The sequence below is a fragment of the Leucoraja erinacea genome, chromosome 1 (genome assembly GCF_028641065.1).
Source record: "Leucoraja erinacea ecotype New England chromosome 1, Leri_hhj_1, whole genome shotgun sequence".
NCBI lineage: Eukaryota > Metazoa > Chordata > Chondrichthyes > Rajiformes > Rajidae > Leucoraja > Leucoraja erinaceus.
The window spans coordinates 17,444,522-17,516,610 of NC_073377.1; the positions used below are offsets into that span (position 1 = coordinate 17,444,522).

Consider the following 72,089-nt stretch of genomic DNA (forward strand, 5'->3'; position numbering starts at 1 on the left):
CCAGGCGTTCTAGTAAAGCTTCTCTGAAGATGGGCTTAGTCACTCATACAGCACAGAAACACTGTCCAACTTGTCCTTGACGAACAAGATGTCCCATCTACACTAGTCACATTTGCCCACGTTTGGCACACATCCATCTCAACGTTTCCTATCCATGTACCAGACCAATTGCCTTTTAAATGTTGTGATAGCGCCTGCCTCAACTACCCCCTCTGATAGCTTGCTCCATATGTCGACCACCCTCTCTGTGAAGAAGTTGCCCCACAGGTTTGTATCAAATTTTTTGCCCATCTCACCATAAACCTATGTCCTCATTGTCATAAAGTGGTGAAAAAGGCCCTTCGGCCCAACTTGCTCACACCGACCAACATGTCACATCTACACTAGTCCCACCTGCCTGCATTTGGTCCACATCCCTCCAAACCTGTCCTATCCATGTACCTGTCTCAATTTTCTTAAATGTTACAATATCTCTCAACTATCTCACTTGATCCATACACCCACCAGCCTTTGTGTGAAAATGTTACCCCTCAGATTCCTATTAAATCTTTGCCCCTTCACCGTACATCTATGTCCTCTGGTTAGTCATAGTGATACAGTGTGAAAAATTGCCCACGCCGGCCAACAATGTCCCAGCTACACTTGTCCCACTTGCCTGCGCTTGGTCCATATCCCTCCAAACCTGGCCTATCCATGTACCTGCCTGTTTCTTAAACGATGGGATAGTCCCAGCCTCAACTATCTCCTCTGGCAGCTTGTTCCATACACCCACCACCATCTGTGTGATAAAATTACCTCTCGGATTCCTTATTAAATCTTTTCCTCTTCACCTTGAACCTATGTCCTCTGGTCCTCGATTCCCCACTCTGGGCAAGACTGCGTCTACCCGATCTATTCCTCTCATGATTTTATACACCCTTCCTTCTGCACTCCAAGGGAGAGTCCCAGCCTCCTCATCTTCCAGTTGAGCATAAGTCACATCGCTACTATTAGACTTGCTAATGCAGAAGGAATCCGCTAAATAATTGTCTCGAATGAAAACCAAATGATTCTCTCCATAACACGCTAACGTTGTAAGCTAATCATCAACTGGGAAACCACAGGAGATGCATAACATTATTTTAAATGCAGCTGGGCACATGGACCACATCACATCCATCAACAGATCCGTGCTTCAATTACTTCAATCAAAGGCTGTAAATAAATCTATCTTTCCTGATGAGTGAAACATGCTCAACTCAGATCTTCCCAAAGATTTCCTGTGACGATCTCCACTTTATGGATGTTGTCCTAGCAACATCCTCGTAAATCTTCTCTGCACTCATTCCAGCTTAACAACAACCTACTTGTGTGTAGGCAGGAACTGCAGTCACTGGTTTAAACCCAAAATAGACACAAAAAGTTGGAAGTAACTCAGCGGGACAGGCAGTATCTCCGGAGAGAATGGGTGACGAATGGGTCACCCATCCCCCCCCCTTCTCTCCCGAGATGCTGCCTGCGCTGCTGAGTTACTCCAGCTTTCTGGGTCTAACATCCTATCTATAGCAGAGTGACCAAACCTGAACACAAAACTCTAAACACGGTCTCACCAACATCTATTCCCAAACCCCCTCACGGATGAAGGCCAAAGTAGCAAAAGCCTTCTTGACCACTCTATCTGTCTGTGACGCCATTTTAAAGGAACTTGGTGTCAGTTCCCCCTACGGCAAGTTCAGTGACTTGTGTGTTCAGGGTGTGATGGAAAAGGCACGAATGTAAATTTTACGAGCGAGAATTGTGACCTGTGAGATATGTTTGTAGGCGGGCGAGAAATGTGAGTGATTTTCTCACAGGCTGGTGAAAAATATGATTCAGGTAATCCTGCTGCTATGTCCCAGCTGATGTGCTGCTGGATCATACAGACCAGGGTGGCTGCAACTTCTGTGCCATCGTAGCTGTTCACTGTGGGGATGGCAGCAAGATTACAACTGACATCAGCGCTTCAGAGAAAAACGTAAAATCATTTGACTTTGAAAAGAAAAACATTTGCATGAATAAAGTATGTGGGCATGTCCTCGTACTCTCTATCACACAGTGTGCTCATTTGAATGAGGTGCTGGAAGTTATAACCAACAAAAGGCATCACCTTAAAAAGAGTCACAAAACACAGGCTCCATGGAAGGATGCCAGAGGGATTTTTATGAGAAATATCCCAGGAACATTATGATGAGCGTTTGAAGACACTGGGCCAGTGCTCGCTGGTTTAGAAGGATGAGGGGGCACCTCATTGAAACTTACCGAATCGTGAAAGGCTTGGATAGAGTGCATATGAAGAGGGTGTTTCCATTAGAGGGAGAACCTAGCACCAGAGGCCATAGCCTCAGAATAGAATAATGTACCTTTAGCAAGATAAGGAGAAATGTCTTTAGTCAGAGGGTGGTGAATCTGTGGAATTCATTGCCACAAAAGGCTGTGGAGGCCAAGTCAATGGTTATTTTTAAGGTGGAGATTGACAGATTCTTGATTAATACGGGTGTCAGGGGTTATGGGGAGAAGGCAGGAGAATGGGGTTGAGAGGGAAAGAAAGATCAGCCATGACTGAATGGTGGAGTAGACTTGATGGGCCAAATGGCCTAATTCTGTTCCTAGAATTTATGAACATGAACAATATACAAACTATTTCAAGAGATTTGTTCACAAAACAGACTCTCGCCCTTCCCATTCCTTGTCAGAACGTCACAAACTAAATTGATGAGCAGGAATTATCTTCTGTGCACTTAATTACGAAATTGTAAATGCAGGCAAGGAAAGGTTTCTCTCCCATTGTTTCACCTGATAAAGATATCAAAATCATTTTTTTTTAAATCAGGTGTACAATTTTATTTTTCCACTTGAACATAAACTCCTCTATTTAAAAAAACATTCTTCTTGGTTTCAGCACCCATAAGAACACCAATTTGTGTTATTTAAATTTTGGCGTTTTTTCATCTTATTTGCATTTTTATTAAGCAAAGTGCATTTTTAATTATCCGGTTTACACATTGCACAATACATAAATAATGCTATAAAACGTCTTCGTATTTACAAGTAATATAATATATTTATATATAACATAAAATACACTTTTCTTTTATTAAATCTCATTACTTTTCATTGAAAGCATCTCTGATGAATCCGAGTCCTTTAATAACTCCACTCTATCGGTTATTGAGGAACACTTCCAGCCAGCAAGGACAGCTGGTTATGAATTGTCTCGTGTAGCATTGGCCCCAGCCTTTTACAAAACTAATTTGAATGCTGAACCCAGACCACGGCTCGTGTGTAAAATCATGATCGTTGGGTCTCTGCAAGGTGTAAGACTTCTCGTAGTCAAAAGCCTTGATGGAATAGCCCGGGAACACTTTGTGCACCAGCAACGTTCTGGAGTCCGGGTTGTCCAGTGTGACTGACTTGATGAAGATCGGGTAATTGCTGCGATTATAGACCCACACCCCGTCTGGTTCTTTGCTCAGTTGGATGCCATAGCCGATTTTGCTCCGGACCTTGGTCACCAGCTGGCTCTTGTTGTCCGAGTTTAACTGTCCCAGGCAGAAACCATTCCCGTGAGGTAGATCGTAGAAGATATCGAGGGAGGGTTCTTGGACAGTGTACAGACGCCCAACTCGTGTCCTCTCCTCCCAATATGCAACAACACACCAGTGCGACTGACTTCCCAGCTCCTGACTTATTTGGGATTCTGCAGAAGGAGGAAAAAAAAAATTAGTTTTTAATCATTGACCAACATCTTAAGAAGCCCTATGGATTTCCTATATATTTTCAGAATAAACACATCTTTGATATAAGTAGACAGAGTGAGATGGATGAGACTGGAAACTTCTCCCAGAACCAATGTCACACACAATACACAAATATTACACACCTCAAATAATTAATACACCTAAAGGCAAGATTTTGAAGAGCAGAATCTTCAATCATACCAAAAGCTTTCATTTCACATAATCAGCCCTGCTGAATGAATGCTCAAAGTTTTAAGTGGGCATACATAGTAAAATAATTGTCTACAACCATAATATCGATAGATTACTGGTGGCAGATATATTAATGCAGAAGCAGATGAAAAAAGTTCAAAATCTAAAATTAAACAATTTTATGTTTAACAAGATGATTCAATGCAGTTCATAATATCTACATGTACACTATGCCCCTGTCCCACTTTGGAAACCTGAACGGAAACCTTTGGAGACTTTGCGCCTCACCCAAGGTTTCCGTGTGGTTCCCGGAGGTTTTTGTCAGTCTCCCTACCTACTTCCACTACCTGCAACCTCCGGCAACCACCTGCAACCTCCGGGAACTGCACGGAAACCTTGGGTGAGGCGCAAAGTCTCCAGAGGTTTCCGTCCAGGTTTCCTAAGTGGGACAGGGGCATTATAACTCAGCAGGTCAAACATGGATAGGTGACTTTTCGGGTTGGGACCCTTCTTCAGATGCCACCTGTCCATGTTCTCCAGCGATTCTGCCTGACCCACTGAGTTACTCCAGCACTTTGCGTCTTTTTTTGTTGTTGTAAAAACCAGCACTTGCAGCTTCTTGTTTCTACGGTCTGATGTAGGGTCTATTTCTCTTTCCACTAATGCTGCCTGACCAGCCCAACTACTCCCCTACATTTTTCTGTTTTATTTCCGATTTCCAGCAGCTACAATTTTATTCAATTTTAAGTCAGAGGCATGATGGGAATATTCTGTATTTTCCTGCCTGCATTTATTTCATGTCTGGATGAGTGCAGCTTCAACAATTCTCATGAGACAAACATGTCACCATAGCCAATCTGAATATTCCTTCCCTTAGCCACTTGTGCAAGTGGCTGCAGAATCCAACACCAAGTTACTGCAACACCAGCTCTCAAGCCTGCGATGCCTACAACTGCGCTAGACATGGACAGCAGATGTATGACGGCATCAGCACCTCTAGTTTCCCTCTACGTCATGCAATGTTCTGGCAACGGGTGAGGCAGCATCTCTGGAGAATATGAATAGGTGACGTTTCAGGTCGGGATCCTATACGTTCTCCAGATACAACAGCAATCGGCATCATTTTTTTTATGCATCTGCAGTTGCTAGTTTTTACTTTTGCCTTATAAGCGGGTTACAATTCGCCTTTCTTTCAAAATTGCTGTAATTAAATCCTAGAACACCCAGTCCAACAGCACATGGGAGAACCTTCACCAGAAAGACTGCAGTGCGTAACTCATTACCACCTTCTCAATAATAAATATTGGCCATGACAGCAACCGCCTGATCCCGGAATAGGAGTAAATTAAAAGACATACAAGACACATAAATGCACAGAAACAAGACAGCAACAGGGAGACTTCAATGCTGAGAAATGCACACACACACAGAAATGCACACACAGAAATGCAAAAGCAGCACATCCTCTCCCTCCCACGGTCACAGATACAGAACCAGACACTCCAGGTGCCACGGATTTCCCCTGCCCAAGTGAGATATTCCATACTTCCATGCTGTGTTGCTCCTTGACTAATTCCCCCAGAGATCCCCCAGTCTGAAGAGTTCCAACCCAAAACATCTCCTATTCTTTTTCTCCAGAGATGCTGCTTAACCTGCTGAGTTACTCCAGCATTTTGTGCCCATCCTCAGCCCCAGAGAGCAGTTGTGCTCCCGCAACAGACCTGCCGTGCGCCTTCCCAAACACAGTGAACCTACCTGAGCATCTTCACAAGCACTGCCAGACAGTAGAGTACAATAATCACACGATGACTGCACACACGGTGGCGCGGCAGTATGGTTGCTGCCTTACAGCGCCAGACACCCGCGACGATTCTGACTATGGGTGCTGCCTGTATAGAGTATGTATGCTCTCCATGTGGCCGTGTGGGTTTTCTCTGGGAGCTCAAGTTTCCTCCCACACTACAAAGACGTACAGGTTTATAGGTAGGTAGGGGGGGGGTGGGTGTGTGTGTGTGATGCAATGCTAGTTGGTGCAGACTCGGTGGGCCAAAGCACCCGCTTCCGCGCTGTATCTCCAAACTAAAAGCAAGTTGGTTTATGTTGCATCACACCAGACTACACTATCTTGTTAATAAATTGGTATTAGTTTGCAATTCCAGATGAGGTTGAGATTTCTTTGTGTTTTTGTGAAGACTGAGCTTGTCAGAAAGCTCACTGTCGCTGAGGCAACAACACCCCTCTGACTATCTGAAATCGAGCCTGAGCTGCAAACGTCAAAACTGTGCACACATGAATGTTTTATAAACGGTTGGTTTATTTACAGTTGTGATTCGAGTTCGCTCTCTCTCTTTCTCTCTGTCTTTGATCAATTCCAAAAGCCCACAGCATTATCACTAATGATGTTTCCGTGTGTTTGATATTTGCCTCAGTCCTGCATAGTACAGCAGGTTGGTCGGCTCACTCACTATCCTCGAAGCCACATGGAGGGAGCATTGCGCCCTGGCTGGCCCCTTAAGTGCACCCTGTTACCCCTCCCCCACTCCTCACATTTTCCCTCCCCTTCGCAGTGCCCCTCGTAACCCTCTTCAGCTCAACTACATCCACATGAAATCCTGGCAGTGAACAAGCAGGGAAAAAAAAAAAGAGGAAGGGATCTGTGTCAAATTACTTCAAACTCCCCTTTGAAACACTCCATAAAACAAGCAGCAGAATCAAATCCGAGGAACGTGTTGTTCAATGGGGCTCCTTTCAACCCCGCTGCAGTTCTCCTTGTTGCTTCTCAGCGCACAAAACAGGAGTACGCTCATTGCCAAAGCGAAAGAAAAGGAAACCGAGAAGACAGGAATAACCGTAAGCACCAGAAAGGGTTTGCACTCCTGAGCTCTGACCATGCCCATCAGCCAAAATAGAGATTGCCACTTTGGTGCAGGTCGAATGAAAGATACTTTCTTATCCCATGTGACACGTCACAGTGAGATTCTTTGTTTTGCATACATAAGTATGCAAAGAGTCGCCATGTATAGTGCGGCGACAAAGTTACAAAGTATTCCATTTAGTCCCCAATGGTCCATCTTTACCCCCGCCCGTCCCCTCCATGCCAGGGCCCTCGCTGTTCTCTCAGTGCCCTCCCCCCCTCCCCATCGCCGGGTCCCCCTTTGTTCTCAGTGGAGCGTCTAGCACCCTCTGCCTCCAGCACCAACCGCGAGTCCGATTGGTGGCTGTGGTCCCTCTTTCATTTCTGCAGCTCACCAAACGCCCACCAACCTCACCACACCAGCAGTGCGATTCCTACTGATGTTCCCGTATTTACCATCCTTACACACTGGGCTCTGTTTGAACACACAGAACTCTGCTGCACGGCACAGCCACAAGTCCTTCCGCCCGCCATGTCTGTGCCGAACATGATGCCAAAATAAAATAACACCCTCTGTCCGCACGTGATTCATATCCCTTCATTCCATGCATAATCTTGCGCCTATCTAAAAGCCCCTTAAATGCCACCTTCAGGACTGCCTCCACCACCACCCTTGACAAGTGCCTTCCAGGCATGCATAAAAACATAGAAAATAGGTGCAAGAGTAGACAATTCAGCTCAGCTCATGGCCGATCATCTAGAATCAGTACCCCGTTCCTGTTTTTCCCCCATGGCCCTGGATTCTGTTGATCCCATCACCCTCAGTGTCACACATCTTCTTTAAACTTTGATCCTCTCAATTTAAACCCATGTCCTCTAATCTCTTGGCATCTCCATCCTGGGAAAATATTTCTGACTACCTTTGTTGCAGCCCTTAAAGAAGGGTCTCGATCCGAAACGTCACCCTTTCCTTCTCTCCAGAGATGTTGCCTGCCCCTCTAAAATACTCCAGCTTTTTGCGTCTATCTTCAACTATGAATTGGGCCATAACAATCATCCCCCTCCCAGATTACTCTTGCATCATGAGCATTAGCATCTACAGTCTCTGAGTTCCGTCTTCTGCAATAATGGCGCCTTGAACTCATTACAGAGAATACGGACTTGTAGATTGGTCCATCAACCCAAAACACCGCCTGTCCATGTGTAGTTAAGTTTAGTTAAAGCGCCGAAACATGCTCTTCGGCTCACCGACCAGCACCCGCCACAAATTAACACTACCCCCCTACGCACTAGGGACAATTTTACATTTACCCCAAGCCAATTAACATACAAACTTGTACGTCTTTAGTGTGTTGGAGGAAACCAAAGATCCTGGAGAAAACCCACGCAGGTAACAGGGAGAAGGTACAAATGCCATACTGACGGCACCCACTGTGAGGATCCAACTTGGGTCTCTGGTGCTGTGAGGCAGTAGGTCTCCTGCAGTGCCACTGTGCCCGCCCGTCACTATGTCCTCCAGAAATGCTGCCTGACCCGCTCAGTTACGTCAGCACTTTGTGCTTTTTGTTGTAAACCAGCATCACAGTTGCTTGTGTCTCCCTTCCACAGATGGGCGAGGGGATGCCTGAGCAGATAGGCAGTAAGTATGGCCAGGTCGAGCCCCTCCTGCTGCCATTTACGCTCGGCTTCTTTCTATGTGCTTCTGATTTCCAGCGGTAGGAGCGTGCCCAGTCACTGAACCTTAAACGGGAATCGCATTTGAGCCTGGGTGACGGGCATGGGAGTGCGGGGATGGACGGGAGCTCAAAGAAAGGAGCACAAATTTACTGCCTAAGGCCTGGATAATAATGGGCATAAAATCTTAAAAGAGACAGAGATATATATGCCTTTTGACGCTGGCCTCTGCAATAGGACACGGTTCGTGTCGGAAACCTAGGCAGGGGGAGGGGTGTTGCTTCAGGTTTGCATTTGCAAATGTAGTGTCAATAAAAGGACAGACTGGGCCACACAAAGGCACTTCTGCTTAGCTGGCTGCCCGAGCCCTGGTATTCACGGCAGTGACTAGGGCCTGAACAATAAAACAAGGGAAAGAAAGCCAGCCTGGCTCCTTTTGTCTGCAAGAGCCTGTCTCCAGTGAATGGGGCAGACAGCTGATTACTGCTTCCTGCTGACATTCTTTATCCATTGGCGTAAACTCTCCATCAGCCATGCAAATTACAGATCGCAACTCTGTCCGCAGGCAACTGCTGCACACACTTCACTCAAAGTAACTGAAGTCCTTAAAGGGAGGGTGTGGGACTTATAGTTCAAGACAATTTATTCCCAGACAGAGTGTAATTGGCTTCAGAGTCTTCATGTCCCATTTTTTTTTAATACTGCGGCATCATTTAGATGACTAGTTTATGCGGTTAAAGACTTAGGTATAAATTTAGTGAAGAGGACAACTATAATTTTCACACAAATATCATTTGTGCACTTAAATTATTGTTGCAAAGGATGACAATTATGCCCGGCAATTTAGCTAAAAAAGACTTCCGTTGCTGGATCTTCAGGGAGCCGAGCACAGCTTACTGAGTGTCAAGGATGGATAGGACACAGTGCTGGAGCAACTCAGCGGGTCAGGCAGCATCTCTTGAGAAAAAGGATGGGTGACATTTTGGGGAAGGAACCCTTCTTCAGACTTCATAGACTTTAGATACTTAGAAAATAGGAAACGGGCCCTTCAGCCCATCGAATCCGTGCCGACCAGCAATCCCCGCACACCAACACTATCCTACACACACACTAAGGACAATTTACAAATTTACCAAGCCAATTAGCCTACAAACCTGTACGTCCTTGGAGTGTGGGAGGGAACTGGAGCACCCAGAGGAAACCCACGCAGGTCACGGCGAGAACGTACAAACTCCGTACAGGCAGCAGCACCCACAGCCAGGATCGAACCCGCATCTCTTATGGCACCTAACTCTACTGCTGCGCCACTGTGAGTGTCGGATGGTCAGAGGCGTAAAGCACATTGGAGGGACGTTCCTCTTGCAGCAAGTTGTGGTGAGAGGGCCCGTGTTTCAATGGCACTCAGTCAGCGAGAGGTAGAGCAGGGTAACAGAGCCATGGGAGAAGTGAAGTGTAAACACATTTCCTTTATTACAGACTTGGTACAAAGCAAGTATTTGTCTGTAGCTATCAGCACTCTCATCATGGTTATTAACTCAGTCCTGTTATATAAAGGCTCTCAGACAAATACCTTCAGCCTCTTTGGCAAGGTGCTCCATTGTTCTTGAGAACTAAGGATTAAGAGCTATCTACAGTATATTCCTATATTAAGCGTGTGGACCTAAAACTTGCAGAGTTTCACTCACGGACAGCTCCACTCACAGGAGCATCTGTATGCCTGGTGCAATCACAAAACTCCAACGTTAATGCAGGCAATTAACTATTTATTTTAAATGGGCTAATGCCACCTCTAAAATGACAGGTAATCATCAACGACTGAGAAAGGGCGGGAGGTTGGGATTAAAAGCTTTGCCGCAGCCATCAAATTGGCAAAGGTGGTTAGACAGGCTGACTGTGAGGGCCAATTGTGAAAGATTTATAAGGACGGTAATTGTACTCGTTTCTTAAAAAAAAATTAAAAAAATTTAAACGTGCTAATTTTGCCCACATCACAACAGTTGCTGCATTCCTGAGTAGGTTGGTGTGTAAAGCACTCAAATGTGCCGTGGCTGTGAACAGGCCTTGTATTAAAGTTCACCTGGCTGTACATGTACATCATGGTGGCTCATTAAGGTTTGGTAGGGGTGAGGTCCAGTAAGGAGTTGGGGGTGGAGGGGGTGCAGTAGGATAGCAAATAAAAACAGTTGCACATAGTTTAAATGGGCCACAATATCATCACCCAGTCTTGCTGTCGGCACGTGGAAAAATATTTTTAATACCATTTTCCTGATTTAAAAAAGGTTTTACCATTAGAAAAAATCATATTCAGGCAAAGAGATGGGAGAAGCCTTTCTGCCAACCTTCATGACTGAAACCATTGATAACCCTCAAGCATGTGAAATATTAAGGGGGAGGAGCAATAATAATAAATAACCAACGTGCGATCTTGCTAAAACACCGTCTGCAGCCAAATTCTGCTCGGATCCATAAAGAGATGAGGTAATTGAAACAGAGCGAAGAAAGAAGCCATGTTGAAAAGGGAAAAGTCTGGTAATCATTTGAGTTCTGAACATGCGATCACTTCAGTGCTTGTTGGTTTTGACTGACTTACTATGTGAGCGTCTGCGCTGAATCCAGTTCAAGGCCTCTGGTAGACAGAACTAATCCCCTTACGGAATGTTAATCTGGAGCTAGTGAACTTGGGGGCATTCTTTTGTCCGCTCCCAGATACCTTCAGGAGGCCCCTTAATGACCTACGTAATGGAAGATGGTGTTAAACTGAATCCAACTGCCTTCCCTGCCCCCCACAAGCCAGAAAACCTCGGCATGCCAGTAAACAGCAGCCAAGCTTCACAGAGAAGGGTTTTAAGCCACAAACCACAGCCACCCCACCCCACCCAACCACCTACCCCTTCAGCTGAATGCTAATGATCCCACAACAAGCAATGGAGCTTCTATCAATATTTCAGCCAACATTACCTTCAGCCAAAAAAAAAAAGGACATGAAGTGCTGGAAGAACTCAGTAGGTCCAGACAGCATCCCTGGAGCACCTTTATACCTTTTTATACCTCCAGTTTCCCTCTCCCCTGAAACGCTCTGTCTGAAGAAGGGCCTCGACCCAAGTTGTCATTTGTCCCTTTTCACCGGAGATGCTGCCTGACCCACTGAAGTACTCCGACATTTTGTATCCATCTCTGGAGAACATGGATAGGTGACGTTACTGGTCGGGGCCCTTCTTCAGATCTTTAAGAACCCATCCCACTTGCCGATATTTTCGGCGACTGCCGGCATCATTGACTGACGAATCAGGTCACCGAAAAAGTCGCGGCGTGATGATGTATTGACGGATGGCGTTTCCTCAAGTGTCGCAACATTTTTTTTTGTCGCCGCTGGATTTTGAAATGTTCAAAATCTTTTGACGACCCTGATAAAGTCAAGTCAATGACGCCGGCAGTCGCTGATAAAATCACCAAGTGGATCAATTGCAACAGCTGCACTAGAACTGTGGTCACTCCACTAAAGCACGTTACAGACTGTAAAGTGTTGAGAAACACCCTGCAGTTATGAAAGGAACTTTGTCTATATGCAATACTTCACGTTAGAGAAATAATTCTAGAGCAACAAGATAAACCTTCCCCCCCTTTCATAATAACAAGAGAAACTGCATGTGCTTAGATTCTCAAACTTTCTGCAATGCCCACAGGCCAGTTGTTTATATGAATCAAATGTAGATCAATGCCCTTCGACCCATTATGCCCCATCAACCATGATGGCAAGTTAACAAATCCGGTCTGAATAAAAGTTTCAAACCATCGCCTATCCATCCACTCCATAGATGCTGCCTGGCCTGCTGTTACTCCAGCACTTGGTGCATTGCTCTGGATTGTGGCACCTGCAGTTCATTGTGCCTCTTTCCACTCCCCACCTGTTTTGGAACGGCACTTGTGGCCTGAATGGACGGTGATATTTCCATCCAAAGGACTTTTCTCGTAAACATTTTTTTTGCAGGGAAGTGCTTTCTAAGTCCACGCCTGGATGGGAACACGCTGTAACTGGCCTGTTTCCTTGCGGCCAGCGTGAAAATGAACGCATTATACACAGCCACAATAATTGCAGTGGGTTCTTTGGCCAAAGAAGAAATTCTCTACCATCCTCCTCTTCCCCTCCCCCACACCCACCCGTGCCCCCTCAATGTCTCTAACCAGCAGCCAACTATAAAAGCTGCACGTTTGTGTCCCCATGGCATTGGGAGGGGAAAAAACAACAGCAGCCGGCAGACTGGAGACAGAAAGCAGCCTGAAGAAGTTAATGATTACTTCTGTCTGGCTTCATAATCAAATCATTTCCATTCCCGATCACATGGCCCCCCCTTCCCTGACGCACCGTGCTCTGTGCGTAGGCACACACACGGCGAGGTTACAACTTGTGATATAAATCACTTGCCGCCTGCATGCATCTCCCACATCTTCAAAGACCTTTTTTAAAATATTCTTTAAGGTTTTCATTTGCAAGTCAATCAGCTGTCACACCCCCCCACCCCTCCCCGCACCACACACGCACTCACTCTCACTCACGGCTATTCCAGCCCGAATAGCGCACAGTGAAGTAGGAACAGACAACTGTCTGTACTGTACTGCACTGGGTGAAATGGAGGCTCAGCAGGTCAGTCTGAAGGACGGAGGCTTAGTCAGTGTGTTTTATTCCCCCTACAGTCTTGCTGGAGCCTCACTTATTGCCACTCAGTCATTATATCTATGACTCTCCAAAGATTCAAAGGCCAGGAGACGTAATTTATTAACATTAGAAATTTAGGACTAAACAGGAAGTTCAGTTGGAATCTATTTCAATTTCTGAAGTGACCTTGTGGATATTTTCAAATTTACTCAGTGGATGTATTCAATATATTTTTATCACAAAATGCAAATTAACTCAAATATGCAAGTTTAATTTTTTTTTTAACATCAGAACTGAGGGAACAAAAGACTTGGCATCTTATCACATCGCTCAGTACATTTCAAACCGTTTCTGAATACATTCTTTTAACTATCACTAAGTTCATAAGTTTTAGGAGCGGAATTAGGTCATTCGGCCCATCAAGTCTACTCATGGTTGATTTTCTTTCCCGCTCAACCCTATTCTCATTCCTTCTCCCCATAACCCATGACACCCTTACTAATCATTTATCTGTACGAAGGAACTACAGATGCTGGTTTAAACGAAAGATATAGACACAAAATGATGCAGTTTCTCAGCGGGACAGACGGCATCTCTGGAGAGAAGGAAAGGGTGACATTTCGAGTCGAGACATAGAAAACAGGTGCAGGAATAGACCATTCGACCATTTGAGCCAGCACCACAATTCAATATGATCATGGTAGATCATCCAGAATCAGTACCCCATTCCTGTTTTCTCCCCATATCCCTTGATTCCATTAACATCTAAGTGCTAGATCCAACTCTCTCATGCAAATATCTTCTTCAGACTGTCAATCTCCACCTAAAAAAAAAAAACCCCCCAATGACTTGGCCTCCACAGCCGACTGTGGCAATGAATTCCACAGATTAATCACCCTCTGGCTACACTGTTAATTCATATTACTGATCTCACCGTAGCTCGTTTGTGGCCTCTGCCCATTTCCCCAAGCCACCCACAAGGGCGTTACCGGCAAAGCTGAGATTTGAGTGACGGGCTGTGATTGCTAAGAATCTTAATGCAAACCTCTCCAGATCATGTCTGGATAAATATTGGGCAGGAGAACGAGAAAGCAATATTACGAATATCAGGTGTCTCCCTTTTGGCTGGCGAGACATGGTTTAAGTCCTGTTCTGCCTTCTCTTTGCACATATCTTTGAATTGAATCATTGATGCATCAGGGAGAGGCCAAGAATACAGTGAAATCTCATGGCCGTGGGTGTTCAGCGGACTGAAATGCAATGTTAAACAACATGTTGAGTGAGTCTAACCTTGCTCCTTACATCAAGTCCCTAACTGCACCACCCCATCTAACCCAGGTAATCAGTGGCTGTTACTCTTGAGTGTGTAGTTTGGGTCTCGAAATTTGAGGAAGGACATTCTTGCTATTGAGGGAATGCAGCGTAGGTTCACGAGGTTAATTCCCAGGATGGCAGGACTGTCATATGTTGATAGAATGGAGCGGCTGGGCTTGTATACTCTGGAATTTAGAAGGATGAGTGGGAATCTTATTGAAACATATAAGAGATTGGACACGCCAGAGGCAGGAAACATGTTCCCAGAGGCCACAGTTTAAGAATAAGGGGAATGCCACTTAGAACGGAGATGAGGAAAAACCTTTTCAACCAGAGAGTTGTGAACCTGTGTAATTCTCTGCCTCAGAAGGCAGTCGAGGCCAATTCTCTGGATGCTTTCAAGAGAGAGTTAGATAGAGCTCTTAAACATAGTTGAGTCCAAGGATATGGGGAGAAGGCAGTAACAGGGTACTGATTGTGGATGATCAGCCATGATCACATTGAATGGCGGTGCTGGCCCAAAGGGCCGAATGGCCTACTCCTGCACCTATTGTCTATTGTCATCAGTCTCCCCACCATTTCAGAATCTTTTGTTGCTTGAAAACCTTTCCGGTGGATGCTGGAATATAATTTTTCCCAGGCCATTGTTGAACTTCTACTTTGTCAAAAAAAAGTAAACTGTTGACAAAATTGGGAGGTTGAACAGAGTTAAGAATAAACATCAATTCACCACTATCACCCCCCCCCATAACTCACCCCACTAAGACTTCATTCACTCAACTTGATAAAATGCCAGTTGTTTCCCAGCTATTAACTCAAAGTAAACGATGTAATTAATAATAGCGGCACCCCACCCCACCCGACCTGCAACCAGCATATGGCACACTGGAGGAACACAATGCGTGACTCAGGCTGAGTGTCTTGGCTCCTCTGAAACCGGAACAGCATCAGCCTAGTAGGATGTTAGTATGTCAATGTAATCTAATTGAGGAAATGACAAAGAAACCTGAAAAGTATGCGTGTGTGAAACTGAGAGAGAAAAAAAAAGGGAGAGCAGATGAAGAATAGAGATGCGATTATGTAACGTGGTAGAGCTTGTACATACTAAAGGAGTTTTTGCAGGCAGAAAATTGGAATGGTGTCAAATGAGCCTGCTTAAATTGGCTGTTATAAGGACTAAATTATAAGGACTAAAGCATGTCAAAAACTGTCAGGAAAAGCCACATATGTGTTTTGATTATAGCATCTGGTAAAATAATTCAGAAAAGGGAAGGGCAGCAGCCCTGGATCAGAAGGACTTGTGATGATAAAATACATGAAGCTGAGGGAGCTTGCAAAGAGTGCAGTAACATGACAAAGCCAAGCAGAACCTCCAGCCCAGCCATGCACAGGCACCTTGTTGCTGCTACCTTCAGATGGGTACATTTGAATTGTTCCTCTCTCTTGTTAATTGTAAGATATGGTCCGTGGGAGGGGGGTGGATGGTAGATGCTCACTCCAGCATTTCAACCTACTGGTGCCAAAGGCTATACAGTGTGTGTAAGAAGGAACTGCAGATGCTGTACACAAAAAGCTGGAGTAACTCGTGGGATGGGGAACGTCTCTGGAGAGAAGGAATGGGTGACGTTTGGGCTCGAGACCCTTCTTCAGACCTGCTCCCTGTCCCAATGAGTTACTCAAGCATTTTGTGTCTATCATCACTATATAATAAGGAAAACTATTACAAGCTCACGCTTATCCCACGTCGACCAGCGACCCCCCCCACACTGGCACTATCCTATACACTAGGGACAATTTGCAATTCTTACCGAAGCCAATTAACCTACAAATCTGTACATCTTTGAAAACCCACGCAGTCATAGGGAGAACGTACAAACTCCGTACAGACAGCACCTGTAGTCAGGGTTGAACCCGGGTCTCTGGCGCTGTAAGGCAGCAGCTCTACTACTGCACCACCATGCCTTTGAAGAAATCACCATAGTTATGTAAGAAGCTCATGGGATGGGGGTGGCTTAAAATTGCCACTCGTCTCTTCAATTGCCCCCCAATTCTGCAAATTCAGGCCATTCCACGTGGCTGTAATGTCTCTTTCTAATTTCTACAGATGCATCACATCCGATGGGCTGGCCACAAATTGCACCTCACTAGTTGACTGCCGTGCCTAGCAATGCAAAGGATATTTGGTGAAAGCATTGAAAATTATTTGATAGCAATTCAAAGAAGTGACAGCGGCACGGTGGCGCAGCGGTATGTAGCGCCGGTGAACCGGGTTCGATCCCGACTACGGATGCTGCCTGTATGGAGTTTGTACGTTCCTCCAAGATCTTTGGTTTCCTCCCACACTCCAAAGACGTACAGGTTTGTAGGTTAATTGCCTTGGTATAAGTGTAATTTATCCCTAGTGCGTGTAGGATAGTGTCAATATGCGGGGATCGCTGGTCGGCGCGGACCCGGTGGGCCGAAGGGCCCATTTCCACGCTGCTTCTCTAAAATAAACTCAAATTAAAGGTATGTGGAAATTTTATTCACTTTGCTACAGATGCCACCATCTCTGGCCCAGCACATAACCCTCATAAACTGCCATCAACTGACATCAGTTTTCCTTTGGCTTTCCTGGGAGAATCCATATTTTCTTATTTAAACTAATCGTCTTTGTCCAACAAGTTGCAGCTTGCCGGCTTCAACAATCCTCCCTCACCCTTCAGTGCTCCTGTGCAAGCTGCCAGTCGAAACCTAGCTTCATGGTGACAATGAAGACTATGATTAAAGGCAGCTTTCTGGCTGCAATGTCTGGGTTTAATAAATTATTGATAACCAGCAAGCCCAAACCCAAAGTGAAGCACTTCAGGCAGGAACACATTACCTCTTATTACGGCTCCACGACAATCTGCTGCGGGAGGTGTTAACATTGACTGGTACGGCACGGAAACAGGCCCTTCTGCCCACAATGTCTGATGCCAAGACCGACTGCATGTAATCCATATCCTTCTATTCCCTGCATGTCCAAGCCCCAATCTGTAAGCCTCTTGAATGTCACTACAGTATCCGCTGGCACAAACTTGCCCCCGCACATCTCCTTTAAACTTAGTTCCTTTCACCTTAAAACTATACCCTCTAGCATCTGATATTTACACCCAGGAAAAAAAGATTCTGATTATGCCTCTCATGATTTTATAGACTTCTATCAGGGCTGCCCTCAACCTCTGTGGTTCCACAAAAAAACCCAATTCAAGTCTGTCCAATCTCTCCCTGTAACCAATGCCCTCGAATCCAAGCATCATTCTAGTAAAAGATAGAAGGGTCTAGACCCAAAACATCACCCATTTCTTCTCTCCAGATTCCGACGAAAGATCTCGACCCGAATTGTCACCCATTCCTTCTCTCCAGAGGTGCTGCCTGTCCCGCTGAGTTACTCCAGCATTTTGTGTCTAAATGTAAACCAGCATCTGCAGTTCCTTCAATGTAAACCAGCATCTGCAGTTCCTTCCTATTCCTGCACACATCATTCTAGTAAACCTCCTCTGCACCCTCTCCAATACCTCCACATCCTTACTATATTTGGGAAATTTCCCCTCAGATTTGCACACAGAAACAAGTGTTGTAACAATGTCATTGGACAATGGAAGCTTGTGTCAAATATGTAGAATCATTTAATCCTACCCACGAGAGGTTGTAAGCCCTGGATGCGAGATACACAATGCTGTACATCCTTAAGACACACACACACCGACCGACAAGACATTCCTTCTCCGTTGCTCATGACAAGTGGGAAGACACCCTGCTTTATAAGGAATGGAGCCACAAAATACAATGCCTAATGCAATGTTATTGCTAAGGAGGGGCTGTTTTTAAGATGTGCTATCTCTTCATGCCAGAAAGGCTGACTGCTGTAAATGTTGAGGTCAGTTGGAGGTTTACTGTAGATGACGCTAGTCTACGTTTTGGCAGATGCCTGCACATTCCTAGCTCCAGATCAGTAAACCACTTGAGGTGACTGCATTTCTCACCCCCTTTTTAAAATTATTTTCACAGCAGCACGGGAGCAAGAGATAAAGAGAGGCAGGATCTTGCAGAAGAACCGAGAGATGAGTGTTTTATACAGTTTCAGTATTAACTGGAGATACTGCTTTGGAGAGTGCACTCCAACAAGCAGTTTTATTGTGATTTACATGCGCGAGAAATTCCTCTTTTGATGGGGAAAAAAAGCAGGAGAATCAAAGCTTGTTTTCCTTCTCTATCATTGCTTAGCCTGAAATGAATCACATAAAGATATAACCCAAAAGCATAATTTTTATTACAGAGAAAAGCAGGTGCCTTGAGTGTAACCCTGAGTCTGTCTCCAAGTTGTTGTGGGTTGTGCCTTATACAAGTTCACTTCACAAATCCTGCTCCCTTTAATGGAAGGGGCTAATGGGCCTTTAAAAGGCTTTGCATTCCAGTCCACGGAAGAGGTGACCATGATGTTGAACAGCGCCCCTTATCATATTCGCTGGATTTTCACAACCAAACAACTCCCTCATATTTTCCACCCCCCTGTAATCTACAGCCTTTATAAAAACCCCACTGTGGGTTTCAGCAAGCCTCATATTACTGACTTAATTTGCCCGTTCTTCACAACAGCGCTGTACTTTGTTCTTCACCTTACTCTAAGAAGCTGATCAGCAGCGAGATGTGAGAATTGGGTTCAATTAGGCAAAATGTATTTTTGCATTTTAAGCCAGATACTAATTAATTTCAGGGAGCAGAGGGGAGGGAAGGGATCCAGACGAAGGTGTAATTCTTTTCCGAGTTCGTGCTGATGAGACTGGGTGGAGCCCAGTCTGCAGGACCCAGAGGACTGGGACCAAACCCAAGTGCAAATCAAAACCAGTCCTCAGCCAAAAGCTTCCTTGGCTTCATAGCAGGGAAGGAAACTAGGAAAGGAATGAAATATCCATAAACAAGAAGCAGACGACCACATCCCTCTGGGTAATGCTCAAGGCCGTAGTCAAATTAAAGAGAAACGTTACCATCCTACCATCAGGAGGTGAAATTTTTTTTTTAAATAAACACAACACAGTACATCCATTGTTTGTTTTTCTCCCTCGTTCTACCCTGAAAAATTCACTCGTCAGTGCTAGTCCTGCCTGTTTTCTTCACTTTCTCTACGCTGTCTTAGAAAGGTTGTATTTTTATCGTATTTTTCTTCTTCTGGCGGTTCATATTTCTTCCCCTCAGTCTTGCGTGCTTTGAGGAAGCATGGGCAGTAGTCCCAGTGCCCTGACCAACATCCCTCGCTCAGCCAATACCATAAAAACATTCATTGATTTGCTTTGCCGTCAGTGGCAGGACTTTGCTATGCAGAAAATGGTTGCTGCAGTTGAATGCAGCAATATGGCCACCAAATCAGCCATTCCTCTGGGCCTACCCGGTAGAAATATTAAAAACGGCACATTTTGTTTTTGCACGAGGCGAACTGATGTTTAACACAGCAACTGGAGAAATTCTGCCCAGTTTGATTTTAAATTTTTTAAGGAAGTCCAAGGCATTGGATGCTTACATGGGCCAAGTGCTGGGAAATGGGAAGAGTACGGATAGATACTTGTTAGTTGGCGAAAGCTTAGTGTGACTTTGTGCTGCACGACTTTGTGACTATAAAAGTGCTCAAGGACATGAAACTATGCATGTGCCACTTAAATCAAGATACTCCTGGGGGAAACGTTTGCATATGACATCCGACGGTGCCAAAATGTACAAAGTGTATACTTAGGATACTGAGTTGGATGATCAGCCATGATCATATTGAATGGGCCGAATGGCCTACTCCTGCACCTATTTTCTATGTTAGTACTATAGAAGAGGGGAGGCACAATGGTGCAACGGTTGAGTTGCTACCTTACAGCGCCAGAGACCCAGATTCGATCCTGACTGTGGGTGCTGTCTATATGGAGTTTGTACCTTCTCCCCTTGACCTGCGTGGGTTTTCTTTGAGATCTTTAGTTTCCGGCCACACCCCAAAGAGGTAGGTTAATTGGCATGGTATAATCGCAAATTGTCCCTAGTGCGTGCAGGACGATGTTAGCGTGCGGGGATTGCTGGTTGGCGCGGACTCGGTGGGCTGAAGGGCCCGTTTCCGCGCTGATTTCTAAACCGAACTAAGTAGCTGAGGAACTGCATATTAACAAATAAGGACAGGAAGATGAGTCACAAATCACATTGAAGCCACTGGTTCGACAGGTGAGCACATGATCCATCATGCTAGGACAGTCCACTTTCAACTACACCGCTGATATTTTTATTGCGCTGTCAGTAAGACTTATGGTAAAGTAATTGCACATTGCAGATCAAGAAGATTGTCAGGTCAACACCCAAAATGTGTGGCAGCTCTTCCTCGAACAGAAAGCTGCAGATAAGCTCCAAGATGGTAACTGAAACTAACTTGCTGCATGTACTGACCGCGTTACACCCATAGAACATTCACACATCACGTTCCAATGCTGTGCCACAAACACACTTGTGATACTCCACATTCATGGCTTGTTCGCTGCCATTGGGAGCAGCTGAAGTCTTCATTCAACATTAGCTGCAGCATTTCAAGATTCATCATTCAGAAGCAACCACATTTAAAATCTGCCTGTGCCTTATTTTATTAAAGAGAATGCGACATGCAGTCATCTTCTACTAAACTTGGGGAGAACAACTGATGCAAGAGGAAGTGGAGTTTCCCCCTTCCATTTCCCTATTGCCCTTCTCCTATGGGCAACCAATGCTTATTCAAGCAGTCTTTCTTTCTATACGAGTCCATAACAACAGTCATTCCTGGCAGAATGTTTTACTTGAACATGGCTTTATATCCTTGTCTCAATTCAACAAGTTACTCCATTCCCTTGGTCTAAAGTTAACCGAGGTCAGTTATATCACCCTACAGCCAATAGAAATGAGAACAGAAAAATAAAGTCATTTTATCCCCTCCAAACTGCTTCCACCCCCATCCTAAACCTATTTCAGTCATACAGTACGGAAACAGGCCCTTCTACCCAACCTGCCCATGCCAACCAACATGTCCCATCAACACTAGCCCCACCTGACTGTCTGGCCCCTATCTTTCTAAACCTAACCTATCCACGTGCCCGTCCAAATGTTTTTTAAACCCTGTAATAGTACCTACCTCAACTACCTACTCTGGCAAGTCGGTCCATACACCAGCCACACTTTGTTTAACGAAGTTGCCACTCATGTACCTATTCAATCTCCTCCCCCCCCCCTCCCCTTAAACCTATGGCCTCTGGATTTTGCTTCCCCAACTCTGAGAAAAATAATCTGTGCATTTACCCTATTTGTTCCGCTCATAATTTTATACACTCTATAAGATCAAACCTCATCCTCCAGTGCTAAAGTCCGATAAAGTCTGCATGGATGGGGGGGGGGTTCCAGGTCCTCAAAGAGCACAGATGGAAGATAGATGATCAATACTGGGGGCGGTGGTTGGGGAGGGGGAGGAGATTTGGTCACAGTATTGGTTGACATGCATTTCTTTTCTCTACGAGTGTGACCGGCAGATGTGCGAGCCTTTGCTCTGGTTTAATCATCTGTCATGAAACAGCATCAAGTGTGGATAACCTGAGACTGAGACTTGCTAAAGTAAAAAAAAAAAAAAAAATCCACACAAACACATGAGGAAACATCTCCATGACAGCAGGCAGCGAGCCAAGCTAGCGCCTGTGGGTCATTTAATCCCGAGTCCTGCTCGGTGCCAGAGACAAGGCAGTGTTAGTTATCTTTTACACAGTGGAGCGCAAAGGTCAGTACGAGACGGCACCAGCATGTCCGCTCGGTGAAAGCAAATGTGATGTGCAGCTGATAAGGTTTCTCTGAAGCCTCTCCCCCCCCCCTCACACTACACCTCCTTCCCCCACCTCAAATAGTCCTCAATCAAGAGGTCAGCCAATGCCTATTATGGCCATGGCCTCAACCAATCTTTGGTAAAATGCTATGGGGCTCATCCCCTTTCAGTTTATGGAGGCTGGGTTTTAGCTGACTCTTGGCTCAACACAATGTCTGTCTAATGCTTCTCTTGACCTCTCTGCCACTTGGCAGAACACCAAGGGGCAAGAAATGCAGAAAGACACATATGCCCTCTTAAGGCACAAGTCAAAGAGGAAATGGTTCTGTGAGGTTTAGACATTTCTTTAGCAAGTCCCAGATAAGTTGGCAGCAATGACCAGAACAAGCAGTGAGATAGGTAGCTGTGCAGGCAGGCTCGGGGGAGGGGGAGGAGGGGTAAAATGTCCAAGGAAAATTGCCCCGTTCTAGGTAGAGATCCTCCGTAATCAGTTGTAGAACTGGTGTCAAGAGTTATGGGGAGAAGGCAGGAAAATGGGATTAGGAGGCAGAGATCAGCCATGATTGAATGGTGGAATAGACTTGATGGGCCGAATGACCCAATTCTACTCTCATAACTTGTAATCTCCAACAAAATGCTTTCATGAATTTACTCAAAGGTTGGTGAGTATTTTTAACCAGCTGCCACAGGGTGTAGCTGAGGCTGGAACTATAACAACATTTAAAAGACACTTGGTCAGGTACATAGATAGGAACGGTTGAGAAGGATGCGGGCCAAACGTGGGTAAATGGAACCATCTTAGATGGGGCATCTTGGTCGGCATGAACAGGTTGGGCCGAAGGGCCTGTTTCTGTGCTGTATGAATCTATGACTAATTCTTCCCTAGAAATCATGGATTCAATATGCTGAAGTTACTAAAATACGTGGAGCTACGAAAATGTAGGGGTTAGTAACTAGAAGGCCATATTGCATGTGGGTATTGTTATATTTGCATTTATGTTGAGAACCCCACCTTGGCTGGGGCAGCAGCTTGGCTTTAATAGTCTTCTGCTCAGGTGATGTTCAATTTTGTCAGATGCTTGTCCCTTAATGGTGTAGCAGAGACCACTTCAATTGGTGAATTCTGCTTGGTGACTGTGTGATTTAAACCATGTGCAAAGCAAAGGGATATGATATCCCCTGTAGCGAAACTCTCTCCCTTTATCGTTTAGCCTCACGCAGGTACTATATATAACGTTAAAAAACATTTGGATAGGAAAGGTTCAGAGGGATATGGGACAAACATGGACAGGTGGGACTAGTGTAGATATGGCATCTTGGTCAGCACAGGCAAGTCGGGCCGAAGGGCCTACTTCCAATCTGCAAGTCCCAACCACTCAAAATTGAATGAAGTACCCTCAAATATAATGCCGTTTACAAAGTGGTGGTAGTTGTGTAAAAATGTGCATTTCCTTTAGCTTCAATAAAATCTATGTTATTCCAGAATTTAATCTTCTGATTTTCAGGAATCTTTTGGTGCGGCGGAATGCGAATCAAGTTTCCTCCCACCTTGGAAGCTGCTCATGTTCAATATTGCCCTGGGGCAAGTTCCAACATCTAGCCAGCAGTTACACCCGCCATCTCCAAGATAGGGAGGAGAAGAAAAGTGCTAGGGGACAGTTTGCAGTAAAAAAAAAACTGAAGAGTTTTTAAGATTTTGTTAAAAAAAGTCAGCCTTTGTTGGGCCTCTTCAAATATCAAGCCCCCTGCCCCACCCACCAAAGTAAAAGCCCACCCTGCTGGCGAAAAGAAGGGACCTAAAGGCAGAGCAGCAGTGAGCAAGAGGAGAGATGGGGGTGGGGTGGGTGTGGAAGACCAACAGCTACACACAGACCCTGCCAAGTCCCAGGCTCCACACTTCACTGGCTGCTGCATTTTGTTCTAGTCATGTGACGTGCGAGAGGCTAACTGCAAGGCTCCCAGTCTGGCAGACGGCCTAGAGAGCAATAAAGGCTTTTCATGGCCAAGTTAACCCTTCGGTAATTTCCTGCAGTCTGCCATTTGTTTTATATTCACTAAGCACAAGTGAAACATAGCCAGCCCGCACTGCAAGCAGAGTGGCGCATTCTTGAGTGGTCGCGTTTTGGTTTAGTTTAGAGATACAGCGCGGAAACAGGCCATTCAGCCCATCAAGTCCATGCCGACCAGCGATCCCCACACGCTATCCTACACACACACACACCATGGACAGTTTACAGTTTACAAATCTGTACGGCTTTGGAGTGTGTGAGGAAACCGGAGCACCCGGGGGGGGAAAACCTCACGGGGAGAACGTACGCACTCCGTACAATCACCTCCCGCACTCAGGATGCGCCCAATTTGCAGAGACGACGCTTCAAATTATCTCCTTTTAGCATTCTGCTGCATTTGTACCCTTCAGTGCCCCTAAGTTAGTCGACAAAGAGGGAAGATTTCGACAAGAGCTAAATGAGAATGTCTTAACTCAGCATACTGCATGAGCAAAGACATTTGACAAACTATTTTCCCTGCCCCAAAATGAACAATCCGATTTAACTGCTGCCACCGTTTCTAATTATTGTGAGGACTGAATATTTTGATTCACCGTCCTCCTCTACCCCACCCCTTCCACAGAACCAAGTACATTCAGGATTTTATGGGCACTTTCCAATTACCAGCTCTAGCAAAATTAACCTTCAATTCACCACTCAATAGACAATAGGTGCAGGAGTAGGCCATTCGGCCCTTCGAGCCAGCACCACCATTCACTGTGATCATGGCAGATCATCCATAATCAGTACTCCTACCCCTTTCAATTTGTACACGCTAAATGAAATCTGAGGCATACCACCGAGCACTTTGGTTAGTTAACCCCAGCGATAAGCATCCCAGAAATGGATTGGAATTTCTGGAACCCACAGAATTTGCTTTGGGATTTGTGAAAATAAGGTGGTGCGGTAAAGTTCCCGATGGGTGATTTTGGAGTATTGAGGGTTAATGAGGTCTGAAAAGGTTCCCTGCATGCCTTCACCGCCGAGCCAATACTCACTCACCACTCCCAAAATCCTCATTCACACCATGAAAGAGCACGGCCAGTAAAGTGACGGTCATCTCTGTGCTTTCACAAGGAGAAACTACTTTGTCGTTGCCCCAGGGATTAACTTTCTTCCTGCAGTTGCCGGAGGAACTTGGCCAGTCTCTGGTTCCAGCCTCTAGAGCTTCCTCCAGCCCTGAGAACTGAGCCCCATTCATTCCTCGAGCTGACCAGCTCCACATACGCTGGAGACACGGGGTAAACAGAGGGAAGCGAGGGACAGGGCAGTGATGAAAGAAGCGGGCCAGAGTTGAAAATACCGAGCTACGAGGAATTAAAAGGGAGAGCACAGATAATACAAGTATATGGTGCACGGCACAACGATCTTAGCAGAGCAGCAAAACATGGGGGAAATTGAAGAGGATAAAAATAGAACAGTACAGCACAGGAACAGGCCATTCGGCCCACAATGTCCGAGCAGAACATGAGGTCAGGACCAATTCTTATTTGTCTGCGCATAATCCATGTCAATCCAAAAGTCTCTTTTTAGTGCCCTTAACAAATCTGCCTCAACCACAGGCCCTGACAGCGCATTGCAGGCACTCACCACCCTATGTGTAAAAAACCTGCTCCCGCACATCTCATAAGAGTCATAGAGTGATACAGTGTGAAAACAGTCCCTTCGGCCCACCTTGCTCACACCGGCCAACATGTCCCAGCTACACTAGAACCAGCTGCCTGCATGTGGTCCATATCCCGCCAAACTTGTACTAACCATGTCTTACTCTTAAACATTGGGACAGTCAAATGGGATTGTCATCTCCTTTAAACTTTGCTCTTCTCAGCTTAAAGCTGTCCCCCCCTACCCCCCCAGTACTTGATGTTTTCATACTGGGGAAAAAAGGTTCTGACTGTCTACCTTATCTACGCCTCTCATAATTTTATATACTTCTATCGGGCATCAGCAGCCTCCAGGGATGCAGGGTTAGTGAAAATGTGTAGTTGTTGGTTGGCACCAACTTGATGGGCCATAGGACCCGACCAGTCTCTCTCAGCGACTCTCAATGGGCGAGGTAAAATGTGTGGTCCATCTTAGACCACAGAGGGTGCAGAGTGAGCCAGGCTTTGTAGTCACAGAAATTGTGACAGGGAAGCGGAGAGGAAACGGCAGGATATGCGTACCACAGAGAGAAAGAGGGAAGAAGTAGAAAAAGAACTGAAGGCAGAACTGACGAAGGAAGAAGAGGAGACCGGAAGAAGGGAAACTTGGATAATGTGTGCTGAGTGGAGCAACGGCCTCTCAGATTGCAGCAGAGCTCCATGCACAGGATCATTGGCTTTAACTACCTGAAAACATGGAACAGCATAAACCCAGAGCTCCACCTTTAGTCTGTGAGAGTGGGGGAGGGGGCAGATGCAAATTGGCAGAGGGGTGATGTTGGAGCCACAGAGGAAGGTGGAGAAAGATGGACAGCAAGTGCTGGAGAGAACGGAACAGGGATGGAAGGTGAAAGGGAAATGAGTTGGTGGCCGAAAAAGGAAAACAATCTACGGTCCAACAATTAAATCTGTAACAATACAAATACAACACTCCTGCACAATATCAACTGGGTACAAAGTACAGATTTTTAAATTATATAAGTAAATGCTTGAAGCGTTCTTGCTTCATGTATGTAACATTACTTGTGAACAATAGTTGGTGCTTTAAAGACCGTGTCACGTGACTGACTACTCTCTGGGCTGCAGCCTTGAGGATAATAGGTCCGAAACAGTCGATGAAGAACTCTTCAATGAGCTGTTGTTCCTTGGCTCTGTCAGTTCCCACTGCCTCATGCGTATGCATCTGCACATTTTACAATGGACATTGTCGGGAGGTCAAGGATTCAGTGAACACACACACACACGACACCGAGATGAGCTTCCAAGGACAGAGTCTCAGGCTAAGGGAAGAGTACAATTGTCTCCCAGTTCCTCTCCTCAGTTCACACTTCCCCCCATCCTCCTGCAAGCTCAGCTGGGAGAGGACAAGGTGAACATAAAACAGGTCTAAGTGTGAAAGGCATAGATAGGGTAGACAATCGGAAAAAAAAATGTCCTCTGGTGTAGACTTTAAAAGCTTTAAGGGAGACGTTTAAAGGCGATATGCGGGGCATGGGTGCTGGAGGAGGCAGATACGACAGTGGTGGCTAAGAGGCTTTAAGATATTTAGGTAGATATGCAAGCAATGATGAGCTATGGAGCACATGCGGGCAGATGAGATTACAATTGACATCGTGTTCAGCACAGACATTGTGGGCCAAAGGGCCTTGTTCCTTTGTTGTAGTGTTCCAAGTTCTATTGAATTCAACCTTGATCCCTTGAACTGCAGCTTCACACAATCGCACAGACATAAATAGGTTGCAAAGGCTGATAGAGGACAAGGGAAGGAGGTCAGAAGGGAAACTGAAGCAGATGGGGGTGTTCGGGGGGGTAAGGAGACAAGATGCTGAGGGACAAAGAGTGGCAGATACAGGAAGAGGGAGCAAATAAATCTAAACAACACAGCAGAGAAAAGCAACGCAAATAAGGTCCAGATGTTTAAATCCAGGCTTGTCCCAATTAATCGACAACATGCTATTCTTGACCCAGGTATGAAGCTGTGGATCGAGGAGGAGGATTGGGGTGGGAAGTTGAGCAGATGTTCACAAGTTATAGGAGCTCAATTAGACCATTCGGCCCATCGAGTCCACTCTGCCATTCAATCATGGCTGATCTCTGCCTCCTCTCATTTTCCTGCCGTCTCCCCATAACCCTTGACACCCATTCTAATCAAAAATCTGCCTTAAAAATATCCACTGCTTGGGCCTCCACTGCCCTCTGTGACAATGTGTTCCACAGATTTTAATACCCTCTGACCAAAGAAGTTCCTCCTCACCTCCTTTCTAAAAGAGCATCCTTTAATTCTCAGGCTATGACCCCTGGTCCTAGACTCTCCCACCAGTGGAAACATCCTTTCCACATCCACTCTATCTATGCTCCTCCAATGATCCTGGCTGGAAGAGGTACATGCGTGGGGTGACCCAGTGAGACCAGTTGCAAGCACTTCCCGGGGACAGTCTCCTGCCAAGACGCACCACTGAAAAACCACAGGGCAAGAGAAAACTCTCGAATAAGGTGTTTGCCACAGACCTTTAGCTAGAGACGCAGCATGAAAACAGGCCGTTTGGCCCAGAGTCCACGCTGACCACCCATCATTTAATGTTATCCCACCGTTGCATCCACTCCCCACACACTAGGGGCAATTTACAGAGGCAAATTGACTTATTTACAAACATGCACGTCTTTGTGACGTGGGAGGAAACCAGAGAACCTGGAGGAAAGCCAACAGGGAGAACATGCAAATTGCCCACAGACAGCTTCTGAGGTCAGGATCGAACCCGGGTCTGTGGCACAGAGTAGCAACTGCACCACTGTGACCTCTCCATCTAAACTGGTCCATGGGGGAGAAAAACCAAGGTGTGGTGGGGAGAGAAGTGCAGCCAGTCGATCCAAGCTCTAGGGGCCAGTGGAGTCAAGGGATACGGGGAGAGCAGGCACGGGTTATTGATTGGTGACGATCAGCCATGATCACAATCAATGGCAGTGCTGGCTCGAAGGGCCGAATGGTCTCCTCCTGCACCTATTTTCTGTTTCTATGTTTCTAAAACATCACATTCTCTCTGAGCAAAACAAACCAAAAATGCTTTGCAACATTCACTCCTGTACCAAAACTATAAAGTCAATTAAAAACTTTTTTTTTTTAAATAAAAGGCAACAAAGTCTTCCTCTGTGGTTTCCACCGATCAAAACAAATGTAGCTTTGAGAAGCAAGAAAGCTAAGCACCACCACCCTGTGGTCTCTGCTGCTTTTTGAACAGAGGAGCAGATCCAGCAGTGCCTGAGCTCCACGAGCAGCAAGGCCGACATTCAGAAATGCAGGGGAGAGAATGCCAGAAGGGAGCCTGGAAAACTGCCTCAAATATTTACAGACAAGACATTGATTTAAAGAAAATCAAGTCTGGGTGTATTCAGGCAAACTTATTGCAGGTCCTGAGAAATGACTGGGGAGGGAAATAAAAGGATTACAAAGCTTTTATACCATTCTTAAAAAAAAAAACAGATCAATTCCTGTCGACTCTCAACCCAGTTCAATGGTTTGCAGGTCCCTGTGGATAGGCATCCTATGTTCCCAGCTCTTCGTTCCTTTCTCTTGCAAGATTCAGGGCAACATTAGTTTCCTCCCACCCCCAAGCATATTACCCTCAAGTGCCATCTTCTCCACCCCACATCCCTTCCGCTCCTCTTCTTCCCCACCAATGGCAAGACCACGTGGGCAATGCCTTTCGTGAAGCATCACGTTTTAATAGCAAGATCCTGGGAATTCTTGTTCTCTCTCTCTCTCCCCGTCTCTCTCTCTCCCCCCCGCACAAGCCTCGGACCCAGGAGAATAGATTCAGCCTTTCCAGAAATCTGAATGGGTTTCAGGAAATGCAATTGATTTTCAGGTGCAGCTGCGTTCCATTAAAGGCACAGAGGAGACTGAGATAGAGAGGGGAAAGAGGCGGGAGGGGAGCCAGGGTAGATGGGCAGAGACAAAGAGGGATATAATAGTGGCGGCCTGGATCAACCAGCCTCAATGAAGTTTATGGTACGCTGTGCACACATTTCCTAAATTACATTCATGCCTCCTGTTTAAAAGCACCTCACTGGCTGCGAAATGAACTGGGACATCCCCAGGACATATACACGCACGCATATACGCTGCTAATACTAACTGCCTGGGCCACACCATAAAAAGCCACAAGACAAAAAGCTTCACAGCTTAAGGATAAGGGGGAAATCCTTTAAAACCAAGATGAGAAGAACTTTTTTCACACAGAGAGTGGTGAATCTCTGGAACTCTCTGCCGCAGAGGGTAGTCGAGGCCAGTTCATTGGCTATATTTAAGAGGGAGTTAGATGTGGCCCTTGTGGCTAAGGGGATCAGAGAGTATGGAGAGAAGGCAGGTACGGGATACTGAGTTGGATGATCAGCCATGACCATATTGAATGGCGGTGCAGGCTCGTAGGGCCGAATGGCCTACTCCTGCACCTAATTTCTATGTTTCTAAGACCCATGTACTTGTGATTTATGTTGTCCCGCCATCGAAAAGCAAGTGCTGTAAGTGGAGTCCAGAAGAAAAACTATTTAATTTCAGGTGCCTGAATGGTTGATGTGCAAAAAAATGCTATGGACTAACTCAGCAGGTCAGGCAGCATCTCTGCAGAAAAAGGAATAGGTGACTTTTTGGGTTGGAACACTTCTTCAGACTGAAAGTAGAGGTGAGGTGGGGGTGAGGAGTAATAAACTAGGGGCACATGATGCATGGAGCATCTTCTTCCCCCATGCAGTGCCACTGAACTTTGAATCTGTTGAACTTTGTGCATGGTCCTGTCAGGATCAGCAGGTTCAGCTGGCAGTCATGTTAACTCATCCTGTGTATTGGAACCGACAGTAGCAGCAAAGCGAGTCGGGAACTGTGGGTGGACAATACTTTGACTGAATCCACTGGCCTATTTTTCCCTGTCTTGGGAATTCATAAGCATGTTTGTTTATAGATTAGTTCAGAGATACAGCGCGGAAACAGGCTTTTCAGCCAACACCGACCAGCGATTCCCGCACATGAACACTATCCCGCTCACATTAGAGACAATTTTCTAATTACACCAAACCAATTAGTCTGCAAACCTGTACGTCTTTGGAGTGTGGGAGGAAACTGGAGATCCCAGAGAAAATCCACGCAGGTCACAGGGAGAACGTTCAAACTCCTTACAGACAGGATGGAACCCGAGTCTGCGGCGCTGTAAGGCAGCAACTCTGTCGCTGCACCACAATGCCATTCTGTAGTTGCAGCCTATGTGTAACGAGTATGTACACACCCGCGGAAGGTGAAGCTGTTGATGCCCAGTCACCTTAACAGCACCTGGCATGAGGAACTCTGAAGGAATATATAGATGTACAGCACATGAACATACTGCCCAGTTAAAAATTATGTCTTCTGCTTGTACATGGTCTATGCATTCCCTGCATATCTGTGTGCCTATCTAAAAGCCTTTTAGAGCCTTCACCACCACTCCTGGCAGCATATAAAATTCTGACAGGATTGGACAGGCTAGATTCAGGAAAAATGTTCCCTATGTTGGGGGTGGGAGTCCAGAACCATGTGTCACTGTTTAAGAATAAGGGGGTGGCAATTTAGGACAGAGATGAGGAAACATTTTTTCACCCAGAAAGCTGTGAATCTGTGGAAATCTCTGCCACACAAGGCAGTGGAGGCCAATGCACTGGATGTTTTCAAGAGTGAGATTTAGCTCTCAGGGCCAAAGAAAGCAAGGGATATAGGGAAAAAGCAGGAACTGATTTTAGATGATCAGATTGAATGGTGGCGCTGGCTCGAAGGCCTACTCCTGCACCTATTTTCCATGTTCCAGGCACCTCCCATTACTTTGCTTGTTGCACCTTAAAACTGTGCCTGTAGTGTTTTGACATTTCCCTCCTGGGGGGAAAAAGGTTCTGAATATCTATGCCTCTCATAATTTTATAAACTTCTATCAGGTCTCCCCTCAACCTCTGGCACTCCAGAGACACCAATATATGTTTGTCCAACCTCTCCTTATAGCTAATACCCTCTAACCCAGGCAGCATTCTGATCAACCTCTTCTGCTTCCTCTCCATCCTTCCAGATGTTCCAGATGTCTGTTTGTAACCCGAACAGTTCACAAAGTTTCATGAAATTGCAGTCTCATGAAGCATTTTAAAATCTTGTTCTGTCACTCTTGATAATACGGCTGATTTTACAACTTTAGCCCACAGTTGTCTCGGGCTAATAACGATTGATAGGACAGGTTTGCAGGGTTATGGACCAGATGCAGGCAGGTGGGACTAGTGTAGCTGGGACATGTTGGCTGGTGTGGACAAGTTGGGCCAAATGGCCTGTTTCCACACTCTCACTCTACGACTCTGTAAAAGATTTACAACCGATGCATATTTAAATGCCGTAGACTGAAAACGGACACTGCTGTTGCTTGCCCCGGGCGGACAGCATGTCTCCAGATAGGATTGGCAAAATGGAGACATCAACATGTTAACTAGACAGTATTCTTCCTGGGTCTGAAGTGGCAAAATTCCAGCTAGTGTTAAGAACAGTTGCTGCAGCCTCGCGGCAGCCGGCAAATCCATCCCGCCGGTCTCCCAAACACCTGTTTACATGTTCCGATTCTGCACAAGCCTGGCGTTCATAAACTGGGGATGACCTGCAAACGGTTGTTTCGAAAAAGGGCCCTGACCCGAAACATCGCCTATCCATGTTCTCCTGAGAGGCTGCCTGACCTGCTGAGTTACTCCAGCACTATGTGTGTCTTATTTTATAAACCAGCGTTTGCAGTTCCTTGTTTCTGCAAGGGCCTCATTCATATGTACCTTAATTGGCACATGTGACAATAAACAAACCTTTGAGCCTTTACAGCGCCAGAGACCCAGATTCCATCCTGACTGCAGGTGCTGTCTGTGCAGAGTTGGTACGGTCTCACCGTGACCTGCGTGGGTTTACTCCAGGAGCTCTGGTTTCCTCCAACACTCCAAATACGTACAGATTTGTAGGCTAATTGGCTTGGTATAATTGTACATTGCCCCCAGTGTGTGTAGGATAGTGTCAGTGTGCGGGGATCACTGGTCGTCGCAGACTCAGTGGACCGAAGGACTTGTTTCCATGCTGTATCTTTAAGCCATCTGGTATTAGAGCGAGTCCTCTGCCTGTGATTGTGTAGCCTAGAGTGGGCAGTACTATGTGGGAAACACTGCCTGTAGGAGTGCCGCAGTCCACAGCGTTGAGGTGGAGATCACAACAGATTACAGGTCTGATTAGAACAGGGCCCTTTACAGCATATGGCTCTACATTTTACTTATACAGATCATAGGAATTACGACTATTAATGAGAGGTCGTGTATTTTCTTCAAAACAGGACCAATTTTTTCCTGAATAAAATCATATGGTTTGGAGGAACTGATCGGACATTCAAGTCTTAATATTTATTCCAACTCCATCCATATCCAGAATTCCATTGCCATGACTAGCATTATTGCAAACTCTTCGAGGGCGTTTTGAGTGATTCCACTCATTGAAATATCCAGGTCTGTCAATTGTTGCCGTTGAAACCACGGGGCATATTGGCACCGATATTGCCAGGTAAAGACCATGAAGGGAAGACCACTTAAAGGCCAGAGGTCATGGCTTCAGATTTAAAGGATGTTCCTTTAGGATGGGAGGAATTTCTTTCATCAGAGGGTGGTGAATTTGTGGAATTCACTGCTACAGAAGGTTGTGGAGGCAAAGGCAATGGATATATTTAAGGCAAAGATAGGTTTTTGATTAATACGGGTGTCAGGGGTTATGGGGAGAAGGCACAAGGTTGGGATTGAGAGGGAAAGATAGATCAGCCAGGATTGAATGGCCAAATTGTGCTCCTACCACTTATGAACCATGAAGATCAGAATGAAGGTATCTGACAGCAGTAACAGCCATTTTGTCTATGAGTTTGCTAATTGATCAGCTTACGTTGCTCCCACTGGCACGGGTAGGTCTGTAATTATCAGTGGTTCACACTAATGCAAGGCAGAACCAAATAATCACTCCATACACAGCTCATATTGCTAAACCTTTCCCACACTTCAAATGAACAGTTTAAAAAAAAAGTGCATGCAACCACCACCAATAAGGTTAAGTAAACCCCAAGTGAATGAATTGATGCAACGCCCTTTGTTATAGGACGTATTGTGCAGGTTAACAGCAGTAAACAAGATGGATTGTTATTCTTGGTTTCAACAACTTCCTACAAAGTAGTAGCCTAGGCACTGACTAAAATTAACCTGTTGGATTCCGACCAGAGTGTGTGTGTGTGTCACTAACAGATTTTATTTGCGAGGGAAAGCTATAAAGCTAACAATATCACTGGCATCAGGAAGAGATTTTACTTTTATTTGCTTCCTATTGTCCAAAGCCACAATAATTATGGGTCTCACTGGCCGGCTGTTTACAAATCAATAAAGCTGGGTCTTTGTGGACGCATTTAGCAATTGGAGAAGGGACACGCAATTGGTCAAGTATGTTGATGCTTATGCATGTTGCATAGAAATAAGATGCCACCTTGTCTGCTCCGAGTGTCTTCTCTGCTGCACGGTGGATTTAGAAAATTGGAACACGGAAGCAAGCTAGACGTTTTACCAAGGGTATCGCTGCCACTTTAAACTGCAAGCAATTTGGTGCCAACTGGTGGGTTTTATTACACACGTCTGAAGCAAAGCCAATTCCCAGATTTCACGAACAAAGTTCAAGGAATGCACCTCGAGAAATCGGTCAGCGTACAGAATGGGAATCCTCGGATGCTACTTCAAGTTGTGTGAGCCCACACACAAATGCAGACTACGCCTGGGTGGGGGCAGGAAGCCTCTATGTAGAGAACAGACTTCACCACAAGACTGCAATCTTTGTTGGTTTCCAATTTAAAATTGGCTGCTTCAAGACAAGACTGTTTTGACAGAGTTCACAGGGAAAAAAAACATGTTCTAAAATGAAAGGGATACAATTATCATACTTCAGTAATGTAGGCTGGTTTACAGAGTCGTCTATCTTGCCCATTAAAGCCAACCCTGTATTAAATCCCATCCAGCATCAGATCTGCCTCAGCTGTGGATTAAAATGGATCATTCATGTCGGAAACTTGCAAACCTTCATGTCCTACCACCATGCCTAGTTACTAGGTCTTGAAAATGTTACAACAGGTTCAATAATATTACAAATGAACAGAACTTAAACCTCCAGTATGTAAAGTATTATATATATATACACACACATATATGTGTGTGTGTGTGTGTGTGTGTGTGTGTGTATATGTGTGTGTGTGTGTGTGTGTTTATATACATATACACACACACACACATATATATACATGTATATATATACACACACACATATATATATACACATGTATATATATATATACACACACACACATATATATATACACACACATGTATATACATATATATATACACACACATATATATACACATATATACACACACACCTACTATACACACATATATATAAATATATATAAAATACACACACACACTTTGCAGAGTATTTTATCTTATATATATTATATATATATATATATATATATATATATATATATATATATATATATATATATAGCAACACCATGACTACCATGGGAAACTACACACCAAGCCGACTGTGCTACAGCATGTGCAGAAGATAAAATACTCTAGGACACAGGAATACATGACAAAAGATACTATTGCCGAGACATTGGACTTTGGGCATTCCCATTGTGCCGATTGAGTACAGTAAGAACACAGCATGAACACCAAACTGCAAGTCACAAAAAAAGCTGGGACATCCTTGCTTTAAGAAATGTTTATAATTTCCTGAATGATGACAGCTCATGCCTGATCCAATTTCTTGCTTGGTGGAACCACAGAACGAAATGGTGCATGCTTCAAAAAACAGCCCGCTTCTCATGTGCAATTTTCACATAAATGGATCTAATTTCTGTACATCTTGTGCAGTCGGAATACCACAGTTTACCACAATAATGCAACTGAGAATATTATAGCACACCTGCTAACTGAATACTCTGGTATTCCCGTCTGCGTGCTCTAAGGAGGCTTTGACCTCCAAACCTGGGTGGGAATTGACAGGGACAGGTCCGAACTTCACCAGAATGAAGTAGCCATTAAGGATAAAGAACGTCCCCTGGAATCACCCCACACGCTTCCCCCACACAAATAATCCTTTTACTAAATAATGATTTTTTATTATTATTTTTTTAAAATTGTAAACATCCTGTTTTAACACTCAAGAGGAATCAGTGTCATTAACTGGCTGGGAATATTACAGTGTCTCTTACCTGAAAGCCCCCCAGGAGCCGTATAATGAGTTCCCCCAGTTTCAGTCGAGGGAGGCACAGAGTCTGGCAAATCTGCTGGAAGCAAAAGGAAAAACACACATTAAAGTAAGTCATAACATTTTATTTCCTGCCATCGAATTGAGTCATTCAACCTGAATGTCACATATAATAATTATGAGGTCTCTGTAGTTAAGATGCTTAGCACCACTGATTGACGAGACTCGCACATAAAGAGCAGTCGTTTCGACAAGATATCAGGGAGATACCAGTGGACATGGAATCGTAACCCCCCCTCTCCCCAGCATCTCACCATCGTTAGTGAACAAGAAGCTCACCAGCTAGTGGGAAGAACAATGCCTCTTTAAAACGGTAGGGAAGTTGAGCAATTAGAAGAATGATCTTGTTTTAGTTTATTTAGAGATACAGCACAAAAAGAGGCTCTTTGGCCCACCGAGTCCACACTGACCAGCGATCCCTGCACACTAACACTATCCAACACACACTACAATTTAGTTTTAATCCAAGCCAATTAGCCAACAAATCTGTACTTCTTTGATGCAGGTCACGGGGAGAACGTACAAACTCCACACAGACAACACCCATAGTCAGGATCAAACCCAGGTCTTTGGGGCAGTAAGACAGCAACTCTACCGCTGCCCCACTGCACCCACCTGCTCATGTCCCTCACAGCTTATCCGGACATGTACCAAAGTATGTCCTCTCTGCAGTCTGAAGCATCAGTCGTAGGCTTACTTAAATATGGCAGCAAAGTTGTACTGTAGAGGTTAGATTGTTGGTGGTGAAATACTGCATAAGGGGAGCACATCCCAGAGTCATGCTACAAAAGCCAGTTTCTGCTGAAAGTACAGCAAAGGCGTTTGGTAAACTAACACAGAATTCATTCATCCTTCAATAAGCTAACATTTACTTCCGTTTTCCTGTATTTCACTTTTGATTTCGCTGATGAAAGCCATCTCCTAAAAAAAATGTTTGCCTTGTTTTTCGTGCTACAGTTCAGCGTAAGAACTGTATAGTGAGGGAGTGATGTGGGCTCATTTTCTTTGGCTCTTCTCCAAGATATTTCCTAGCCAGCCAAATTGAAATACCTCAAATACTGGGCGACTTATTAGAACTTAAGAGCAGTATGTTATTTGGGAAGACCAAGCCTATATTAAGACTGAGCACAATTGTAGTGTGTCTCTTCACATCTCTTCTGTTCTCTGTGCTATTAAAACGTCTGTTGATTCAGACGATTGCACTCAAATAATGTGCCGGATATCTTCAGGTTTCAGCTGAAAATCTCTCCACAAAAATTGACGAAAACTACTTTTCACCTACAACAACCTCTTAGTGCATTGAATCCAAATTCCCCTCAAACTCAGCTTGATTGTTAACAACCCGAGATATCTCGTATTCAATATGAGATTATTGCTGTTCTCTACATCAGAGTAACTTTAAAAAAAACACTCGAAAAAAAAATTAAATATTAGGGAAAGCTCAAATCTTGGGATAACATGTGTTAGCCCCCCCCCCCCCCCCCCCCAATCCAATCCACTGTCTGTGTTTATTGAAAGGCAGTTTCTCAGGAGATTTCACAGCCTAAACTGTTCTGAGGTATTTCTTATGCTTCTCTGAGGAGTGATCTTCTCTGTTGATTGCACAAGTACAGAGTAGGAAAATGAGATGAGCTGTCAGACCTGCCTGCCATCCTTGTGGGTAACAAAGGGACCAAGCGGGCAGTCACATATCCAACAATGGTTGCAACATTGCAGATTTTTTGCATATAGATTATAAATTTGTGTTTGCTCACGCCCCAACTAATTGTTCCACCCCTTGCCCACACCGGCCAACATTTCCCACCTGCTGCGTTTCATCCATATCCCTCCAAACCTGTCCTATCCATGTACCAGAGGAAGAGCACCAATCTTAGTGGGTAAACCATTTTAATCCACCCTACTGATACAGAGGCAGCAATGAAATGTCTGTTGGATCTTTCTGGCTAGTTCGTCTCAACTTGATGCTGACCAGTGGCAGCAGTTAACCCTTAAAAATAAAAATTGGATTCAAGACATTAAAGTAGACGAGCAAGTGCCCAATTGTGACCCACAATGGGGCCCCCCTTGGAAATCACATTCAGACACTTTGACTTGTGGGAATGGTTAGCGTCTCTAAAATGAGGGAATGAAAAGACACAAGGAAACCTCTTCTTCAGATTCCAAACGCCAAAGTTGGCAATACTTCCCAAAAGTAACTGGGCTGTTCCTTCCATAAAAGCAGCTGCAGATTGTGGCCCTCTGTTTACATAGATAACACTAGCCTTTACGTCAATACTTGCAAGAAGTTATTCCAACTCAGCTAATGGGGCACATCAGGCGCTGCTCGTCTATTTCCCTACAAGGGCCAAGTTTTGTTATCAGTTTCCAAATTTACTATTATTTGTTTGACGTTAGGACATTTCTTCAAAAGATGCAGATCAGAGCACTAAAGGCTACTCCTTACCTAACTCAGCAAATATCAAGAACAAGCACCAGCGTTTGATAGAACAGCGGGTTGGACACGAGCTGCTGTGGGACTGCCGGCATCTCTGCCAGGTGGGGAATTGGTTCATGGTCCAATTCAGACATGCAAATGGTTTGGGTTGTGTACAGTTCTCAGGACTGGAACTGCTGTAACCTGGGGGAGGAGCTGTACTCCTTAAAACACTTCCTTTGTAAAACTTCCTTTGCGAATCTGCAGAAACCAACTGGCCTGTTGGGTGTCCCTGGATGTGTCTTCAAGTCCTGTGCAGATGTATTTGCTGACATCTTTAACCTCTCACTAGTCCACACCGAGGTCCTCATATGATGTATTCAAGAAGTCCACTATCATCCCCAGTGCCAAACAAAAGTAAGGTAGCTTGCCTTAATAACTACCATCAAGTGATTCTGACATCCAACATCATGAAATACTTTGAGAGACTGGTGATGGTGGCATTAACTCCAGTCTCCCAGCCAACCTTGATCCACTGCACTTTGCTCAACTTCACAACAGGACCACAGAAGATGCTATCTCCCTGGCCCTAAACTCATCTCCGAAATACCTAGACAACATGGTCTACATGAGACTCCTCTTTATCAACTATAGCGCCACATTCAACTACATAATCCCATCCAGACTCATGGACCCAGGAATCAGCACTTCTATCTGCCATTGGATCCTCTACTTCCTGATCCAGACCATAAATAATGAAGATATGGGACAGCACCTCCTCAGATCCATAAATACACTATCCGTAAATACAATGAATTCAAACGCACGCAATGACAAGTGAGCATCCAGACTTATATACAAAGTCACCAAATCTTCGAAGCATAATACGCTGGCTGTAACACAATTAGGAAAGCCTGAGAAGGGCCCATACCGAAACGTCACATACCCATGTCCTCCAGAAAAGCTGCCTGACCTGCTGAGTTATTCCAGAATTTTCATGTTTTTCTTTCAACGATTGGGCAAGAATCAGTGTTTCATTGGGATAGCAGGTGAAAAGATGAGATAGGAGACACCTTTCCTGAATGATAGCTTGTTCAATCTCCAGACCACAAGTGTGAAATAAAAGTCGGTCTGCATGGGAGATGAGATCTTGGCTCCCGACTTTGCTCAGGCAAGACAGAGGGGACAGCAGACATGAAAGGCAGGCTTTTTAGGCAAGGCACAAACAAGCTAGTGATGAACACCCATGCACTTGCACACCAGTATGAGATGCTTCAGAAGATGGGTGTGTTGAATGGAAAGTCAAGCATCCGATGAACTAGTGGCTTCATGACTCTATTTAATTAGAAAAGTAAATGTATTTCAAAGGTAATACGTAAATATTACATTTATAGAGCACCTTTCATAACAAGATCCCCCGAGTCTCTTTGGAGCCACTCAAACATATCATCACCACCACAACCAATTTTCATGCAGGCAGGTCTCCCAAACTGCAATGAGTGTTGGTTGAAGGGATTAATATTTGCCAGACACCAGGGAGCTTTCTGGCATAACACTATTCCAAATAGAGCAGCGTTTGATGGTGCAGCAGTTAGCCTGGCATGACACTGGAATGTCAGTTTGGATTCTGTGCTCAATTCTCTGGAATGGATCTCCAATCCACAAGCTTCTGACTCAGAGGTTGAGAGTGCTGCCACAGAGCCGCAGCTTGCAACTTAAAAAATAATTCCCGTGTTTAAAATCATTATTGACCCATTTCCACAGACATGCATCTCGGCCCACCTCACCCAAAGGAATATCACAGTCAACATTCCTGCTTCTCTGCTCTAATGCAGAGCACTGTGTGCCACAAGGCGGCTTACTTCAGACAACCGCATCATTTCCTTGTCCAACCCTGGCGACGAACAAAACATTGCTGTGCTCTCTACCCTGTGTTGCTGCGACTGAACTCATGTCAAAGAACCAATGTGCTCCCAACAAGTCAGAACTCACTGACGCCGGCCACTTGAGTAATGTTATTCAGAGTACAAATGTTCCTCTCAAGATGGCAGCCCATGGGGTTGATGAATATGGCTTTCATGGGTGGGCGCGATGTGGAGCAGGGCGCTGGAGCATTAAGATGTGTGCAATTCCACACACCCAAGTACAAAATTTGACTCGTACAATCTCTTCTCAAGATCCGTTCTCGCACACTCCACAAAGAAGAGTTTGGACAGGTCATACCTTGAAAATAATGCCTAAACTGAGAAATCATAAAAGGTCTAGGGGTGTTCCCTATTGAGAATAGAACACAAGATTAACATAGAGACATAGAAATTAGGTGCAGGAGTAGGCCATTCGGCCCTTCGAAGATTCATAACTGTAAACCTTCATTGGTTTTCCCCATACACAGAAATACTCTAAGCTTTCTCATGAATGTTGTTGCTCAATACCAACTCTCATCAAGGGTCTCGACCTAAATCGTCACCGCTTCCTTCTCTCCAGAGATGCTGCCTGACTCACTGAGTTACTCCAGCATTTTGTGTCTATCTTCTCATTTGATTAATCTGTTGTGTGTTGCAGGCGACTCCCAGCTGAAGCCCAGTTTAGCTGCACACCAAAGGTAGAGCAAGAACACAGGTAGACCAAAGAGCCCACACCTATACAGTTGGGTTGTTCTTAACGAAAAGTCAAGACATTAAAAGTACTGCATCATATAGAATGAGAAGACTAGATACCAATCTCTATAAAGTCAGTTTCCTCAGCTAGTATAACAGTGAATCAGTGCAAATAGCTGCAGAGATCCTGGATTAGACATAGAACTTTACAGTACATTAACAGGCCCTTCAGCCCACGATGATTGTGCTGAGCATGATGCCAAGTTAAACTAATCTTTTTTGACTGTATGCGATTCATATTGCTCCATTATCTACATATCCATGTGCCTATCTAATAGAAGATAAGACACAAAAAGCTGGAGTAACTCAGCGGGTCAGGCAGCATCTCTGGAGAAAAGGAATGGGTGACGCCTCGACCCAAAAGGGCACCCATTCCTTTTCTCCAGAGATACTGTCTGACCTGCTGTGTTACTCCAGCTTTTTGTGTCTATCTTCCGTTTAAACTAGCATCTGCAGTCCCTTCCTACACATTTTGTCTACCTATCTAAAGCCTCGTAAACCCACCACCAGCACTGGCAGCACATTCCAGACACTTACTACTCACTCTCTGTGTAAATAACTTGCCCGTTACAACTTTCCCCCTCTAACCTTCAAGCTATGTCCTCTGGTCTTTGACAGTTCCATGTCTACCCTATCAATGCCTTTTATAATTTTATATACTTTCATCAGGGCTCTACTTTATCTCCCACACACCAGAGAAAACAATCCAAGTTTCTCCAACTTCTCCTTATAGTTTATACCCTCTAATTCACTGTTCTAATAAAATTATTCTGTATCATCTTCAAAGCACCCTTCCAGGAGGCAAAAAAAAATAATAATATTGAGATCCATTGAGTTACCAATTAAATATCATTAAAACTGAACACTTGGTCATTGTCCCATCACAGCCTGTGCGAGCTTGCTGTGCAGAAGATCAGTCTGGTTATAGCAACAACTTATTTGTTGTATAGGCTGTGGATGTGCTGAGAAGACGATCATGGTGTAGATGGTGGCCCTGAGATGTGACAGGCAGTAACTTGACCAAACCCAGGAATGATATGGGTTGAACCTAATAACTCGCATATCAAATGCGATCCACTGCTTTTTTTCCCATACATAGAGGGTGATAATCTTTTCCACGTGTAATCAATCCTATAGTTGTTTCATGCAGCCAGAGTGAAACCCATGCTTGGTGTCTTGCCTTAAGCTGTACAAAGTGCATTTATTATGCTATTTTACCGTAAGATGTAAATTGATTCTATTGCCACGATAAGAACAAATCTCCCCCCCCCCCCCCCCCCCCCCCCCCCCCCCCCCCAATGATCACCTGACCATATCAACAATCCTGCCGGTTCGATTTTCTACCAATTCTGCTCCCAGCGGGAACTGCGAATAACATCGTCTACACTACACTCGCCCGTTTCCCCAGGATTTAACCTCATGGAAATACCCGCTACAGTCTTGTTAAAGACATCGTTACAACTCTTTTCCACAAGTATATGTGTACACTGTTACAAATTCGGGGTTTCTGGGAGTGGAGCCTATATTAAAAATGCAGAAAAAGACATAAATCATAAATAACGAGCACAAGACTTACCAGACTGTTTGAGCGAGTCCATTGGGAATTTGGAATAGGGAGGCGGGGGTGACTCTGGAAACATAAAAATAAAAGAGAAAAGGGCAAAGCCATGAGAAGAGATAGAAACTTATGATAACACTGGCAGGAGAGCCGGCATTCTTTCGTAAACTGTTTGTCTTAACTCTGGGTGCTGGAGGCAGAACAGCAAAGGCGGCGATCGCCTTGATAGTTAACAGTCACATAAACAAAAGAGTCAGCCTGGCGCCAGTCTCACTGATATGCAACTTGTGTGTCTAATCGCCCCTCCTTGGCTCACGTAAAACACTTCTACTCTGGAAATTACTACTGAATCAGACGGCCTGAGAATCTCACCGCGCCATCTAACTGGAAAATCACCCATTTACCGGGGCGACAAGTCTTACAGACAACTTTTTTTTTCTCTCTTGTCATTTAAAAACTTTTATCTACTTGATTGATATATATAACGCGATTTATAGGATGTTTGAAATGACTTCCGTCCTCAAAGGAATGCGAATTTAAACAATAATTCTTGACATTCAGTTAATTCCAAGAAATACTGGAGACATTAAAACATTTTAACGATGACCCCACTCCTATACCTCTGCCTGCGTGTAATAATTTACACTTTCAACTCAGATCCCAGTAACGTTTGGTTTTATGGCAATTTTTAATCTGCGGACAGAGTGATCCAAATCTTTTTACAAACTCTGCCTGAACTAGTTTGTGACCACATTACTCTTTTAAAGTCGGTTCCCTGGGAATTAATTCTTAATAGTGTATCACATTAGATTGTCAGCAAAATATATTATTTAAAATAGCGATTTTAAATGGAAACCATCAGGAGACAAATACAAACTTCTTAAATCATATTGAGCGTAAGATGAATAAAACCCAGTGTTCTTTTTTTTAAAAAGGGCATGTTTCAGTGGTGTACATAAAACTGGCTCGGAATAAGCTTGTAAAGGACTGGAGGTTATTGTGTCGAATTAAAAATTAAAATTATCATTGCTGCAACATCTTCCCTGCTCCATAAAAGGTGGGCCAGGTGATTGCAATATTCAAACGAGTGGGGAAGTCGTGAAACGGCCAAGAACCTTAAAAACGCAGCCCAATTGATGTTCGTTTAAAACATAAAATAATGAAGTATGTCATGCATTTCTTACCGAATTCACAGAGTCTGCTAAGGTGGTGTGGGTTACAACAGACGGAATCCGGGTTGTTGGTTCCGTATGATTCACAGCAATAGAGTCTTTTCAGTTCCGAAGAGTTTCTTAGATCAGGCCAGCGGAAGACTTTGCAGATCAGTACCGGTAGGGAGTAAGTTTGTTTGCTGAGTTTAGGTTCGATCATCCTGGGCAAGAGGAGGCAGCCGGTTCGGGCTCCCCCTTTACTATCCACCGCTTGCAGCAATAATTCCAACTGCTTCTCCTTCAGTTTTTTCAGCAGCGAGTGAGTAAGGGTTTTCAATTCGGGGTCGGAGGTTGTGTATTTCGCCCCTTTGCCCCCGCAGCAGCCACCGCTACTGCTGCCACCGCTGCTGCTGCCGCCTCCTCCTCCCCCCCCTCCTCCTCCCCGGTTTGCATCGCCCTCGTTATCCGTCTGCCCGTCTGCTTCTCCCAACGCACGGCTTCTCCAAAGTCGCCGGACAAGACCCGATCGTTTCGTCCTGAACATGCGAGAAGAAGCTCCGCCAGAGAGAAATCTGCTAAAATCCAGCCAGGTACAGCAAAAACATACCCGCAAAACATGAATCCAGCCTGTTCCCGATGGCAACAACACAGTAACAGCCGCACGAATCCGTAGCATACGCCACCCCCTTGTTTTTTTTTTTAAGGATTTAAAAAATAAAAGATCCGGAAAAAAAAATGGTTTAAACAATGCTGCAATTAAATATATATAAATGGGGAGATGGGTTAGTGCGGCTCCCCAAAGATACAATCATGCATTGTAACCCACCGATATAAAGTAGAAAAAATGTAACCAAGAATATGTATCCATTGAAACGTAAACCAAGCGTTCCCTTGTTCCTTCCTTGGTTTTTGGATAGATTAATCCAAACCCTTAATCCGCCGGCAAGGCTCTTTAAATGACTGTGAAGATCGTTTTCTTCCTTCGTTCTCCCGTCTTCCTTTCCGCGTTCACGGATATACAGGCAGTGTCTCTTTTTTTTTGGTTTAATATGTTCCTGCCTTCTCTCTCTCTTCAGCTCGACTTGAACGTGCTCCTGGTTGTCGCTTTCCCACTACTAACTTAATCCCTTTTTCTTTATACATTGATATATATATTTTTTTAAATCATCCGAGGTGGGGTTGGGAGAAGAAGGAAAAAAAAAAGATAACCCGGAGAGTTGTTGTCGCCGCTTGCAGCTCCTACTCCAATCCGCCTGTGGATTTTCTGCGAGCTCCGGACTCCTGGCTGAAACTGACACAAGGGTTGAAATTTACAAGCCCTTGGTTTGGCTGCGCATTGGCGCGGTCGATCACGTGTGCGTCTAGACACTTTGTCGCGGCCCCCGGTTTAAAGTGATTGTTACGCAAACAAGCGATCACATTACTAACAGACCTTTTTACTTATAAACCCCCCCTCCCCCCTTTCAACGCACACGGGCACCATTACAGCAAACCACTGTGAACATTAAACCACTATTAATACATAGCATAAACATTTCATGCACTTTTAATGCGGGGAGCGGAAAAAAAAAACCCGGACGATCAACTGGAATTTTGAGAAGTGAAACTTGCTTCTCTTGTCTCTTGTATATATAAAAAGAAACTCCCCCCTCCACTGGAATTCTGTGCATTGCACGGAACTAGGTAACGGCGCCGAGTTGTGTTCGCCGACTGTGGGTTTTTTTTTTGGTTATTGCACGTTGCTATGCTACGTGTAGAGACAGGGCGAATTAGATGTGAATCGAATCTTGCGGGCTGCCTTCAACCTTTGACACGGTTCATTTGTGCGTTTTAGATAGCTAGGTCAACGTTAACTTTCTGTTTCTTCACAGTGCCTTGAATTGAATGTTGTGAAACTATGCCTCACAAACGCTGATTGACACCGTCCGAGATTATGGTCTAACATGTATCCACACTACTGCCATTCGTCTCGCCTGAGCCAACAACAACTTGCGTTCATTTTGTGCCAACGATGGAGGAACATTTGTTGGATGATGTTATCGCCCTACAAGACTGGATGACAGGGCTGGGTGTCATCTGGGAATGTGACGTTATCACTAGATTAGGAACTGGATGGAGCCAAACTCTAAACCTTGCTGGACTGAGATCATTGTTGGAAATTCATGGGCTGTAATCTGAAATACGAGTGGGCAATACACACTAAGAGTAAGCAGCACATGCACTATGTTCATGTTAAAATGTATTTTGTGTGCTTTGTTGCTTTTTAACGGTAGGATTGTATGGCAAATCAAATTATTCGTATGTTGCAAAACATACTTGGCTAATAAAGTATGATTATGATTACTCATTTTGCAGTACAGATTCAATCTGGGCATTTCACCTGAGAATCCCACAGCAGGAGGTGGTGAATCTGTGGAATTCTTTGCCACAGAAGGCCGTGGAGACCAAGTCAGTGGATATTTTTAAGGCAGAGATAGATAGATTCTTGAATTATACGGGTGTTGGGGGTTATGGGGAGAAGGCAAGAGAATGGGGTTAGGCAGGAGAGATAGATCAGTCAACGGTTTCAAAGGTCCTTTATTGTCACGTGTACCAATTAAGGTACAGTAATATGTGAATTACCATACAGTCACTCTAAAATAAAAGCATCAAGACACACAACTACATAAAAGTTAACATAAACATCCACCACAGCGGATTCCCCACATTCCTCACTGTGATGGAAAGCAATAAAGTCCAAACTAAATTCTTCCTCTTTATTCTCGGGGCAGTCGAAACATCTGTCGGGGTGATTGAAGCTCCCACGTCAGGGCGATCGAAGCTCCCGCGGCTAGGAGCTCCCGAAGTCGGTCTCCAACATTCATAACCAGAGACCGCGAGCTCCACGATGTTAAAGTCCGCAGGCTCCCCCGCGGTTGGTGCTCCGATGTCGATGTTAGGCCACAGTGTGGACGGAGATACGATACGGAAAAAAATCACATCTCTGTCAAAGTAAGAGATTAGAAAACGTTTCCCCCAATCCGCACCCCCCCCCCCCCCCCACATGAAACAAGCTTAAGAACACTAAAAACATACAATTACCACATACTATTAAAACAACAAAGAAGGAAGGGACAGACAGACAGTTGGCGAGGCAGTCATTGCTGGCCACACTCAGTGGATAGCCATGATTGAATGGTGGCAGTGGCAGACTGGTCAGGGTGTCAGCTTGCCTGATGGCAAGTGGGCCCCTGATGAAGTGGGCCCCTGATGAAGTGGGCCCCCCTATATCAAGTGGGCCCCTGATGAAGTGGGCCCCCTATATCAAGTGGGCCCCTGATGAAGTGGGCCCCCTATATCAATGGGCCCCTGATGAAGTGGGCCCCCTATATCAAGTGGGCCCCTGATGAAGTGGGCCCCCTATATCAAGTGGGCCCCTGATGAAGTGGGCCCCCTATATCAAGTGGGCCCCCTATATCAAGTGGGCCCCCCTATATCAAGTGGGCCCCCTTTGTCTCCTGGCAACCAATATTTTTAGACCCAGTCCGCCACTGAACAGCGGAGTAGGCTTGATGGGCCAAATATACCCATCACTTATGATTGCTGGATCTGGTTGTCTTTTCGATTTCAGCAGAGCTTAGATCAGGAGCATGTAATGCATGTCCATGCGGTTCTGAACAGTGAGCTGCAATTGACCTAAGTACGCATGGCCTGATTAGAAAGAAAATACGTTAAACAGTTCCCGACTTGGATAGTCACATGATTAACGTGTTGTGACTGGAGAACCGCGACAAGGACATGGCGACTTCAGTAGGGTAAAAAACGACTGGATCGAAGCAGAACAAGAGCCCATGAAGTAAGGTTCATTGACCTCCCTCCATATTACCCATTGTGTAATCTTCACAGTAAAACAGCTCAGTAAGCATTTACTTCATGAAATAATTCAGTCTATGCTATTATTTTCAAAGAAATCAATTTTCTCGCATCCCTGAAGGGGTATTTGGCACACAGGCTGCTCATGTGATGAACTTAGGAGAAAGCAGTGAATTTTAGCACATGGTTTAACTATATGTGGCATTACAAGTGAGACAGATTATGGTCGGAATTGGATCCACAATATTTACAGCAGGGGACGGGGCAAGTGTCCAGGCCAGCCACCCTTAACTAATTTATTCCACCTTTCTGGTTCAGGGACATTAGTAACTAATTAATTGTCATCATTGAGAAAGGCAAGGTGACTCAGCACAGGAGCACATCATGAAGTAACATTGACAACTCACATTGATACAGGCCCTTTCATGTAGATGTGTCCCAGAAGCATGCAGATGGCTTCAATGGTGTCTTTCAAAGGTTTCTTCATTGTCACGTGTAGCAAGGTACAGGGAAATACACTCTTTGCATAATCAGCAAGACTATCGCTGTTCATAAGCACAATTACCCTGGTCAGTACAGAATGCACAGAACAGCTCGCTGGGTTTGTATGCAAGAGGCACCATTTTTGGCCCCATTTTACAATCCCAGCTGCAGCTAGCCACAAAGCACCATTACAGCCATCACCTCCATTCTGCTCACCCCACACACTGATGTCCCTCTCTACCTGGTTATGGGGAGAATGGGATTAGGAGGGAGAGATAGATCAGCCATGATTGAATGGGGAGTAGACTTGATGGACCAAATGGCCTAATTCTGCTCCTATCACTTATGATCTTATGACAGCACGCTTCCACATTGAATATCAAACTCCACAGGTAATTTGCTTTCTCTTCTTGCATCAGACTGGCTATATCGGCTGAGGTCATCTATCTATGTTATCAGTTTAGCTCTCCTCCCTCCAGTTGAATGGCCTGACCTGCTGAATATTGCCTGCAGCTCTGCATTACACAGCATTGATAGTTTAGTTTATTATCATGTGTACCGAAGTACAGTGATAAGCTTTTGTTGCGTGCTAACCAGTGAGTGGAAAGACTACACATGATTACAATCGAGCCATGCCCAGTGTACATGATAATAGGAATAACGTTTAGTGCATGATAAAGTCCAGTAAAGTCTGTGATATTCCTTTGTGTTCTGACTCTATTACTGCTCTCATTTCATTGTCTTTATGTTCTGGTTCCCTGAACAGCTTCGTCAACCCATTAATTGGATGTCTTCCACCTACACCGTATCTTAATCTATATTCGGTCCACACTCGATCCAGATATTTATTTTCTCCTATCCATCCTTCCTCTACCTCCCCTGCAACTTAAAACCAAGTTTTATGAAACTAACTAGGTTTTCTCTCTTCTCCATTCTGAAAAAAAGGTCTTTGGTCTGAAATATTAATGCTGTTCACTTTGGTGAGTTCATTCAGTAGGCTCTGCTTTCAATCATTTGGAATCTCAAATGTCTATTCTTCTAAACCCCAGAAACATCAGCCCAGACCACTATTTTGATCTTCATATAAGGCAAGCACATTATATCAGGAACTAATCTGACAAACCTGTTCTATATTCCCAACAAGACAGTATTCTTTAATTAAGAAGATCAAAATTGTAAACAAAAAATCTGGCCCTTAGAAGGAGCTTGTTTATGAATCATAGCGAGAGGATTTGAGTATAGGAGAATTCATAGCAGGAGGATTTGAGTATAGGAGCAAGGAGGTCCTACTGCAGTTGTACAGGTCCTTGGTGAGACCTCTCCTGTGTGCAGTTTTTGTCTCTTACTTTGAGGAAGGACATTCTTGGTATTTGAGGGAGTGCAGCATAGGTTCACCAGGTTAATTCCTGGGATGGCAGGTCTGACATATGATAACCATATAACCATATAACAATTTAATGATAAAAGAATGGATCGACTGGGTTTGTATTCATTGGAAATTAGAAAGATAAGAAGGGATATTATACAAACATATAAAATTCTTAAGGGTTTGGTCAGGCTAGATGCAGGTAAATGATCCAGATGATGGGTGGAGTCCAGAACCAAGGGTCACAGTTTAAGAATAAGGGGTTGGCCATTTAGGACTGAGATGAGGAAAAACTTTTTCACCCAGAGAGTTGTGAATCTGTGGAATTCTCTGCCGCAGAAGGAAGTGGAGGCTTATTGTTTTCAAGAGAGATTTTCAAAATTTTGGATGATCAGTCATGATCATATTGAATGGTGGTGCTGGCTCGAATGGCCAAATGGCCTACTCATGCACCTATTTCCTATGTTTCTTTTTCCATAGAGTCATACAGTGTGGATACAGGCCTTTGGCCCAACTTACCCACACCGACGAACATGTCCCATCTACACTAGTCCCACCTGCCTGCATTTGGCCCATATCCCTCTAAACCAGTCTTATCCATATACCTGTCTAACCGTTTCTTAAACATTGTGATAGTACCTGCCTCAACTACCTCCTCCGGTAGCTGGTTCCATACGCCCACCACTCTTTGAATGAAAAGTTACCCTTCAGCTTCCTGTTAAATAACCTCTAACAATGCCCCTACGGTACATTTGTAAGATTCATAAGTAATTTTTAAATTACGCGTCTATACAAAGTAATGGAAAAACAAAACAGAGATTTGATTCTAGGTTGGTTCACACAAGTTCCCTGGAACATTCCACTCAGTCTGCAGAAGTGAGTCAAACTTTAGTTTAGTTTAGAGATACAGTGCGGAAACAGGCCCTTTGGCCAACAGGCCCTTTGGCCCACCGAGTCCGCACCGACCAGCGATCCCCGCACTTTAACACTATCCTACACACACCAGGGACAATTTTACACATACACCAAGCCAAATAACCTATAAACCTGTACGTCTTTGAATGCAAACTTGCGATTGCTATTGTTTTCTATTCCATTGCCACTCTGGCCTCTCACTCCTCAACCAGTTACACTGTTCACTGAAATGCCACAAAAGCTTGAGGAAGAGCACCTCAGTTTTCAGCTACGCTTATTACAACTTTCCAAACTCACTAAAGATAGACACAAAATGCTGGAATAACTCAGCGGGACAGGCAGCATCTCTAGATAGAAGGAATGGGTGATGTTTAGGGTCGAGGCCCTTCTTCAGTGAATCAGGGGAGAGGGAGATACAGAGATAAGGAAATGTAAGGTGTGAAAACAGGGCAAATGGGATGGAAATTAAGGAAAACATAGAATAGATCATTGTTAGCTAGGAGAAGTTAACAACAAAGCAAACAGAGATAAAATGTAAACAAGGACAGTCAGACCTGTCGGAAAACTGGGAAGGGGGGAGGGATGGAGATAGGGGAAAGACAAAGGTTAGTTGAAGTTAGCAAAGTCAATATTCATATTGCTAGGGCTGCCCAAGTGAAATATTAGGTGTGCCTCCAATTTGCACTGGGCTTCACTCTGACAATGGAGGAGGTCCAGAGTAGAAAGAATAATGTGGGAATGGGAGGGGGGTGTTAAAATGCCTGGGAGTTAGCGACCGGATGATCAGATAGGTATAGGTGGACTGAGCAGAGGTGTTCAGCGATGCAATCGGCGAGCCTGTGCTTGGTCCAAACTCACTACTGTTTTCCAGATTTTCCAATAATGATTCTGCTATTTCCAATTGTATTTCCTGTGGCCCCGCCTTTTACTTGGCCCTTTCCTGCCTCCTGTTTTCTAGCACTTTTATTTTTAACCTTGGATATTTTTTCTTGCCTTCTGCTCTTATTTAGATCCTGTATTCTTTCTTCTTCCATATAACCAAATAACCATATAACAATTACAGCACGGAAACAGGCCATCTCGGCCCTACATGTCCGTGCCAAACAATTATTTTCCCTTAGTCCCACCTGCCTGCACTCATACCATAACCCTCCATTCCCTTCTCATCCATATGCCTATCCAATTTATTTTTAAATGATACCAACAAACCTGCCGACACCACTTCCACTGGAAGCTCATTCCACACCACTACCACTCTCTGAGTAAAGAAGTTCCCCCTCAAACTTCTGTTCCTTAATTCTGAAGTCATGTCCTCTTGTTTGAATCTTCCCTATTCTCAAAGGGAAAAGCTTGTCCACATCAACTCTGTCTATCCCTCTCATCATTTTAAAGACCTCTATCAAGTCCCCCCCTTAATCTTCTGCGCTCCAGAGAATAAATACCTAACTTATTCAACCTTTCTCTGTAACTTAGTTGTTGAAACCCAGGCAACATTCTAGTAAATCTCCTCTGTACTCTCTCTATTTTGTTGACATCCTTCCTATAATTGGGCGACCAAAATTGTACACCATACTCCAGATTTGGTCTCACCAATGCCTTGTACAATTTTAACATTACATCCCAGCTCTCTATACTCAATGCTCTGATTTATAAAGGCTAGCATACCAAAAGCTTTCTTTACCACCCTATCTATATGAGATTCCACCTTCAAGGAACTATGCACGGTTATTCCCAGATCCCTCTGTTCAACTGCATTCTTCAATTCCCTACCATTTACCATGTATGTCCTATTTTGATTTGTCCTGCCAAGGTGTAGCACCTCACATTTATCAGCATTAAACTCCATCTGCCATCTTTCAGCCCATTCTTCCAAATGGCCTAAATCACTCTGTAGACTTTGGAAATCCTCTTCATTATCCACAACACCCCCTATCTTGGTATCATCTGCATACTTACTAATGCAATTTACCACACCTTCATCCAGATCATTGATGTACATGACAAACAACAAAGGACCCAACACAGATCCCTGAGGCACCCCACTAGTCACCTGCCTCCAACCTGACAAACAGCCATCCACCATTACCCTCTGGCTTCTCCCATTCAGCCACTGTTGAATCCATCTTGCTACTCCTGCATTTATACCCAACAGTTGAACCTTCTTAACCAACCTTCCATGAGGAACCTTGTCAAAGGCCTTACTGAAGTCCATATAGACAACATCCACTGCTTTACCCTCGTCAATTTCCCTAGTAACCTCTTCAAAAAATTCAAGAAGATTAGTCAAACATGACCTTCCAGGCACAAATCCATGTTGACTGTTCCTAATCAGACCCATGTTTATCCAGATGCTTATATATATTATCTCTAAGTATCTTTTCCATTAATTTTCCCACCACTGAAGTCAAGCTAACAGGTCTATAATTGCTAGGTTTACGCTTAGAACCCTTTTTAAACAATGGAACAACATGCGCAGTACGCCAATCCTCGGGGACTATTCCCGTTTCTAATGACATTTGAAATATTTCTGTCATAGCTCCGGCTATTTCTACACTAACTTTCCTCAATGTCCTAGGGAATATCCTGTCAGGACCTGGAGACTTATCCACTTTTATATTTTTCAAAAGTGTCAGTACTTCCTCTTCTTTGAAACTCATAGTATCCATAGCTACTCTACTAGTTTCCCTTACCTCACATAATTTAATATCCTTCTCCTTGGTGAATACCGAAGAAAATAACTTGTTCAATATCTCCCCCATCTCTTTTGGCTCTGCAGATAGCTGTCCACTCGTTATCCTTTTGCTATTAATATAGCTGTAGAAACCCTTTGGATTTACTTTCACCTTACTTGCCAAAGCAACCTCATGTCTTCTTTTACCTTTTCTAATTTCTTCCCTTCTCTATTTGCATTTTAAAGTCACATCATCATCATTTCCAATCCCAAACATAGTTGAGGCAGGTACAATAACAACATTTAAAAGACACCGTCACAGGTACATTGATTAAAAAGGGTTTAGAGGGATATGGGCCAAACATAGACAAATCGGACTTGCTGAGAAGGGGTATCTTGGTCAGCATGAATGAGTTGACCTGAATGTTTCCATGCTTTATGTCTCTGTGACTGTGATTGTTAAATCAGCCTGTTTGTTAAAGAGTTGCGCATGTTTAGACATGGGAGGGGGAGGGAGAGGCAACCAGCCTCAGGAGGGGGTAAAGCCCCCAGACCCCGCACCGGCTCGAACCACAGCCCAGGGCTCTGAGCACGGCTGGACACAGGCACGGACACAGACACGTATTGGGCCCGGAGCTGTGCTCCTCCCTCCCCCTCCAGACCCATATTGCCTTGGGGGAATGAGGCCCAACGGGTCCCACTTGGGGTAGGGAGGGGATAGGGGTTATGGACAATGTTAACAAAGTCAGGTCTCCCAGTCCAATGAGAGATTTGTAACATTGTTTTAAGGAGAGTGGGGGTAGGGGAGGAGGAGAGGATTATGGTTTAACGTTATTTAACCAGATAGAGGGAGGGGAGAAGGGTTATGGAGGGAGGGAGTGAGGGAGGGAGTGACTCAGGGTTGGGGAAAGGATAGGGAGGGAGCGGAGGAGGGGAGGAGGCGAGGGGAAAGAAGAGGGAGGGTGAAGAGGAGGGGGAGGGAGTGCTGGGGGATATGGGGAAATGAGCCCCTCATCCCCCAACTGCGCAGTTGGGGGTTATGGGTGAGTGGTGGAATATTGCATGGGGGGGAACGAGGCCCAACGGGTCCCACTTGGTCTAATTGAATATATATAATACACACATAAATAAGCAGATAAAGTGCAATGGGCTATTAAAGTTCAGATTTTTGTTTGAGTTGAGTTTAATAGCCCGAACCAAGCCACGATACGACCGGTCAGAATGCTCTCTACTGTGCACCTGTGGAAGTTCGAGAGAGTCCTCCTTTACATACTGAATCTCCGTAATCTTCTCAGGAAGTAGAGGCGCTGATGTGCTTTCTTTATAATTGTATCAGTGTTCTCGGACCAGGAGAGGTCTTCAGAGATGTGCACGCCCAGGAATTTGAAGCTCTTGACCCTCTCCACCATCGACCCGTTGGTGGAGAGGGTCCAAAGCAAGGTGGACAACATAAGGTTACTGATTAGGTTACATAAGGTTACTTCAGTCTGAAGAAGGGTTTCTGCCCGAAAAGTTGCCCATTTCCTTCGCTCCATAGATATTGCCGCACCCGCTGAGTTTCTCCAGCACTTTTGTCTACCTAAGGTTACTCTTGTGCTCTTTACTTATATTAACCTAGTGAATGTTTTTTCAGTCACTAGCAAAATCCCAATTTGGGTTTTGGAATCAGAAGTCCCATTTCATCGCCTACTTAACTTTCTGAACAGGTCATCCATCTAGTATGTGATGGTGGGTCAGTAAATCAAAAAGGTTGGCAAAAACGGTTTGACATGGACACAATTGTGTATTTGGATCATTAATTGCAGTCGATTTGACTTAAGTCATTTTGCGTCTCCCGCTCCTCTTGACCTTCACCTGGGCTACTGTTTAAAAATAAGAGATCAACCATTTAAGGATTAGAACTCTATTCCACAAAGAGTGGTGGAAGCAGATTTGTTGTCTCTCTGCAACAAAAGCTTTTCACTGTACCTTGGTTTATTGTTTGCTCAATAAACTGAACTTAACTAAAAGCAAACTCAACTCAACTCTTCTTAAGGCCAAGGTTGCTAGATTATTGAAAAGCAAGGAGTGAGGGTATCTCAAAAGTAGGTGGGAATGCAGAGATGAAGTTTACAAATGGATCAGTCGTAATCTTATTCAATACATCGCCAAATGTGCAACTAAGATATAAGGTGCCTCATTTGTGTTGAATAAGAAGGAAATGAGATGGGTCGGGTGGCAGAGGTATGCGTTGGGGAACAGTTCGGGACCAGTGATCACAATACCATTAGTTTCAATACAATTATGGAGAGGGTCAAAACTGGACCTAGGGTTGATATTTTTGATTGGAGAAAGGCTAACTTTGAGGAGATGAGAAAGGATTTAAAAGGAGTAAATTGGAACAGTTTGTTTTATGGGAAAGATGTGGAAGAGAAATGGAGGACATTTAAAGGTGACAGAAATATTTCAAATGTCATTAGAAACGGGAATAGTCCCTGAGGATTGGCGTACTGCACATGTTGTTCCATTGTTTAAAAAGGGTTCTAAGAGTAAACCTAGCAATTATAGACCTGTTAGTTTGACTTCAGTGGTGGGCAAATTAATGGAAAAGATACTTAGAGATAATATATATAAGCATCTGGATAAACATGGGTCTGATTAGGAACAGTCAACATGGATTTGTGCCTGGAAGGTCATGTTTGACTAATCTTCTTGAATTTGAAATAGACGAGGGTAAAGCAGTGGATGTTGTATATATGGACTTCAGTAAGGCCTTTGACAAGGTTCCTCACGGAAGGTTGGTTAAGAAGGTTCAATTGTTGGGTATTAATGGTGGAGTAGCAAGATGGATTCAACAGTGGCTGAATGGGAGATGCCAGAGAGTAATGGTGGATGGTTGTTTGTCAGGTTGGAGGCCAGTGACTAGTGGGGTGCTACAGGGATCTGTGTTGGGTCCACTGTTGTTTGTCATGTACATCAATGATCTGGATGATGGTGTGGTAAATTGGATTAGTAAGTATGCAGATGATACTAAGATAGGTGGGGTTGTGGATAATGAAGTAGATTTTCAAAGTCTACTGAGAGATTTATGCCAGTTGGAAGAGTGGGCTGAAAGATGGCAGATGGAGTTTAATGTTGATAAGTGTGAGGTGCTACATCTTGGCAGGACAAATCAAAATAGGACGTACATGGTAAATGGTAGGGAATTGAAGAATGCAGGTGAACAGAGGGATCTGGGAATAACTGTGCACAATTCCCTGAAAGTGGAATCTCATGTAGATAGGGTGGTAAAGAAAGCTTTTGGTGTGCTGGCCTTTATAAATCAGAGAATATAGAAGTTGGGATGTAATGTTAAAATTGTACAAGGCATTGGTGAGGCCAATTCTGGAGTATGGTGTACAATTTTGGTCGCCTAATTATAGGAAGGATGTCAACAAAATAGGAAAGTACAGAGGAGATTTACTAGAATGTTGCCTGGGTTTCAGCAACTAAGTTACAGAGAAAAGTTGAACAAGTTAAGGCTTTATTCTTTGGAGGGCAGAAGGTTAAGGGGGGACTTGATAGAGGTCTTTAAAATGATGAGAGGGATAGACAGAGTTGACGTGGATAAGCTTTTCCCACTGAGAGTAGGGAAGATTCAAACAAGGGGACATGACTTGAGAATTAAGGGACAAAAGTTTAGGGATAACATGAGGGGGAACTTCTTTACTCAGAGAGTGGTGGCTGTGTGGAATGAGCTTCCAGTGAAGGTGGTGGAGGCGGGTTCGTTTTTATCATTTAAAAATAAATCGGATAGTTATATGGACGGGGAAAGGAATGGAGCGTTATGGTCTGAGGGCAGGTATATGGGACTAGGGGAGAATACGTGTTCGGCACGGACTAGAAGGGTCGAGATGGCCTGTTTCCGTGCTGTAATTGTTATATATATATATATAACAATAGAATAGAACTATATATATATGTGTGTGTGTGTATATATATATATATATATATATAGTTCTATTCTATTGTTATATATATATATAACAATTACAGCACGGAAACAGGCCATCTCGACCCTTCTAGTCCGTGCCGAACACGTATTCTCCCCTAGTACTTATAACCATATAACATATATATATATATATATATATATGTGTGTGTGTGTATATATATATATATATATATATATATATATATATATATATATATATATATGTTATATGGTTATAAGTACCTCCCTACTGGAAATTGGAAGGTAATGCTTAATTCATCTATTAGAGAAAGGAAGAAATAAATTAACCTGCATTGTAATTGCCAATCTTGACTCATTGCTGCAATGTGGGTGGTTCTAACCACCAACAGGAGGAATCATGAGTCAATAGTGTTTTATTGTCATAAGTCCCGTAATCTCTACAAGGATTGTCAATCCTCCCTCCACAAGATAGATAGATTTAAACTCATGTCCATTTTCATTATTTGAGTTTGTACCTGTTCACAAAGGTTAGAGCGAGACAGTCTGAGATCTCCCAATGAAATTATTAGCAATTCCAGGTGTGGGAAATCAGCATGGTAAGCACAGATGTGGTAAGTACTAACCTGTATTAATACATCCAGCTCTTACAGTAAGGATAACAGTATCTGAGCATAGACACAAAAAGCTGGAGTAACTCAGCGGGACAGGCAGCATCTCTGGAGCAGAGTTACTCCAGCCTTTTGTGTCTATCTTCGGTTTAAACCAGCATCTGCAGTTCCTTCCTACACAGTATCTGAGCACTTGGTCAACAGCTTGCGGTGAGGAAGAAGTACTTTACAATCTGCGAATCACGAGAAGTTGTTTGCGATTTACATCCCTGCACTGTTCAAGTCAGAGAGTTAATGCTGTGCAGCAGGAAACCATTAATCCCATCAAATGTTTGCTGGCATTTTGCAAAAGCATTCGAGATGGTTCCCTTCCTTGGCCCTTTCACTGTGTGCCTGCCAGCTTTCTTTTCAAATCCAGTACTTATGAAATTCCTTTTTGAAAGCCATGATTGAATTTCCTTTCACCACTTTGAAAGGCAGTGAATTCCAGATCATAACTACTCAATTGGTAAGGAAGTTTTCCCTCATGTCATTCCTGGTTCTTTTGCCAATCCCCTTAAACCTGTGGCCTTTGGCTCTTGACTATCCTCCCAATGGAAACAATGACTCATTATTTACAGGATCCATTAACCTCCTCTCAGCTTTTACTTTGCTGCAATGTGGACAATCTCAGCTTCTTCATTCTGTTCAAATAACTCATCCCTGGGTCCATTTTCTAAAAACGACACTGCCACCTTGCAGAGGTTCATCAATTCCTTCCTGAAATGCTGCGTCAAGATTTAGTGCAGCTTCTGCTTAGTATGTATTGCTTGGTGAAAGTGCTGCTCACCTTCATGCCTTGTGAGTTTCAGTCATTTGCTGTGTTTGCACCCAGTGAAGAAACTCCGACCCAACAGTTCTGTACGGTATTAAACCTCTGACTCGAATAGGCATCTTTGCAACAACATTGAAACTATTGATGACTGACAATCAGCAAAGGAAATTTAGAAACATGATATAAGAGCAGAACTAGTCCATTTGGTGCGTTGAGCTTTCAATGCAATCACCATTATCTCAATACCATACTCTGGCTCTCTCTCCCCATATGCCTGCTCACTTTTGGGCCAAGATATATATCTAACTCTATCTTAACCATAATCAGTGATTTGGACTCTGCTACCTTCTGTGATAAGAAATTCCGCAGGTTCCCCTCCCATCTGACTGAAGGAATTTCTCCTCAACCCTTTAACCTGAGGCTGTAACTCTTCCGTCTAGATCCCTGAGCCAAGGGAAATATACTCACTACATCCACTCTGTCTAGCCCTGTCAGAACTTTGTAAGTGTTTCAGTGGGATTCTATCACATTCCTTTAAACTCTAGTAAATACAGACGTGGTTGCCCAAACCTCTTCTCATATGACAGATCTGCCATCCCAGAAATTAGTCTAGTTAACCCCCAACATACTCTTGTGAGAAAAAACTTTTTCACCCAGAGAGTTGTGAATTTATGGAATTCATTGCCACAGAGGGCAGTGGAGGCCAAGTCACTGGACGGATTTAAGAGAGAGTTAGATAGAGCTCTAGGGGCTAGTGGAGTCAAGGGATATGGGGAGAAGGCAGGCACGGGTTATTGATAGGGGACGATCAGCCATGATCACAATGAATGGCGCTGCTGGCTCGAAAGGCTGAATGGCCTCCTCCTGCACCTATTTTCTATGTTTCTATGTTTTTATACTCCTTCTGAGGCAGATGCATATGTTCTTAGTTAGAGACCAAAACTGCATACAAAATTCCAAGTATGGTATCACCAAGACTTTATGTCATTATATCTAGATATCCTTTCCCCTGTACTCAAAACTATCTGCAATAAAAAAACATTTAAGAACAAACCACAGAAAAAGGCCCTTTGGCCCACAATGTCTGTGCCGAACATTAAGCAGGTTAAATCAATCTCCCTGCCTGCATGTGATCAATATCCCTCCATTCCCTGCAATCCAATTTAAAAGCTATTTAAATGCCCCTATCATATCTGACTCCCCCACCACCCTTTGAAGCATGTGCTAGGCACCCATCATCCTCCTTGTAAAAACATATCTCCTTTAAAGTTTGTTCCTCTCACCTTAAAGCTATGCTCTCTAGTCCTTGACATTTCCACCCTGAGAAAAAGGTTCTGACTGCCCACCAATCTATGCCTATTTAACTTCTCGCTGCACCTGTACATTACAAGGTCACCCATGTCCTTTTGACCCCTCTACAATTCTCAGTCTATCATATAATTTAAATAATACTTATTTTTTTCTGGGGGATTTTTCACACCTTAGTGAATAACTTCATATTTATCCACATTACCCTCATAAATGTTTTTTTTTTAAACTTTTCCTTTCCATCCCTTTCTCCCTTCTCTTTTTATTCCTGTCTTTGTTTCCCTTTGGTTCTTCCTCTTTGTACTTTGACACAGATTTCACTCTCTCTTGCATACCTGCCTCACTCCTTTCTCTGTTGATTTCTTCACCCCTCTGTTTATTTCATTGGTGAAGGAGTATTTGACCAGGTCCCACATGCCCTCGTTGTGCAGACTTCCTGCAGCTCTGTGCACAAAGCAACAATTAAAAAGAACCATGTAAGGCTCCATGCCCTACTCCCAATTCCTCTGTCTACGCCGCATCTGTTCCCAGGATGAGGTGTTCCACACCAGGGCATCGGAGATGTCCTCATTCTTCAGGGAACGGGGGTTCCCCTCTTCTCCCTTAGATGAGGCTCTCACCAGGGTCTCTTCTATACCCCGTAACACTGCTCTCTCTCTCTCCCCATCCCCCCACTGGTAACAAGGGCAGAGTCCCCCTAGTCTTCACCTTCCACCCAACCAGCCGTCACATACAAGAAATAATCCTCCGTCAGTTTTGCCACCTCCAACGTGACCCCACCACTCACCACATCTTTCCATCTCCCACCTTGTCTCCCTTCCGCAAAGACCACTCCCTCCATAACTCCCTGGTCCATTCGTCCCTCCCCACCCGAACCACCCTCCCCTCTCCGGGCACTTTCCCTTGCAACCGCAGGAAATGCTACACTTGTCGCTTCACCTCCCTCCTTGACTCCATTCAAGGACCCAATCAGTCTTCCCAGGTGCGACAGAGGTTCACCTGCACCTCCTCCAACCTCATCTATTGCATCCGCTGCTCTGGATGTCAGCTGATCTACATCGGTGAGACCAAGCGTAGGCTTGGCGATCATTTCGCCGAACACCTCCACTCGGTCCGCAATAACCAACCTGATCTCTCGGTGCCTCAGCACTTCAACTCCCCCTCCCATTCCATATCCGATCTTTCTGTCCTGGGCCTCCTCCATGGTCAGCGTGAGGACCACCAGAAATTGGAGGAGCAGCACCTCATATTTCACTTGGGCAGTTTGTACCCCAGCGGTATGAACATTGACTTCTCTAATTTCAGGTAGTCCTTACTTTCTCCTCCCCTTCTCAGCTCTCCCTCAGCCCTCTGGCTCCACCCCTTCCTTTCTTCTTTCTGCCCCCCCCCCCCCCCCCCCCCCCCCCCCGAACCCTCACATCAGTCTGAAGAAGGATTCCGGCCCAAAATGTCGCCTATTTCCTTCGCTCCATAGATGCTGCCGCACCCGCTGAGTTTCTCCAGTATTTTTGTCGACCATGTAAGAACAAGTCGAGTTTACATCTTGTGAGAGGTGCCAGTTCAGCAATATCTAGAGTATTGTCTATTCTCACATACGTGGAACAGCACTAGAGGACTTCTGATCAATTCTGTAAATCACGATTCATAAAGAGCAGGGAAGAATACTGGGGGAAAATGACCTTTCACTCCACATTCAATGTTTTATATGTTCCTTTACACACGTTTGAATTCTTAATCTATTCTCCATGTGTATCCACAGCAAATAATGGAACAAAATATAGTTCCAACTTTGAAACATATTTCACAAAGGGGAAAAAAACTGTGTTATCAGTACAGAAAATATTGCTCTATTAGTATTGGCAACCGAATCTAAGTGCCAGCAATACAAATGCAGAAACAACATGGAACCATCAAAACATTACATTTTACTGCATAGTTTACTTTGTTCAGACAGAGGGATTTTTAGATGACCAGACACATCACCCCTCTTTCCTTGTGCTGCGATTGATAAAGTAATGTAAGTAAAATGCTCATTGCATGCACTAGTATTAGGGACATAAAGGTTGCCCTACTGAACTCAAACCAAATGCACTTCATTGTTGAAGTAAACACCTACACTGTTCACTCTATGTAATACAGGGGTGATGGATCGACCAATAATGAGGCCATGAAGCAAGAGCTTAAAATATAGTTTTGTTTATTATTGTCATGTCAACCGAGGTACAGTGAAAAGCTTTTGTGTTGCGTGCTATCCAGTCAGCGAAAAGACTACATACGATTATCATAAAATCGTCCACCATGATTTACATGTAGTTTAGTTTAGAGATACTGCATGGAAACAGGCCCTTCGACCCATCGGGTCCGCGTCAACCAGCGATCCCCGCATATTTACCACTATCCTACACGCACTAGGGATACTCTTTTGTTACATTTACCAAACCAATTTACCTACATACCTGTACATCTTTGGAGTGTGGGAGGAAACCGAAGATCTTGGAGAAAACCCACGTGGTCACGGGGAGAACGTACAAACTCCGTACAGACAGCACCCGTAGTCGGGATTAAACCCGGATCACCGGTGCTGTGAGTGCATTAAGGCAGCAACACAACCGATACTCCACCGTGTGCTTTATCAAGATCGATCAAAATCAGCAATTGCAATGAATGATAGCAGATCCACTTCTGGGACTAGCATGAAAAGTTTCGCCTGGCTTCAGTGCCATCTTTTTTACTAACTAGACCCTGAGATATAGCTCTTTGCTATGACTATTCCTCTATTCCTGAGACAGACTCCACGTCCAAGAAAACCCACCAGCCACAGGCATAGCTTCTTCCGCACCCCCCCCCCCCCCCCATATCTCCCCCCCCCCCCCCCCCCCCCCTCCCCCATCAAAGCCCCATCAAAGCACAGACACAGGTAAGCATGCCTTTTTTGTTAGCTTTGTCATTCTAATAGTACCTGGAACATCGAACCAGAACAAGCTATTTAGCCCCATAAGCCTGTCATGGTGTTCCTTGAAGTCATAAATGGTGGGGCACTAACTCCATGCAATTATTTTCATATTCCTTCATACCCTGTAGGTTTTGGTTTAGGTACATTGTCTTGTTTACCAAGGTACAGTGAAAAGCTTTACTTGCATGCTATCCAATCATTTGTCCCACTCCAGTCATTCTATCTCTGCTCCTATCCTGCAGAAGCTGTAGAAGCTTGAAACCATGCACCACCCGATCCAGGAACTGCTTCTTCCCTTCTGTTATCAGGCCTTGGAATGGTCCTTCTCTAAGCTTCCGTACTGTCTTATTCACCTCTACCCCATTGTGGATATTGACAATATCTATGGAACTGATGCCCTACAATGCTGGGAACTTGTTTATTTTAGTATAATTCAGAGATACAGCACAGAAACAGGCTCTTTGGTTCACCGAGTCCACACTGACCAGTTATCCCCGCACATTAACACTCCCCTACACACACTAGGAACAACTTTTACATTTATGCAATTATACCAAGCCAATTAACCTACAAGTCTGTATGACTTTGCATTTTGTATCTTGGCTTGATTGTATTTATGTTTTGTATTCTTTGGTCAGATTGGATATCGCAGAACAAAGCTTTTTACTGTACCTCGGTAAACATGACAATAATGAACCTAAACCCAAGCCTAAACCCAATCTCACATTAAAAATTAAGAGTGGTCTATATTCTACAATCCTTATCAAATGAAAAATTGTTTCCTCCAATTAATAATGGGAAACTTAAATTAAATCAACCATTAATCTAATTTCTGGAGAATACAATTCTGCCTCACCCGCTGAGTTTCTCCAGCATTTTTGCCTTCCTACGATTTTCCAGCATCTGCAGTTCCTTCTTAAACATGTATTTACTCCTAATGTAATTGTTGAAGTCTGGGTATCATATTGGTAATTGGTAATTATTGACTGTACATCCCACAGGCCTTCCTGCCCAGAGATGTTCATTGCTCACCAGTTGCTGCCTGACTGGGCATCCTCATTGGGCATTTTCATTCGTTCTTATACCTGATCCTGACATTTGAACAGTATGTATACATAGACATTGCCAAGTCTTTGGATTTGCACTGCTACTAGCTTCTCACCATTTAGAAGATACTCTGTGGTAATATCCAAAGTAGGCGGTCAAATTTTCACCTTTTATCAAAATCCATTGATCAATAGTCTGGCTCAGTCACTTAATGTATTTGTAACATTACTTCCATTTTAAAACAATGGTTTAGTCTCTGGTAAGGCATATCTTTCAACGATTGAGTTTTTGAAGAAGTGCCAAAGGCGATTGATGAGGGTAGTGGAATGGATGTTGTCAACATGGGCTTCAGTGAGGCATTTCACAGGATCGCTCATGGTAGGCAAATCCAGAGATAGCGGAAAAGGCTAAAAGTGAAAATGAGAAAATAGGATATCAGATAATACAATACAATATAATACAATACAATACCATTTATTGTCATTTGAACCTCAAATGAAGTTCAAACAAAATTTGGTTTCTGCAGTCATACAACAAGAAAAAAACCAAGACACACAATTAACACAATTTACACAAACATCCATCCAACATGAATCTCCTCCTCACTGTGATGGAAGGCAAAGTCATTGTCTCTCCCCTGTTTTCCATTCTTCTCCCGATGTTAAATGAATGAATGAAGAGGAGGAGTGAAATGTAAAGCGAGATGGAGGGGTGTAGGTTAAGGGAACAGGGGCAAGGGGAAAGAGTGGTAAATGGGAAGGGACCCCCCCATTTACCTCTCTTTCCATTTGACCCTGTTCATCTTCCACCCATTTCAGTTCGGACATTTCTGATCTTGGCCTCCTCCAGTGCCAGATTGAGGACACAAAGAAACCAGAAGAATAGCATCTTCTTGGCTAACTTATAGCTCAACTGTATTAAAACGTACTTCTCCAATTTCAGTTAAAAGAGCCCCTAGCCCCCCCCCCCCCCCCCCCCCCCACCCCCCATCATCACCATCTCCCCCCACCCCCAGCACTGCAGCTTGGCGCCAACCTGGATTCATGCGCCCTTTTTAGGGCGAGCACCTACGGATATCGAACCGGATGGCATCACCCTGCCGCAGACCTGCTGCCACAAACACAAGAAGAAGAAGATCTGCTTCCATATTAATTTCCTCATATTGCCCAGGATATTGCATCGACTGAAGGATAGAAATCAGCTAAAATGCTTCTAACAACTAAACAATGCAACTAAACAATGTTTACAATGCTTCTTACTACCAGCTGTGTGTCTAGTCTAATATCTCTTGCCTGTTCCTTTTCATACTCCCTTTAAATGTACTCCCTTAGCATTTATTTCCATTCTGCCACCATTTACTATTCTTCATAACCCTCCATTCTAGATTCCTATTTTTTTGGTGTGTCTTTTCTTTGTGTTACTATCTACCTCTTTAAAAGTCGTCTATTGCTGTTTAATGTGATAAGTAGTATTGGTAAATACTGCTCCCGAATTGGTAAAGCTGAGGCTAGACAAAACTGCTGGAGAAACTCAGCGAGTGAGGCAGCATCTATGGAGCGAAGGAATTGGTGACGTTTCGGGTCGAGCATTTTTGTCTACCTTTGATTTTTCCAGCATCTGCAGTTCTTTCTTAAACAATTGGTAAAACTGCATCAGACGAATGCAGCCAATATGGTCAGCTGGCGAGATATCCAAGATGCTAAAAGTCAAGCTCTTCCAGTCCGTAGTCCTCCCTGCAGCACTCTATGCCAGTGAGACATGGAAAATCAATGTGAAGATGGAAAAGAAATTGGATGCATGCCAACAACGCTGCTTGAGGAAGATCCTGAAGACTAGCTACAGAGACCACATCACAAATGAGGAGATCTACTGGGAAACTGCAACAAAGCTCTCTCAGCCAGGACATAGATGGACACTGGATGAAATTTGCAGGACATACTCAGGATGTCACTCGAACGTGCACCTAAGATAGCAATGACGTGGCAACCTGATGGAAGAAGGAAAAGAGGCCGACCAAAACTCACATGTGATGCGAACATTCCAGAAGGGTTTGGTAGCCCGGGACGCAGGTCTATCGAGGGTGGAAGACGTCGCACATGACCAAACAGAATGGCAAAAGCTTGCTGCCCAATGCACTCAACTGTGTGGGATGAACTAACTCTAAGTAAGTAAGTAGTCTGTTGCTGTTCAATGGGATAAGTAGTATTCCTGTAGACCTCTCCCCATTCTTCAGAAGTAGCTTCAGTAGAAGATTACCAGAGATACCAAGAAGACAAGAACACATTGTGTCCTTGTATTTCTGTCTTCTTGAAATAAATTTGGCAGAAGATTATCAAACATTCCAGGGTAAAACTGTAAATAGTCAAGAAAATTCTACCACAATGTTTCTTTTCACTTGCCCCCACATCACAACAACTTTCTTCTCACCTTCCTAAAGGAATGAGTTCTGATGGCTAAGAATTCAAAGCTTTCTAGTAGTCAGCTGGTCAGTTTTCATGCATAGTATTGTACTTCCGGTGGTGCTGGTGCCAGCAGCCTCCACCTACAGCCCGGTTTCTTTTTGTTTTTTTGTTTATTTAGTTATGTTAAAGTGTGGTTTTTTTTGTTGTTTTTTTTTTGTGTTTTTATGTGGGGGAAGAGGGCACGGTGCGGGGGATACGGTCCTTCAGCCGCTTCCTGGTGAGGACACGACTATTATTCGAGTCGAGTCCTCGCTCCCCCCCCCCTCCCCCCACAGCGGCCTACCTACCTGGATTGGCGTGGCCTTTCCTGCCGGGATCGACCGGAGCTCCAGCAGCGGCAGGACAGCGCTGAAACATCGCGGGGCTGGCGATGCCTTACCGGGGGTCGCCGTCTGGAGCCCGGAGTGCTGGACCTGCTGCACCAACATCCTGGAGCTGCGGTTTGCGGAGCTCCCAACGCGGGCAGCGCTGATGGACAGCGCGGGGTCCTGTGACTCTGCCCGGCTCGGCCTGTGGACTCAGGAGCTGCAGACTCCGGCTGCGGGAGACGGCTGATCAGGAGGTCCGGGCCGCTGAGGAGGAGGATGCTCACCGTCGGGGTTCGGCGTCGGCGTTCCACCAGCCCGGCGTGAGGGCCTGAAGATCAGGCCACCCGGGGCGGCGACTGCGGGTGCTCGGAAGGCCCCGACCACGGATGAACACGGAGGGGAGGCTGGCTGGACTATGGTGCCTTCCTCACCTTGGTGCCATTTATGTTATGTTGTGTCATGGACTTTCTGTGTTTGTGCTTTTTAAAATTTTTTAATTCAATTTCAATTTTTATTTTTAATATGTTTTATTATTTATTTATTATTTATTTTAATTATTTTTTTGTGATTTTTATATGATACTGCCTGTAAGGGAAATTCATTTCGTTGTCTCAAATTGAGACAATGACAATAAATTTGAATACAATACAATACAATACAATAAAACTCAAAACAACATTTCAAGCTAACTCAGTCTTGTTTCTTCAAATAGTAAAATGCACGACAGTCTGGGCTCCCCCGAAGATCTGGATGATGGCACAAGTGACTGAAGTTGCTGGAATCTGCAGCAACAAACAATCTGCTGATCAGGCAGCATGTTTGGATGGAAATGGAGAGCTGATATTTTGGGACGGGAATCTTCATCTGATCCAGTCCAGATGAAGGATCTCGACCTGAAAGGTTATATGGTTATATGGTTATATGAAAGGCTCCCGACCAGTGGACTGCTGGAACACATTTAATTCTATGCCATCAGAACTAAGCCCTTTAGGAAGGTTTAAAGAAGGTTGTTGTCATAAGGTCATAAGTGATAGGAGTACAATTAGGCCATTTGGCCCATCAAGTCAACTCCGCCATCCAATCATGGCTGATCCATCTCTCCCTCCTATCCCCATTCTCCTCCCTTCTCCTCATAACCTCTGACACCTGTACTAATCAAGAATCTATATATCTCTGCCTTAAAAATATCCACTGAATTTATTTAATTACGGGCTAATAATGGGAAAAAAGCTTATACTTAAATTCTGGAAAAATGCACCCACACCAACAATAAAAATGTGGATATCAAATATGTTTGAAACATTACATCTGGAAGAGATGAGATTCCTCTTAGCAGGTAAAGCAGACCAATTCCAAAAGACGTGGTCTATGTTTCTGGACCTATTACAAGTATGAGGTGCAATAGTAATTTAAATAAACAAATAAATAAATAAGTGGTATCAGGACCTGGTAACGGGAGGTAAAACAACAAAAACAGACTTGGTTGGTAATCCCCTTTCTGCGGAGTTTAATGTTATAATAGAGCGATTGTTCCTATTTTCTCTTTCTTTCTTTTCTAGGATCTATTTTCTCACTTTACTTCCTTCTCTAACTTCTTTTCTAAGGGGCTTTCTTTTCCCAACACTCTTGCACTTCACGACTCTCGCGCACTTTCTTTACTTTCCTTACTTCTTCCTTTTTCTTAAAGCTCAAAAAAATGTAGCGGTACAAAAAATGTATTAAGATATATGTGTTGTGTAGTATTGTAATTTACCGTACTTCTAATAAAAATAAAATAAAAAATAAATAAATAAAAAAATATCCACTGACTGGGCCTCCACAGCCTTCTATGGCAAATAATTCCACAGATTCACCACCCTCTGACTAGAGAAATTTCTCCTCATCTCCTTCCTAAAAGAATGTCCTTTAATTCTGCGGCTATGAGCTCTAGTCTTAGACTCTCCCACTAATGGAAACATCCTCTCCACATCCACTCTATCTCAGCCTTTCACTCATTCTTCTAAACTCCAGTGAGTACAGGCCCAGTGCCGACAAATGCTCATCATAGGTTAACCTATTCATTCCTGGAATCATTCTTGTAAACCTCCTCTGGTTAAGCCCTGTAAATTGCTTCCTCCTGTTCTTATGTTAATAGTCCAGCTATAGGTAAGTGGAGCCTGCATTCCAGGTGAGAGCTGGGGCTCTGCATATCAAAATACCATTCAATGATAGAAGACCAACATAATGCCCCTGTCCCACTTAGGAAACCTGAACGGAAACCTCTGGAGACTTTGACCCCACCCAAGGTTTCCGTGCGATTCCTGGAGGTTGCAGGTGGTTGTCGGAGGTTGCAGGTAGTGGACGTAGGTAGGAAGACTGACAAACACCTCCGGGAACCGCACGGAAACCTTGGGTGGGGCGCAAAGTCTCAGGAGGTTTCCGTTCAGGTTTCCTAAGTGGGACAGGGGCATAAGGATGTAGATCAGGTGTGGGGTATGGACGGGCTAATGTTTATTTTCACTAGTCCACCTCATCATTCCAAATGATGAGGTGGGCTAGTGAGAATAAACATCTTCCTGACTGTTCATTTCCCTGCATGGATGTTGCGTGACCTGCCAAGTTCCTCCAGCAGATTGTTTGTGATGGAAATGAGCGGACAGTGAAGAAGCTGTCTCGGATGTAGATCAGCTATGGGGTCTGGACAGGCAAATGGAAAAGATACTTAGAGATAATATATATAAGCATCTAGATAAACAGGGTCTGATTAGGAACAGTCAACATGGATTTGTCCCTGGAAGGTCATGTTTGACTAATCTTCTTGAATTTTTTGAAGAGGTTACTAGGGAAATTGACGAGGGTAAAGCAGTGGATGTTGTCTATATGGACTTTAGTAAGGCCTTTGACAAGGTTCCTCATGGAAGGTTGGTTAAGAAGGTTCAACTGTTGGGTATAAATGCAGGAATAGCAAGATGGATTCAACAGTGGCTGAATGGGAGAAGCCAGAGGGTAATGGTGGATGGCTGTTTATCGGGTTGGAGGCAGGTGACTAGTGGGGTGCCTCAGGGATCTGTGTTGGGTCCTTTGTTGTTTGTCATGTACATCAATGATCTGGATGAAAGTGTGGTAAATTGGATTAGTAAGTATGCAGATGATACCCAGATAGGGGGTGTTGTGGATAATGAAGAGGATTTCCAAAGTCTACAGAGTGATTTAGGCCATTTGGAAAAATGGGCTGAAAGATGGCAGATGGAGTTTAATGCTGATAAATGTGAGGTGCTACACCTTGGCAGGACAAATCAAAATAGGACGTACATGGTAAATGGTAGGGAATTGAAGAATACAGTTGAACAGAGGGATCTGGGTATAACCGTGCATAGTTCCTTGAAGGTGGAATCTCATATAGATAGGGTGGTAAAGAAAGCTTTTGGTACGCTAGCCTTTATAAATCAGAGCATTGAGTATAGAAGCTGGGATGTAATGTTAAAATTGTACAAGGCATTGGTGAGACCAAATCTGGAGTATGGTGTACAATTTTGGTCGCCCAATTATAGGAAGGATGTCAACAAAATAGAGAGAGTACAGAGGAGATTTACTAGAATGTTGCCTGGGTTTCAACAAGTAAGTTACAGAGATAGGTTGAACAAGTTAGGTCTTTATTCTTTGGAGCGCAGAAGGTTAAGGGGGGACTTGATAGAGGTCTTTAAAATGATGAGAGGGATGGACAGAGTTGATGTGGACAAGCTTTTTCCCTTTGAGAATAGGGAAGATTCAAACAAGAGGACATGACTTCAGAATTAAGGGACAGAAGTTTAGGGGTAATATGAGGGGGAACTTCTTTACTCAGAGAGTGGTAGCGGTGTGGAATGAGCTTCCAGTGGAAGTGGTGGAGGCAGGTTCATTGGTATCATTTAAAAATAAATTGGATAGGCATATGGATGAGAAGAGAATGGAGGGTTATGGTATGAGTGCAGGCAGGTGGGACTAAGGGAAAAAAGTTGTTCGGCACGGACTTGTAGGGCCGAGATGGCCTGTTTCCGTGCTGTAAATTGTTATATGGTTGTTATATGGTTAAATGGCAGATGGACTTTGATCCAGGCATGTGTGAGGTGTCTCAATTTGGGAGCACAAATATAAGGGGAAAGCATATAGTTCATGCCAAGACACTTACCAGCATTGATGTACAGGTGGATCCTGGGATCCAACAATATAGATTCCTGAAAGTAGCACACAAGTATATGGACGAGAACATGTGTTGGTTCCATGAACACTGTTTAATTACCTGCTGTCAGATATGGTTCAGAATTCCTGGTCTAAGTAGCTCAAGAAAGTGATTTCATCACGCAGCCAACATCATCAAGGACCCACACCATCCTGGCCATGCACCCATCTCTCCGCTACCATCGGGCACAATGTACAGGATCCTGAAATCTGTTACATCCAGGTTCAGGAACAGCCTCTTCCCCACAGCCATCAGGCTATTAAACTCGCCAACAAACAGACTCTGAAATGTAACAGCCTATTGCACTTTATCTGCTTATTTATGTGTATATTGAACTGAACTGATCTGTATTTATGCTTACAATATTCTGTTGTGCTGCAGCAAAGCAAGAATTTCATTGTTCTATCTGGGACACATGACAATAAACTCTCGTGACTCTCTTCACTTGACTTGACTTGACTCTTGTAGAGGATTTAAGGATAAATAATAAACAGTGGTCTTGTCACTGCTTACCAGGAGTAGACCCTGAGGTGAAGATTGATTGTGTGTATGTGGGCTGGCTTGGGGTGAGTGGTTTCCGGGTGGACGCTGTGGTAGTTGTGTCAGGTGACAAGAGGCTTGACCTTGGTTATGTTGGTCTTCTACGGTTGAATGGTATTTTGATATGCAGAGCCCCAGCTATCACCTGTGTTACAGCCACTTACCTGTAGCAGGACTATTAACATAAGAACAGGAGGAAGCAATTTATTAGTTTGAGCCTGCTCACCCTGCTGTTTACAGGGCTTATTTCAACACATTGGCCTTTATTTCGGCACATTGGCCTTTATTACATGTGTCCCTCCAGATTCAGTGACATTATCTTCCCAGCTGTTTTCAGGAAACTGAACCATCCTACCAACAACTAGAGAGGAGTCCTGAACTATTGCCGACCTCATTCGAGACCCTTGAACTATATGTGATGGGACATTACAGAATTTATCTTGCACTAAACACTGCTCACGTTATTCCCTTTATCATGTATCTATACACTGTGGATGGCTCGATTGTAATC

General features: G+C 44.2%; 1 protein-coding gene and 1 long non-coding RNA gene across 3 annotated transcripts; one reads left to right on the top strand and one right to left on the bottom strand.

Moving 5' to 3' along the window:
- Nucleotides 1-2,832: 2,832 nt before the first annotated feature.
- On the bottom strand, nt 2,833-45,532 carry smad7 (SMAD family member 7). Of its 2 annotated transcripts, none has more exons than XM_055659002.1 (4): nt 44,153-45,532; nt 42,987-43,040; nt 36,285-36,356; nt 2,833-3,715 (listed from the first exon to the last, which is right to left on the bottom strand). In XM_055659002.1, the coding sequence occupies exons 1-4, from the start codon at nt 44,793-44,795 to the stop codon at nt 3,177-3,179; spliced, it is 1,308 nt and encodes a 435-aa protein (XP_055514977.1). In that variant the 5' UTR covers nt 44,796-45,532; the 3' UTR covers nt 2,833-3,176. The 2 variants fall into 2 exon arrangements, with proteins under 2 accessions (XP_055514977.1, XP_055514905.1); XM_055658930.1 differs by having other exon boundaries at nt 36,285-36,359.
- On the top strand, nt 44,570-46,462 carry LOC129711456 (uncharacterized). Its single transcript, XR_008725852.1, has 2 exons — nt 44,570-44,709; nt 45,991-46,462. It is a non-coding gene; the product is annotated as an uncharacterized LOC129711456 (long non-coding RNA).
- The last annotated feature ends 25,627 nt before the right edge of the window (nt 46,463-72,089 follow it).

Excerpts from the sequence above, each read along its gene's own strand:
- smad7 (XM_055658930.1), bottom strand. The coding sequence starts at position 44,795 with ATGCTACGGATTCGTGCGGCTGTTACTGTGTTGTTGCCATCGGGAACA. Across the intron at positions 43,041-44,152 it reads TAGCAGACTCTGTGAATTCG|AGTCACCCCCGCCTCCCTAT; the intron begins GTAAGAAATGCA and ends TTATGTTTCCAG. Across the intron at positions 36,360-42,986 it reads GGACTCGCTCAAACAGTCTG|CAGATTTGCCAGACTCTGTG; the intron begins GTAAGTCTTGTG and ends TTTTGCTTCCAG.